Source organism: Bubalus bubalis, chromosome 12 (assembly GCF_019923935.1).
Source record: "Bubalus bubalis isolate 160015118507 breed Murrah chromosome 12, NDDB_SH_1, whole genome shotgun sequence".
Lineage (NCBI taxonomy): Eukaryota > Metazoa > Chordata > Mammalia > Artiodactyla > Bovidae > Bubalus > Bubalus bubalis.
This window is the reverse complement of record NC_059168.1, coordinates 9744084-9807583: the sequence shown is the minus strand read 5'-3', so window position 1 is coordinate 9807583 and position 63500 is coordinate 9744084. Positions and strand designations below refer to the sequence as shown.

At 43.7% G+C, this 63500-nt stretch overlaps 1 protein-coding gene across 4 annotated transcripts; it reads left to right on the top strand.

The window, feature by feature from the left end:
- The first annotated feature begins 3110 nt into the window (after positions 1–3110).
- On the top strand, positions 3111–27830 carry SEMA4F (ssemaphorin 4F). Of its 4 annotated transcripts, none has more exons than XM_006067903.4 (14): positions 3111–3406; positions 6260–6411; positions 7033–7092; positions 7295–7393; positions 12163–12256; positions 21915–22034; positions 22129–22280; positions 22826–23004; positions 23240–23387; positions 23504–23726; positions 23866–23975; positions 24090–24250; positions 25233–25291; positions 25519–27830. In XM_006067903.4, exons 1-14 carry the CDS (start codon positions 3259–3261, stop codon positions 26127–26129), a joined length of 2316 nt encoding a protein of 771 aa, XP_006067965.4. In that variant the 5' UTR covers positions 3111–3258; the 3' UTR covers positions 26130–27830. The 4 variants fall into 4 exon arrangements, with proteins under 4 accessions (XP_006067965.4, XP_006067966.4, XP_025116566.3 ...); XM_044925731.2 differs by lacking the exon at positions 3111–3406 and adding an exon at positions 5044–5815; XM_006067904.4 differs by lacking the exon at positions 7295–7393 and having other exon boundaries at positions 3112–3406.
- The last annotated feature ends 35670 nt before the right edge of the window (positions 27831–63500 follow it).

Sequence of the window (63500 nt, the reverse complement as noted above, 5' to 3'; positions counted from 1 at the left end):
GCACCAGGGTTAACAGCCCTTCTTTGACGCTTAGGTAGAGTTTCGGATTTGTGTTGAGAATATTATGCCAAACCCGACACTTCCTCAAGCTACTCCTACCTCATGAAACTCCAGCGGTATCCCAGTCTTATTCCTGGGTTCACTCATTGACTCCGTCACTCTTTTTCTTCCAACTTTATTGAGATATGTGATGGACATCCAGTACTGTATACGTTTAAGATGTACAGCATAATGCTTTAACTTACATACATCACGAAAGGCTTACCACAATAAATTTACTGAATATCCATCATCTCACATAAATACACAATTAAAAATTAAAAAATTTTTTTTCTTGTGATGAGACCTCTTAGGATTTACGCTCTTTAACAACTTCCATATATAACATGCTGCTGCTGCTGCTGCTAAGTCGCTTCAGTCGTGTCCGACTCTGTGTGACCCCAGAGACGACAGCCCACCAGGCTCCCCCGTCCCTGGGATTCTCCAGGCAAGAACACTGGAGTGGGTTGCCATTTTCTTCTCCAGCAGTGTTATTTACATTGTACATGATATCCCTAGTACTTACTTATATTATAACTGGGATTTTGTACTTTTTGATTGCCTTCATCCACCCCAACCTGCCTCTGGCTCTGGTAACCACAAATCTGATCTCTTTACTATGAGTTTTTTTTTTCTGTGTTTTTGAAGTATAATTGACCTTTAAAATTATGTTAGTTCCTGTTAGACAACATAGTGATTTGGTATTTCTATACATTTCAAACTGAACATCACAATGCATCGTTACTTTTGTCACTGTACAAAGATATTACATATATATGTAATATCTTTGTACAGTATATACTGACTATATTTCCACACTGTACATTTTTCATACCTGTAACTAATTTATTTTGCAACTAGAAGTTTGTACCTGTTACTCTCCCTCACCTATTTCATCCCTCTCCCCCCCAACCCCCCACCCTCTGGTAACCCCCTGTTTGTTCTATCTATACTCTGTTTCGTTATGGTTGACTGCTCATTTGTTTTGTTTTTTATGTTCCACATATAAGTGAATTCATAAAATATTGTAATTGCCTAACACTTTCTGGAGAAGGCAATGGCACCCCACTCCAGTACTCTTGCCTGGAAAATCCCATGGATGGAGGCGCCTGGTAGGCTACAGTCCATGGGGTCGCAAGGAGTTGGACATGACTGAGTGAATTCCATTTCACCTTTCACTTTCATGCATTGGAGAAGGAAATGGCAACCCACCTCAGTGTTCTTGCTTGGAGAATCCCAGGGACAGGGGAGCCTGGTGGGTCGCACAGAGTTGGGCACGACTGAAGTGACTTAGCAGCAACACTTTCTAGGTGCAACCATGTTGTTGCAAGTGGCAAGATTTCATTAATTTAATGGTTGAGCAGTATTCTGTTGTATATATGTGCATGATTGTGTGTGTGTGCTAAACTGCTTCAATCGTGTCTGACTCTGTGCGACCCAATGGACTGTAGCCCCCCAGGCTTCTATGTCCATGGGATTCTCCAGGCAAGAGTGCTAGAGTGGGTGGCCATGTCCTCCTCCAGGGGGAATCTTCCTGACCCAGGGATCAAACCCAGGTCTCTTACATCAACGGCATTGGCAGGCAGGTTCTTTACCACTAGCGCCACCTGGGAAGCCCCATATATGTGCATATATATTTGTACATACATGTATATCACATCTGCTTTATCCATTCATCTATTGATGGGCTCTTGGGTTGCTTCCATATCTTGGCTATTGTAAATAATGCTGTAGTGAACATAGAGATGCGTGTATCTTTTCTAATTAGTGTTTTCTTTTTCTTCAGACAAATAGGCAGGAGTGGAATTCCTGAATCCTATGGTAGTTCTATTTATAATTTGTTGAGGAATCTCCATGGTGGTTTCCATAGTGCCTGTACCAATTTAAATTCCCACCATCAGTGTATGAGGGTTCCCTTTTCTCCACACCCTTGCCAACACGTTATTTGTTGTCCTTTTGATAATAGCCATAGTGACAGATGTGAGGTGACATCTCATTGTGATTTCAATGTGCATTTCCCTGATATTAATAATCTTGACCATCTTTTCATGTCCCTGTTGCCCATCTATATGTCTTCTGAATGAATAAAGTGGACTTATGAACATGCTCTTGGAACTGAACTTGTTCATATGTAGTGAGTGCACTTACTATAGTTCTTAGTGTATAGAAATGCAATTGATTTCTGTATATTAATTTTGTATCCTGAAACTTTACTGAAACATAAATGTGGGCTTATCATATATGGCCTTTATTATGTTGAGATTTGTTCCCTCTATATTCATTTTGATGAGTTTTTTAAAATATTTTTTAGTTTTTATTTTATTAATTTATTATTTTTGATGAGTTTTTAATCATGAATAGATGTTTACTTTCGTTAAAACTTTTTCTGCATGAGATGATCATATAATTTTTATTCTTCAATTTGTGAATTTGGTGTATCACATTGATTAAGTTGTGAGAATTGAATCCCACTTGATCATGGCATATGAGCCTTTTAATGTATTATTGAATTCATTTTCCTATTATTTTATTGAGGATTTTTGCATCTATGGTCATCAGTGATATTGGCCTATAATTTTCTCATTTTTTGGTGATATCTTTGGTTTCGGTATCAGGGTGATGCCTGCTTTGTAGAATGAGTTTGAAAGCATTTCTTCCTCTGAAATTTTTTTTGAACTAGTTTGAAAAGCATAGGTGTTAACTCTTCTCTAAATGTTTGGTAGAAGCAAGCCATTTGGTCCTAGACTTTTGTTTTGTAGGAGTTGTTTTATTACTGATTCAGTTTCATTACATAATTGATCTGTTCATGTTTTTTATTTCTTCCTGTTTACTCTTAGAAGATTGCACATTTCTAGGAATTTGTCTATTTCTTCTAGGTTGCAGAGCCTTTGCAAATCTGTCACTGGGGGACCTGGAATGACAAGTCCAGCCCAATTCGGAGGTAGACCTCCCACCTAACCTTGGGTGTAGCTCTCCGTCTGTCTGGGTTGGGTTTTTTTCCTCTTAGTCCAGCCTCTTCCACGCAACCCCTTTGAGGGAGGAGAAAATTAGCCCAATCATTGGTCTCTTCTTGAAGGGGTGGAGCCAGGTTGCTTTGTGACCGGCAGCCGCAGGCCCAACCGAACCAAGGGGAACTGAGTGGGCCCAGGCTGGTGGCTGTTCAGCTGCTGAGCGAGGCTGCGGGGCGCGCCACACCCCGGTGGCCAGGAGGTGGCAAAAATGCCGGGCTCCGTCGCGCGGCTCCTCCCGCGCTTGCGGCCCTCCCGGACCTCGCCCTTATTTCTGCTGTTGCTGCTGGCGTTGCTGAGAGGCCCGGTGTGTGGCCGCGTCCCACATTCCGTCCCCAGGACCTCGCTTCCTATCTCCGGTAAGGCGCGGGCGCCCTCGCCGTTAGCCCTTGGCTCCCGGCCCAGATCCCGCCTGCAGGTACCCAGACCCACCTTCCGGTCTCACCCGGGCAGCCGCACCCCGCGCCCCCACAGGTCTGCCCTTGGCTTCCTTCGGTGCCCGTGCCTCGCCCGAATGCAGGCGGGACCCCCACGTGGTGCCGCTCCACCCGACCGGGTGTCTGGGCTCCTACGGCACGCCCAGGCGGCTCCCGCTCTCCCTTGTTTGTGCAGCCGCCTCTCCAGTGTAGACGCAGACACCGAGGCCCAGGGAGGGGAATGGGGGTTGCCGGGGACCGTCCATTTTCAAGTTTCCTCTCCCTTATTCCCCTCTTCCCTCGCATGCACTTGTGTCCGTCATGCTAGCCTGACGACCATCCTATCAAACCCATCGATCTTTCATACTGCTCCACACACCCGTCCTTCCGATTGCCAGCTTAGCATTTACATCTGCCCGCTTCTCAAGTTCATTCCCTTATCCTCAGTTCTAACCTCCTCCGAGCCTTTTGTCCGACTCATGGCCCTAATATCCCTAACCCACTTGCAGCCCTTTCATCTCTGACACCAACTCCTAGTCTCCCATTATCTGATCCAACATAACCCTCCGAACTTTCTCAGTGCTCCTCTATCCATGCCCTACATTGAGTGCTGGGAAACGATTCGATGAGTTGATTTAAAATTCTGTTTAAATGGTTTTAAAAATCTTCAGAAGGAAAAAAAGGAGGAGGGAGATGTCCTTTCAAAAGATGTGAAAGAAGCCAAGGGATGCCATGAGGTTAAAAGTGGTCATTGGAGTGATTTAAAGACTTTAAAGGCTCTTTGCTGAGTTGGGCATGAGTGTAGCCATGAACCTTGTGTTTTTCGGAGTGGGCCCTGAGTGTTAGCACCTTGCACAGACAGAACCAGTGAAACCAAGAGTACAACCTGTTGGGAAAAACTCACAACCGGGTAATAGAGTTTTCTAAATTACTGTGTCATTTCAGACCAGTGACATATAGGGATGCTATGAATCCAGAAGACAAAGTTGTGATCAGAGCCTGGGTTTCAGTTTCTGTTGGAGCAATAGCCACAGCATGGCATTGAGGTTGCCAGGTTGGGTTCATATCCAGGAATCCAGAGAGGTCTATATGACAGGCTGAGGCAGAGTTGGGGATATGAGGGTGGTTGGGTGATATGGGGCTTATAGTAAGCATGGGATAGTAGGCAGGAAACAGCACAGATATGAGTATGGGTATGGGAGGATGGGGTGGGTGGGGCTCCAGTCAGCACATATAAGACTGCATGGCCATCCTACCAGTCTTGAAGATAGCTGAGCAGATGAAGCAGGTAGAGCAGAGCTGTATTAATTCAGGTCCCCAGCGCCAGAGATTGAGCTAAGAAGGTAAATTCATCTTATTTGTTATAATCTTTAAATAGATCAGGGTTTTAAAATTAACTATTTACTTTATTTTTTGATTGCACTGGGTCTTTGTTGCTGTGTGTGGGCTTTCGCTAGTTGCAGCGAGTAAGGGTTACCCTTTGTTGTGGTGCATGGTCTTCTCATTGTGGTGGCTTCTCTTGTTGTGGAGCACAGACTCTAGGGCCTGCGGGCTTCAGGAGTTGCGCATGGGGCTTAATTGCTCCATGGCATGTGGAATCTTCCTGGACCAGGGATCAAAGCTGGGTCCCCTGCATTGGTAGGTGGATTCTTATCCACTGGACTACCAGGGAAGTCCTAGATCAGAGTTCTGAATGCTGATATGTGTTTAGATTTGTCCCAAACAGAACACATGCTTAAGGGTGGAAGAAAGGAACAATTTGTGAAATATGTAGTATGTGTCAGATGCTTCCACATAGGTTATCTCGTTTGATTCCCAACAACACTGGATGGTGGTGTTTACAGATGAGCAAAGTGATGCTCAGAGTGGGCAGGTAACATACTCAAGATCAGACACCTGGTAAGTGAAAGAGCCACATTTACACTTGGGCTGAAACCACGGGTAGAATCTATTTCTGAAGCACATTCTCTTCTTGTCCACGATACTGTCTACTTCTTTGGGTAGAATCAGGTTGGGATCAAGGGTGGTGGGAGAGAGAGGAAATAGTCTACTAATGTGTTGGTGAAGAGTGAGACATTTCCCTTCTAAGTAAAAAGAAGTTACTGTTAAGTAACAATAGTTTGCACCTGATGCGAACAGCTGACTCATTGGAAAAGACTGATGCTGGGAAAGATTGAAGGCAAGAGAAGAAGGAGGAGGAGAGAGCGGCAGAGAATGAGATCATTGGATAGCATCACTGATTTAATGGACAGGAACTTAGGTGAACTCCGGTAGATGGTGAGGGACAGAGAGGCCTGGAGTGCTGCAGTCCATGCGGTAGCAGAGTAGACTTAGTGACTGAACAACAATTAAGTAATTATTTTTTTAAAAAAGGAGATTTAGAGAGGAAAGTACTCATATCTTCTAAGGGTATTTTCAATTATGTATCATGTTGCTATGAATAGAAATAAATATTGGGTTGGCCAAAAAGTTCATTTGGGTTTTTCATAACCAACTTATGGGAACCCAAATGAACTTTTTGGCCAGGCCAATATTAAATAGACTTAATATTTATGCTGTTTTAATAAACTGTTTTATAGAAAAAGCATACTTTATTGTGTGCCTCGTCAGTTATCTGTCCCTGGGGAAATTAGTTGGTTGGCCTGCTAAGGCTTTGTTTTTGCCCTTAAGGCTGCTAAATAAATGGTTCTTGGAAGAAAGCAAAAAATTGGCCCCTTTGGCTTTGCTCTTGTGGACCTAACTGTTACGAAATGATGGCTGATATTGCATTTCACTCTCATTCTCTGTTCCTGCTAGAGGCTGACTCCTATCTCACCCGGTTCACCATCCCTCAGACATACAATTACTCAGTTCTCCTTGTGGATCCTGCTTCTCACATGCTTTATGTCGGCGCCCGGGACACGATCTTCGCTATATCCCTGCCCTTTTCAGGGGAGAGACCTCGAAGGGTGAGAGATGAGAGTGGGGAGGACCTCCGATTCCAGAGCATGTGATTGGGTCCTTGGTTTTATGGCGTATGAGGGAGGGTATTGTGGTAGGAGGGGGAATGCTGGTTGAAAAAGAATAAGGGTAGATAATCAACTTCATTGTTTCAGCTGAGGGTAACTGGGGGGTCATGGTGACTGCAGAGGCTAGGACGGAGGTTCATGATGATGCGGAGGAGGCCACAGTGGCCAGGGTTCAGGTGGCAGTGGGCAAGGAATCATTAACATCACATTACTCTAGGGCAATAGCTTTCAGACTTTTTTGATCATCCCTTAGTAAGAAATATCTGGTACATTTTGACCCAGTGCACAAAGTATGTACTGAAAGAAAACTTTTTTGAAACAATATTTACTCTCCTACATGTGGTACATTCTGATGTATTCTATTTCATTAAAAATAATGTTGGTTGAGCTTTCACTGCTCATTAATGGGTGGAGACCTCCAGTATGAAAAGCAGTGCTCTGTGGTTGGGAGAGGGGGTTCTGTCTCCCAAGTTGATGGAGGTTGTGGAATTGTGCCACCTACCCTGACTTGGGAGGGATTTGGGTGAGAATGTGGGGGAAATGGTCACTCTTCCTTTCTAGATTGACTGGATGGTGCCTGAGGCCCACAGACAGAACTGTAGGAAGAAAGGCAAGAAGGAGGTAGGTATAAATCCAGGCCCTGTCCTGGGTGTCAGCTGAGGCCTTGGTCCAGCCCTGACTTGCTGTCAGTCCTCTATAATGCTCCCATCCCCATGGACCCAGGCAAGGACTCTAACACCATGCCCAGAGCTCCATATAACTGTCCTAACCCTGCTTTTCCTTGTACCTGCTGCTTCTGATTCTAACCATCTCTGACCCCTAGGACGAATGTCACAATTTTGTCCAGATTCTCGCCATTGCCAATGCCTCTCACCTCCTCACTTGTGGCACCTTCGCTTTTGATCCGAAGTGCGGGGTTATTGTGAGTGACAGGGGTGGGTGGATGGGAGGGGTCTTCTGTGATCAACTGTGACAGGGGTCATGCTTAAGGCAGCCCTTGTGCATGAGAAGCATTGTGGGTGAAGGATGCCCTCATAGGGTACAGCTTTTGTCCACTGAAGGAGGGTTTGAAAGGGAGGGGGAGGGAGGATGTCCGTAGAAGGTGAGGAATACGAAGTGTGAAGAGGGACGTAGTGGGATGGTGAAGGAAGTGAGGATGCTAGCTGGGCTGAGGGGAGGAACTTCAGAGGCCAGTAATTCATGGTTTCCTTGCCCTGTGCCTGGTTTGTCCAGGTAACCTGGGTCCGTTTCTCAAACAGCACTGTCTGTACCTGTGTCTTCCTCCCATGGCATGTAATTGACTTTCACCACTTTCTCCCACCTCCACTGTCAACCTCTTTCTGTGTGGGCTGTGACTCCTTGCTCTCATGGCTTCTGAGGTCACTGCCCACTAATGTAGTACGTGTTGGCCTCAGACTCTGGATCTTGCCTTCAAGGTGGGCACTCTGTCAACGATGTTTTCTTCTTAATCCTCTTCATTGCTGCTAAAGCCCTGGGCATCTCCAACCTCAAACCCAGGCAGGCTTGGGACATGGATACCCCTAATAACATGTAGATTGGCCATGGCCTCAAAAGCCCCTGGGGTTGGTGACATCTTAGGAAGGGTTTTAATGTTTTTGACCCCTCACCTTTTCCTATCAGTTACCTGGTAGTCAATTACTGTTATTCTGGCAGCACTCATTTGTTATCAGTCCCTGGAATGGGTCAAAAGCCTCGAATATCCTTCATATTACTGGACACTTTTTATCCCTTTCTGCTAGGGGTAGGAGGGAGTGCAGCAGTTCCCTTTCCTGACCAGGGTCATTAATAGTAGATCTTGACTTGATCCTTCTGCAGTCTTCAATAGTCTTTGCCACATGGGTCTACTCAGCATATACCTTGAAACCTCTTTGTTAAACATCATCCTTGTATTTTTGACTTAAGAATGTTCTAACTGTATATATTTGATGCCTTAGTCAGTCCCTCTGAGCTCTCCCTAGAGGGAGTTGGGCTTATGTTGAGTTGTTTTCATCATGCTGGTGATAGATTCCCTGTTGAGATATGGCTAGTTCCCTCATCCTGGAAAGGTTTCTCAGTTCAGAATGGTGTTGACAGTCTCTGTATCCCTTCGGGTAACATTGAGAGTCTAGTTTCCCTGCGGTTCTCATGAAGTTCACAAAAGTAGCAGTGGAACTGCCATTGCCATATTTGTCCTTTCCTGGTATATATAGAATCAAGGAGCCCATGGATGTGAATACCAGAGCCATGGTTTACAGATGGTGCAGTCACTCCAAGCTGGTTCCACAGGGCCTTCTGTTCTTCTTCGGCTTTAATGGTTGTTACATAAGTATCTAGACAGCAAATGTTCTGGACACACCTCTCAGGATTGGTGTGACTTGGACCCCTATCCACTTTTTTTTTTTTTTTTTTTGAGGAATATCAGCAACCAAGAGTGAAGCTAGGGGCCTGTGGTCTGCACTCCTATGACTTTCAGCTCTTTTTCTGAACCCTCCTATCCAGCAAGCTCATGAAATGAAGGTCCATCCTTTAATCAAGAGTTGTTTATAGGGAAATATAAGTCACAACTAGCAGCTGTGCTAACTCTTCAAGCATCCTGAGACTGCTCTCTAGACTCTTTGAGTGCTCTCTTCTGCCTTTACCTGTCTTATCCTGCTACCTGGCAATCCCCATCTGCCTGAGCAATTTCTTGCCTTATTCTTAGTGCTGAACTTCTCATGTCCCATATGGATGACTTTGGGACTGTGTATAACTATTATCTGAGAGCTTTGACTAGCTGATCCAGCCATAACAACTTGCTCAGAGTTGATTGCTCAGACGAATGAAGGTTATTACAAAAGGAAGCATAGGACTGCCAGCTCTAAAAATGTGGAGTGCTGCTCTTCAGTGACAGCTCGTTAGACATGGAGGAAAATATTTTAATTTGTTTTGTTGAGAGAGCTCCAGCGATTAACAAAGATAAATGTTAGACTTAAAAGAGCAGCACCAACAACAGTGAGAGGAATTGCAATTTAACTGAGTGTCTACTCTGTTCAGGCTTGGTGCTAGATACTTACATTCACAGATGAGATTAATTCTTATCACCATATCATGATATTTATTTATTATGATGGTGATAGCACATCATGATAGTATTTATTTCCAGTTTACATGAGTGAAACAGAAGTTCCCAAGAGTTAGGTAAAAGTCCGAGATAATGCTGGCCAAGGCAGAGTCAAAAAATTCAAACCCAGGGTTTGTCTGGCTCAACTCCACTACCCTGTCCTTCTAATCCAGCCTGCACCCTAAGAGGAGACCTTAGGTGGCTTCAGTCTTTTGTGACATTTGATTTGTTTCATATAACAGGGACCACCTCCCCTCTAGCCCTCACCCCTAATCTTTTAGGAAAGGTCCTTTATATGCCTTGTATTCTTGTTGGCCTAAGTCAAAGGATGGGTTCCAACCCTGCAGCTTAATGAAAGCCTGGCTATGTAGCTCCGGCTTTCAACTTGAGGGACTTGCCTTCATTGAAACTGATGTTGATAAGACTGTGCCGGCTGACACATGATGATATAATGAAGAATCTCAACATTCAGATAATGTAGTAGCGTGATCTTATCCTTTCAGACCCTAATTAAATGTCGCTTTGAACATACAGTAATCATAACCTATGTAGTTAATAGGCTCACTGACTCAAAGGCTGTAAACCTAGATACTATAATGATGCCATTTGGGAAACCTGGAAGAAGATGAGTTTTTGACACATTGAGTTTTAATAGGTCCTCTTTGTAAGTCCAGCAGTCAAGTGCAAATATGGACTAGAGTTTGGAAGACATCAAGTTTTAGAGAGTTAGGGGAATGATTTGCATAGAAAGTCTGGGCAGAAATGTAAAAAATTAATGAGATCTTGAAGGAAATATGTGAAAATGACTAAGGATACTTGATTAGAGGCTTAGAAAGAAGAGAACCAATCAAAGGAGACAGACAACCGATAGGAGGAGGGGCTCCAGGAGGTAGAATTTCAAGGGAGTCAAGAGGTAGAATATTTCAAGGAAGGGAGTGAATCAGAAGTATTCAATAGTGCAAAAAGATCACAGAGAATGAGAACTGAGAAAGGGCTCATCCTTTTTAAATCCTTGGTGAAATGCAAGGGTGTAGTTTCAGGAATTGTTTTCTAGGAATAACAGGTGATCCGGGTTTGATTAGAAGTAGTAGTTTGGGATAAAGAGGTGATGGTGAGCCATTTTTTTTGTCTGTTTCTGACTCAAGCATTTATCAAGTCAGTGACTAATAGTCTTGGAATATTAATCTGGGGTGCATATGGAGAGTAAATTAGGGGCAAGGCTAGGCAGTATGGAGAAAAGGAGGCTATAAGACAGGCCAAAGCAGCAGGTAATAACCCCATGTTCAGAGAGCCTAAACATCTTGGTAATCTCTCATTGAACTGTCATCTTTCTCCAGCTGCGATGTGCCCAGTGCCACACAGCATAGGTGATTGTGCTTCTGTGGGGTCCTCTAGTCCAGAAAATTCTCGACCCAGTATTCCCATGGACAGAAGAGTCTGGCAGATTACAGTTCGTAGAGTTGCAAAAGAGTCAGACGTGACCTAGTGACTAAACAAAAACAGCAGCAGTCCCCTTTGAGGGAACATCAGATAACACCTGATTTTAACGGGCCTTCTTCAAGCCTCTCTCAATATAATAAAGCCCTGTTTACCAGCTGCAGCAAATACATGAGTAGTCAGGTTGGGCCAGTGGTACACTTATGCTCAGAGGACATAGATCTGTGTTGCTACTCCCACTGCCGTCACAGTAATTAGGCTCCAGCAACATCATATGTCCACCCTAGTTTGTGAACGAGATATATCATGCTGGCACTTCATGTCATGACTGATTCCTAACTGGCCACATTTAACTTCCCTGCCCGTCCAGGTTGAAATCATCCCTGATTTTCATTTTTAGATGTTACCTTAAAGCCTCTCTTAGCGCTGGATGCTCTGCTAAGGTACTGTCTGACTGACTCTGTGCGACTCTTAGACCTCTTGCCCTCGCCGGAAACCCCCAACCCAGGTCAGTCTCTCTGGAATCCCTGGATGAGGAAGACACTTATTCACCAGATCTTCAGGTTCTGACCTGAGCTTCAGGTCTTCGTTGACTTTGCAGATTCCCTTCCCTCCTGTGTATCCTTGATTCTGGTTCTGTCTGTTGTTTGTTGGGTGGGATTAGGGGAAGGATGGCCCTTCTCTCTAGACCCCTGGGCTTCAGATGATCCTCTATCAACCTGTACTTTTGCTTTATCCTTCTTAAGGGCTCCCGCCTCTGGGAGGCCTGCTTTCTTCCCTGGTTCTCCTTATCCTATAGCATTCTCCAACCGGTTGTCAAGCTGGCAGTTCAGCAGCATTTCAGAGAGATCCACCTTTCAGTCTCTCATTGTCTTCTAGTGCCATCCTAGGTATTCCTTCATTAGAGCATGTGGGTGTTAGGTACTGTGGGAATTGAGGGAAGAGGAATAAACTGATGAAAAGAGGGATGGCAGAGATAGGGAATACAGGAATGGGTGGTGGAACCAGGAATAGCAGACTGGGAATACAGGGATGGTAGTGGGGGAATGAGAGATGGATGGGAATTGGGTTTTTTCTTCATCTGACCATCTTTGTGATTCTCACTATGAACTTCCCCATGACCTCTAAACCAATTGCCCCCTTCTGGTCTGTAGGATGTGTCCAGTTTCCAGCAGGTTGAAAGACTTGAGAGTGGCCGGGGGAAATGTCCTTTTGAGCCAGCTCAGCGGTCAGCAGCTGTGATGGCTGGTGAGTGGGGAGAGACCAGAACCTGTGACTTCTTGCTGTAATCGCCTCCTTCCCCACCCTGCTGTTTGAATTTCCGTGTCCTTTCTTTTCTTTCCTTGGAATGTCTATTATTCCCACATCTCTTTCTAGCTTTTCCTGTTCTTCCCAGAGTGCTTGTGTCCTCCTGCTTTTCCCCACAGACTGTCATTTCCCTTGCTTTTCTCTAGAGAATGTGTCTGCTGTTCACAGTAGACTGTGAACATTTCCTTTGTTAACCTTATTTCTTTTAGTCATTTTTTCCCTCAGTAGAAGAGGAATCTACTACAATGCATATTATAATGAGTTTGCAAAAAGTATAAAGAACATAAGAAATCTTTTAGAATAGCACAGTTCAAAAGAACTTGGTATGATGATGGAATTGTTCTGTATCTTCGCTGTCTAATATGGTAGCCACTGGCTACATGGGCTGTTGAGCCCTTGAAATGTGACTAGTGCAACTGAAGGGAAGAATATTAAATTCTATGTAATTGTAATTTAGATGTAAATAGCCATTCATACCTAGTGAGTACCATATTAACACAGTTCTAGAGTATTCTTACTCTGAAAACCACGCTAGTATTTTAGGATATTTCCTTTTAGCCTTTTTATGTCCACACACATATATACTCATGCATGTATATTTTGCTGGCCAGTGCTTTGTTGCTCAGAAGAATCCGTAATGACTATTAAACAAATTTCCTCTGTTACTTCCTTTGAACAAGTTATACGCATACAGTTGCTCAAGTGTTGAATGGTTCTATCACAGACTATACCTAAGCTTTTCTGGAGAATGACTGACTAGTTCTTTGGTACACATAGCCTGTGTATTAGGTTAGATGCTCCACATACACTCTGCAAATTCAGTGAGAACACAACCATTTTTCTCATGATAGTTTAAGACAAGCAGGTTAATAGAAATTTTATGAGTGTGTATATTATGAAATTTTAAAATGTCATGCTGCATGGACATAATTTTGAATATTGTCACGTGACTTTATAGCATAGGCATTTCTATATAATTTTAAAATTTTTTGTGAAGAAAAAAATTTTTTTTTTGAAAAATTTTAATGATATTATTTTATTCAACCTGTGAGCATATGCTGATTTAACAATTCCAAATCATTTATATGAACTTATTCTCAAATTGATTTAGTTCACTTCAAAGTTTTTACTATTGTCTATAACACTTGTCTGTAACACCAAGGGCTTCCCTAGTGGCTCAGTTGGTAAAGAATTTGCCTGCAATGCAGGAGACCTGGGTTTGATCGCTAGGTTGGGAAGATCCCCTGGCGAAGGAAGTGGCAACTTACTCCAGGATTCTTGCCTGGAAAATCCATGGATGGAGGAGCCTGGTGGGCTACAGTCCATGGGGTCACAAAGAGTTGGACACGATTGAGCAACTAAACCATCACCACGCTAACACTGTAGTGAACCTTTTTGTATATAAATTTTTATCCTCATTTTAGATCGTCTCTTTAAGACTCCTGTAAATGGATTGCTATATTAAAGGGTGCGAATATTTTACAGCTCATTATCTGTTGCTAATTGAGTTTTTAGAAAGGTATACCAATTTACACTCTAAATCAGCAGTAAATGAGTTTTTTTCTCACATAAATTTCACTGTACTGTTTTGTTTAATAATTGTTTTGTTATTAAACTTTTTTGCTGATTTGAGGCTAAAAATGGCACCTTGCTTTGATTTGTATTTCTTTGAATATTAGTGAAGTTAAACATTTTTCATGTTTTAGTACTTACTTTTATTTCTTCTTTGGTCAATCCTCTGCTCATGTTCTTGGGCCAATTTTCAGGTAAGGTATTAGTACTCCAATCTATATCTTTTCTTTTGTGATTATATATTTTAAGCTAAACCCTTCTTCAGTTAGACAGCAGGTAAAATTTTCTTCTCAAATTTTTTCCCAAACATTTTAACTCTAATCTATTTGAAATTTGTTTTTCAAATGGCATGAGAAGGGAATCAAAATTGATTTTCCCCAACTAGCTAATCAGTTGACTTTTTAGCATCATTCACCATACTGTTTTTTCTTTCTTCACTAAGGTTGCTGCAAACTTTATTATAAAATATCAGACAATTAAAATTTTTAACTATGAAAACTATTTATTCAAAATAAACAAGCACATTTGCTTGGAGTTTCTGCATTGAGATGGAAATATAACCTTTAAAACTCTGCTGGATCCCTGGCCTGATGGCTAGTGTATGGGATAGAGCAGGAAGGAGTTGTATTACTTGTTTTTTTGTTTAAATTAATTTGTATTGAAGTATAGTTGATTTACAATGTTGTGCTAGTTTCTACTGTACAGTGAAATGAATCAGCCACAGACATACATGTATCTGCTCCCTTTTGGACTCCCTTTCCCATTCAGGTCACCACAGTGCATTAAGAGAGTTCCCTCTGCTCTATAGTATGTTCTCATTAGTTATCGATTTTATACATATTGTCAATAGTACAATAGGATAATTTACATTTTAATTTAAATATTGCACAGTATTTTATGAATAGCAAAAATTGGGTGTAAGATCTAGCATTAAACTTTTTTCTTATGCATGACTTTATAAGAAAAGTCTTAAAAGCTATTTACAAATTAAATGTTTCCCTCTGAAGTTGTGTATAGGGCTATAATGTAATTTTTTCTTGGTCTGACATAATGCCAATACTTAGCTGGAGCTTTTAATGTTGATCTATTGTGCCCTACTGCCCCTCTGTTTTGAAAATATTAAATAGCAGTATAGAAGATAACGGCAACATTATTTAAGAATTAGGACCCAAATTCCCAGTTAGGAGTCATACAAATGTCTTTAAGGATAATAGAGGTATTTTGAAAGAAAAGTAAAAGCTCTTAGTAATGAAAATATTAGACTATGATGGCAGGAGTATTTCTTATTTTAAATTATAAAAATTGCAACATGCATTGTGGGAAATTGAGAAAATACAGAAATGTATAAAGAAGAAAGTAAAAAGCTGATTGTAATTAAGTCATCACCAGGGAACCACTACTATTATTTTGGAGTATCTTCTTTTATTCTGTGTGTGTACACGTATTATAAATATAATAAATTGGAATTATGTATATTTCACTTAGTATTGTATACTGAGCATTTTATCATCGTAGAATTTGTTCAATTATTCAAAATTTGATTTTTTTAGTGATTGCATACTTTTTCATCCTATGAATATAGTACAATTATTTATTTCCATATAATTATACATTCAGATTTTAAAATATTGCTTTTATAAATAATGCTGTGTAAGGAATCCTTTTATATAAATTTTTATGTAAATCATTTACATGAATATAATTAATTACATGGCTTCCCAGGTGGCTCAGTGGTAAAGAAACCAACTATTAATGCAGGAGACACGAGTTCGATCCCTGAATCAGGAAGATCTCCCGGAGAAGGAAATGGCAACCCACTCCAGTGTACTTGCCTGGGAAATCCCATGGACAGAGGAGCTTGGTCTATGGGGTCACAAAATAGTCAGACATGACTTGGCAACTAAACAATAGCAATTAATTACATTAGTCAATCCAAAACGTAGGATTGCTGGGCCAAAGGATATAAAAAATTTTTATAATACTTGATGGATTTGGCCACATTTGCTCTTCAGTTAGTCCTACCAGCAGTGATGAGAGGGTCTGTTTCATTGCACCCTGTTAGCTATAACCAAAATTACAGTTAATAAACATAAAACAGTGACTTTCTCCAGAGTCCAATTTGATGTTTTTGATTAGCATTTCTATTAGATCAAAGAGCTTTTCATGTGTTTATTGGTACTTGTATTTCCTTAGGAAAAAGTCTCAGAAATCTTATCTTCAAATTTGACATTTATCTGCACTGCAGTGAGATAAAATTTAAAAAAAAAATGATCTCAATGTCTCTATTTGCACTATTCCAATTTGGAAAAATGCAAATATTTTGACAGTAATGTTCACATTAGCCTAAGATCATCAGCAATTCCTTCTCAGTCTTCTTTGCAGTGTCTGTCTTCTGTTCATGCTTTAAATGTTGGGGTTCCCAAGATCCTCTTCTCTTATATTCTTTGTGATTGTGATCTCAGCCAGCCCTATGGATTCTGTTTCCACCAAATTCTGATGCCTCCCATATCCTATGTGGAGCTACGGACCACAGATCCAGCTACCTTCCAGACAGCTCCACTTAGATGTCCCACAGGAATCTCAGAATCAGCATGTCCCAAACCGAGCTCATGTCTTCACTCACCTCCCCCAAACCTTCTCCACCAGTGTCCCCTTCTGTGGGTACATCAGTGCCATCACCCACCAAGGTACCTAAGCTGCAAAAGGTGATTTGTCATCTTCGGCCTCCCCGTCACATCTGGTAATAAATAGGGCTCTTACGAAGAGCAGAAGGGAGCTCTTGTTTTCTCTTGGGAACCCAGCTCATGTTTTTCTTGTCTCCTTTTCGTCTCATTGCATCTTTTAATTACTGCATCAGTCAAGGAGCCCTGTATGTGTTCCAGATGTGCTGGGTGCTGCCTGCATTTTGGGGTCAAGCTTACCTCTTAAGTCCATGAGTGTGTGTACCCTGAGACTAGCATTCACACACCAAAACAAGATAGTTAGAGAAATCCTATATGGCCAGCAGAGGAAAAGGTAGGGTAAAAACTGCATCTCCAGTGATCTATAATTATGTCCTGATAATAGATTTAAAAAAAAAGTATCCAGCTAGCATAATCCTTTGATAAGGAAATAGAGAATATTAGATCAATAACAGTCTATCCTGGGCTACCCAGGTGGTGCTAGTGGTAAAGAACTCACCTGCCAATGCAGGATACGTAAGGGATGCTGGTTCAGTCCCTGGGTTGGGAAGATCCCCTGGAGGAGGGCATGGCAACCCACTCCAGTATTCTTGCCTGGAGAATCCCATGGACAGAGGAACTTGTCAGGCTACAGTCCCTAGGGTTGCACAGAGTCGGACATGGCTGAAGTCACTAAGTGCACCCGTGCGCACACACACAGACACACACAGACACACACACACACACACACACGCACACACACACACACACAAACTGTCTACCCTGCAAAGCTCTGACCATGAGAAAAAAAGAGAGAGGAAGAAGGCAGGACAGGATATGTTTAAAGCCCTCTTTCTAAAGCCAATGAGTCATAATTCTTATTATAAACCTTCTTTAAAAGTGAGCATTTTGCCATACATCCACCAGTTGACGTATGGCAAAATCAATACCATATTGTAAAGTAAAAAAAAAAGTAATAATAATAATAATAATAAAGTAAGCATTTTGATACCAGAGTTAAAAATTGAACCCCTCGAGGGTATAGTGAAATATTCACTGCCATGGCTTGTATCCTAGTCTGTCAGTGTTGAGTTATTAACATATCTGGGAGGCTTATGTTCACAGACTTTACCTCTGAGCAAGTAGAGATCTATTTCTGCACATAATTGTCACCTTTCTTTGGCTGTGATTCTTCATCTTTGCGGCTTTCAATCTTTTTTTCCTCATATTTCCAAAATGACAGTATCTTAATTTGGGGGGAGGTTTATAAAAATAAAAGATGCTAACTACAAAAAACATTCAGTGAATACAAAACAATAGAGAGGAGAAAATAAAAATTATTTGTTATTTCATTAGTCAGAAACAAGCATCAATAACATTGTACAGTTGTAACTCCTTCAATTTTTCCTGCAACTAAAGACTGAAGTGACTTAGCAGCATATATAATTTTTTTTTAAATAGGGTTGAATTACACCTGGTGTTTTTCACAAGTAAAACAAGTAACTACCTTTCACAAGTAACTACCTTGTTCACTGAATTCAGCACTTTGGGCATCACTCTCTGTGACATATCATCTTTTGTAAATATAGTAGATATATATTTTCATGTGTACTAGCTTGATCTAGTCAGTAATAATTTCCCAAACAATTTCTCATACAGAGATATTTTATTGTATGAACAGTACAATAGAATATTTGAAATGGACTGTTCCGGGAAATTCAGGGCATGTGATACTGTGTACTCCTGTGGACTCCTGCCCCTGTGACTTCGGTGCCTGCTCTTCCTTTTCCTCTTCGTGTGTGTGACGTTTGTGTTGTAAACCCCTCGGTATTCTTAGGACACCTGAAGCCCTGCTGCGCCCTCCCAAAGTGCCTGATCCCTCCTGCGGTCCCTCTGTGGCTCTCTGCCCTTCCACCCCAAGTGAATGTGCTCTTCAGCAGTTCTAGGCTCCAGAGTTGCTGGCTGCCCCACCGATCCCTTAGAAAGTCTTAGGACTTTACCTCTGTCCACCCCTGGCTCCTTGCATGGCTGTCTGTGGTCCTTTACTGTTTCCAGAATATTTTCGACTGTTCTCCCTCAAACACATCAAGTTATGCTTCCAAAATATTTATAGCTATCTCTTTCACCACATCTCTCCTATTTTCAGGGTATCCATGACACAGCTTCTGTCAGAATTTTGGTTTTAAAGTGTTTCGTATATAATGCTTTTAGAAAAATTTTCGTTCCAATTCTGGCTTCTGTATCAACTTCTCCGCCACCCCCCGGAACTACTGAAGATTTTTTTATTTGCTGCTCCTTAGCTGCCAGAACCTATACCCCAAATCTTATTTTCTCCCTCCTGAAACACTCTGGAACGAAATGGGATGCCATTTTATAGTTGTGGCCTCCTGCCTTATGGCAATAAAGCAAGCATACAGTCCTCCAAGGTTCGCAAGCTGCCACACCTGACATATGGTGAGTGCCAGCTGTGCGCCAGGCCCCACCTGGGTTTCTCTGTTTATCTCATTTAACCTTTAGCGCTGCTCTGAGTAGGACTTCCCTGGTGGCTCAGATGGTAAAGAATCAGCCCGCAGTGCAGGAGACCTGGGTTCTAACCCTGGGTCAGGAAGATCCCTTGGAGAAGGGAATGGCAACCTACTCCAGTATTCTTGCCTGGAGAATTCCACAGACAAAGGAGCCTGGTGGGCTACAGTCCATGGGATCGCAAAGAACTGGACATGACTGAGTGACTAACACTTTATTTTTACTTTATGTTACTGCTCTGAGTGGAAGGCGGTATTATCCATATTCTACATTTGAGGAACTTGAGGCTTAGGAAGGGTAATTTGCCTAAGATCACACTACTAATAAGTATTCAGAGTTCAAACCCAACCCTTCCTGACTCTAAAATGCTTGGATTCCTTTCACAAGCTTGAGTGATAGGGTAGTCTCCCCTCCCACCTCCTGGCCCCCCCACCTTTTTATTTTTTTTTTTTTTTGCCCTGCATCAGGTGTTTTTAAGTTTAGCGGTATCATTTCAGTGCCTGAGACGTGTAGCTTCACAGGAGCATCTGTGAGCCCGGGATGCAGTGCTCCCCTCAAGGTGGCCCTGCCCTCTGCTGCCTCCCTCAGCATGCAGGACCCTGTGGCTCTTGCTGGGGTTCCTGTACACCAGCCTCCAGCACTCCAGCCTTGCTTGCTTCTCTAGCCTCCTTGACATGATCTTCTCAACTGCTCTCAAGTGGCAGTGCCCCAGGGTTTCCTTCTCCCTTTTCCTCTGGCTTTTAGGTTCACATAGCAACCTAAACATGACTCCCAGGTTGCCTGGCTCTGACCCTGTTGTCCACACCCTTCTGTTCAATCGCCTTCCAGTGGCTCCATCCACATGTCCCGAAGGCATTTCAACCTTTGCGCATCCAAAACCTGAAATCGCCTCCTCTGAGGCCACCTCCTTTATGAGCCTTCCGTCATACCTTTACTTGGTTCATAATATCACCAACTCCTATTGTCCATCTTATAGGTGGAAACCTTAGAGACATTGTCTCACTACATTCTTTCACATCTCATACTCGATTTTCAAATTTTGTTAATAGGCTGTACCTCAGAAATATCTCCCAAATCCAACCTCTTTCTTTCCTCTGCTGCGCCTTAGTCCTCCTTTATTCTTGCCAGGACTGTATGAAGGTCCTTTTTAAAAATGAATGAATTAATTAATGGCTGCTCTGGGTTTTCCTTGCTGTGCGTAGACATGAGTTGTGGTGACTTGAGTGGCAGCAAGTGGCGGTATGAGGACTCTTTCCGGACCAGGGATAGCACTTGCGTCCCCTGCACTGGCAGGCAGATTCTTAAGCACTGGACCACCAGGGAAGTCCTCAGTTAAGTTTTATTGGAGTGTAGTTGCTTTACAATTTTGAATTAGTTTCTGCTGTGAGAAGGCCCTTTTAATTAGCATTGTCATCCTAAAAAACAAAACTAATTATGTCACTCCTCCTCAAGAAAATCTCTGCGGTTTTGCCTTCACCTTTAGGATAAAGTCCACATTTTCCTGGTGATACAGAGAAGATTCATCACAACTGAGTGCCTATCACTGCACCTCTAGCGATCTCTGCTTACTTGCCCTGTGCTCCCACTGGGAGTGCCCCACATCCCCAAACATGGCTCTCCCCTTCCCCACTTGCCTGTCTTCTCCCTGAAGTCCTTCTGCCTGGCAAATTGCTCATTCTTCAGAGCCAGCTCAGACATGACCTCTGAGATGCTGTTGTCCTAGTTAGAGGTGGCTGGGTCCTCCTCTGTGCTCCCCCACACATCTAGGAGTCCACACCTCCTGGTATCTGGTTACATTTGTCTTCTACACTCAACTGGGAATTCTTGGGGGAGCAGTGATGTTCTTAGCACCCGGCTCAGTGCCTCTCATATAGTAGGTGGTGAAGGAATGCTTCTCTGTTCTCTGCAGAGTCCCTGTAATACTCAAAACTCCAGTAGGGGGTTTGTGACCTTCTTTCATCCCCTAAGTTGTTTTCTCCAGTATTGGCCGAGCCTTTGGCGGTGTTGATCAGAGTGGCTATAGTTCTTATAGTCAGCCCACAGAGCTGCACCTTCCGTTTCTTCCCAGAATGCGTGTGATATCTCACTTCTCCAATCCCCACCATCGCTAGAGCACCTCTTCTATGCCACTGAACCAGGAGGAAGGATCTGATTCCTCGTTGCTTCCTATGGCTGGCTGTGAAACATCCAGAAACCCCTTGGGTTGGTGTTTTTCAAAGTGAGGTCTTGAGTCGCCCACACCATAGTAACTCGGCTTGTTTGAAATGTAGTTCTTGGGCCAACCCCCGACTCTACTGAGTGAGAATTGTGGGCCCCAGGTTTAGGAATCTGCATTTTGATCAGTTCCCTAAATGATGCTAGTATACTCTAAAGTGGTGATTTGTTCCAGGGCAGCGTACGCCACTAATGCCCAGAAAGATCACTAGTTCCTTTAGACATTCACCATAGTGGGAGAGCTCAGCAAGATGGGAACGTGCTGCAGAGCACACCTCTTCCTGGAAAGTTATCATGTAATTAGCATATTGTAAAACAGAAAAGTCATTAAAAATGACAACAACAAGAAACAGACCAACAAAAAAATCTTAATTTCCACAGGGATAGCTTTTATTCTTCTTTCTTATACATGAACATTCTAGCATTTTCACCTTAACCCTGGTTCCTGTTACTGCCCTGGAACACTTTAAGTGAGTTAATGCCTCCTGTGCTTAGCAGTGCCTGGCACATGGGTGCTCAGCCCTTGAGGGTTCTTGCCCCTGCTTTTACTCCCTCCTCTGCCCTTGTGACCCTTTCTGCAGGCTCCCTCAGTGAGTCTGACAGCCCATCTTCTCGCTGTCACCCTGCAGGGGGCGCCCTCTACGCTGCCACTGTGAAGAACTACCTGGGGACCGAGCCGATCATCTCTCGGGCTGTAGGTCGCGCTGAGGATTGGATTCGGACAGAGACCTTGCCATCCTGGCTTAACGGTGGGCAGAGGGGGGCTGCTCCGGGGACACAGTCGGGGGAGGCTGGGCGGCCCCAGACTATGTCTGTGGGATCTGAAGCCGCTGGTCTCTCCAGCCCCAGCCTTTGTTGCAGCCATGGCCTTGAGCCCAGCCGAGTGGGGGGATGAAGATGGAGACGATGAGATCTACTTCTTCTTTACGGAGATTGCTCGAGCGTTTGATTCATACGAACGCATTAAAGTCCCGAGGGTGGCTCGTGTGTGTGCGGTGAGACCCTGATCCCAGCTGTCTGCCTTGTTTTCTGCTCCGCTTGTCCTCCTGTCTTTTCCTCTGGTCTCTGTCTTTGTGTCTCTCTTCCATCTCCTTTTCTGCTGGACCTTAACTACTTTTCTGGTAGCTTGAGGAATGTGGGAGAAAGGGCTCTGGCCTCTTTTACCCCATTATTACCCCGTGTGACACCGCAGTGTAGAGGTTAAAGGCAGGAACTGTTGACAGACCTGGGTTCCAGTCCTTGCTACACTGCATACTGCCTGTGTGACTCTGGGCAGGAATAGGTACTGTTCTGAGGACTAAATGAAGCAACTTATGTAAAGCACGTAGTGCAGTACTTTACACTTGCACAATAAACGTGGTCACGCTCATTATTGTGACCCTGCCCGCCCCGTATCGCATTGTCCTCCTCAGTTACTCTGTCTCTGTCCTTGCATTTCTATGCATCTTGACTGTGTCTGGGGGGAGTGTGTATTGGTCTCCACGGTCCTTCCCTAACGTTGGTCTTCTATAGAGAACTTCCTACGTGCTTGTCATCCCAGGGCGATCTTGGGGGCCGGAAGACCCTCCAGCAGAGATGGACGACCTTTCTAAAGGCTGACCTGCTGTGTCCAGGGCCTGAGCACGGCCGGGCCTCGAGTGTCCTGCAGGACGTGGCCATTCTTCGACCTGAGGGTGGAGCAGGGACCCCTGTCTTTTACGGCATCTTTTCCTCCCAGTGGTGAGGGGCTCCTGATATGGAGAGTTACAGGGTGGAAGATACCTGGGATTGGTTCAGTGTCAGTGTGGTCTCCTCCAGAGTGGGGTGGATTCTCCCTGGAACCCTGCTCCCTCTGCCCTGGGGCAGGCTGCACAGCTCCCTGTGTGTTTCTCATGGGTCATCTCATTTGGCAGGGGCTGAGTTGCCTCCCCCCAGTTCCCACCAAATATCTGGCTCCCATCTGTGACTCTTCCAGGGAAGGGGCTGCCATCTCTGCTGTCTGTTCCTTCCGACCCCAAGATATTCGGACTGTGCTGAACGGTCCCTTCAGAGAGCTGAAACATGACTGCAACAGGGGACTGCCTGTCATGGACAATGACGTACCCCAGCCCAGGCCTGGAGAGGTGAGGGGGCTGGGGCAGTGAAGAACTGAGTTGCCCCACGAGGACAAGAGTCCAGCTAAGCATCACAGACACTTCCTGGCCCTGCGAAGCTTTGTCACACATTCTGTTTCCTCTAGTGCATCACCAACAACATGAAGCTCCAGCAGTTTGGCTCATCACTCTTCCTGCCTGACCGTGTGCTCACCTTCATCCGGGACCACCCGCTCATGGACAGGCCAGTGTTTCCAGCTGATGGCCGCCCCCTCCTGGTCACGACCGATACAGCCTATCTCAGAGTTGTGGCCCACAGGGTGCCCAGCCTCTCAGGGAAAGAGTATGATGTGCTCTATCTGGGGACAGGTATGTTTAATAGCCAAGCAAGTTGCCCATCCAGTGCACACAGGCTGTGGCCACAGAGAGGGTCCCCTGCATACAGGTAATCAGGGTCCCGGGCACAGGTAGTTATGTTATGATGTTTCGCTCCTTGCCTGCTTCCTAGAGGACGGACACCTCCACCGAGCAGTGCAGATTGGAGACCAGCTCAGTGTCCTTGAGGATCTGGCTTTATTCCCAGAGCCTCAGCCAGTTGAGAATATGAAGTTATACCAAGTGAGTTGTAGATTTTGGCAAGTCTGGTGGGAAGATGTCTGAATCCAGAGACAGTTGGTGACCCTGAGGTCTGGGAGAGCTAGCACGTTCCTTTTGCTCATTCCCTTTCTGTAGAACTGGCTCCTGGTTGGCTCCCGTACTGAGGTGACACAAGTGAATACAGCCAACTGTGGCCGTCTGCAGAGCTGCTCAGAGTGCATTTTGGCCCGAGACCCTGCCTGTGCCTGGAGCGATCCGCTAGCTGCGTGTGTGGCCCACCTGGGAGAGCGTGGAGGGTGAGTGTGGCTACACTGTTGCATTGCCTGGGGCCCCAGCTCCTGCCCAGCCATCCGTCTGAGTCTGTTTCTCATGGGTTGATGTTGCCCTGCGTGTGTGTGTGTGTGGTTTGTGTGCTCGTATCACTTGTGTGTCCATCCGTCAGCCCATACTAACTCATCCGCCTGTCCTCATCCCTGCTGGACCTGCCCTGCCTGTGGTTGACTTGCGTGTTGCCATTGGCTTCTCAGTTTTCACTCTACAAGTGCTCTCAGAAGTGGTTTCACTCCCTCTTTCCTTCCTTGAAAAACGTTATCTTGTTGCCTTCTATGATTCTGCATTCTCCTGGTTTTCCTTCCTACCTCTCTCACCTATCTAGATGTCTCTCTTATTGGTTCTTTTTCCAGCTAGTTTCTGAATGCTAATACTCCCCTGGGTTTAATCCTTCTCTTTACACTTTTATGCACTTGCAAGGTGATTTCATCCTCAAGCATTGGTGACAACCACAGATATGCCTTTAGCTGAGCTATTTTATGAAATAGACAGTCATCTCACTGATCCTAACAGGATTTTGATTAACTGTGATAGGAAAGAAGCTTTTCTCTTAACAGAAAAATCTTTGACCAGAGATTTCCAGAGAAATCTTGGGGTTGTGGACAACCAGCTGTACTTCTTGGAAGCTCCTGTGTTTCTTTTGTTTGTACCCCAACCAAATGTCTTTCTGACAGACCTAGTGCAGATTTAATTCTCTGTCGACTACTAGAAATATTTGTAGAATTTGTAGAATCCTACAAATAGAAATATTTGTAGAATTTGTAGAAAATGTCATGCATCTAAAAGGTATTGGGGAAAAGTTTAGGGATGAAGAGAATGTTGACTGATAATTCTAGAAGTGATTTATGAGATGACGGGAGGTCCAATTGGCAAGTGAACGTTCAGTGGTACCGAGGAGGGTAGAGGGGATGTTGACACTGGATTTATCAAGTATTTTCTTCTTTATAGGCTGGTTCAAGACATAGAGTCAGCGGATGTCTCTTCTTTGTGTCCTGAAGAGCCTGGAGGTCTGTATGGTTTAGGGAAATATGGGTGGAGTGGCTGGAAGGGCCTAGAAAGTAGTCCTTTTTGGACCTACTTTAAAACTTGTCTCCTGGAAGATATGGCAGCCTTACTGTCTTTGGGAATCCCCTTTTTGGCTTTGTCCCCCATGGCCCCTTCTCATATCACCCCACATTTCTGTCACCCCAAACCTATAGCATCACCATCGTCTGTGCCTCTGCTTTCTCTCCAGAACACCCGGTGGTGTTTGAAGTTCCTGTGGCTGCAGCTGCACATGTGGTCTTGCCGTGTTCCCCGAGCTCAGCCTGGGCATCCTGCGTGTGGCGCCAGCCCAGCGGAGTGACTGCACTCACCCGCCAGCAGGAGGGGCTAGAAGTGGTGATATCCCCAGAGGCCATGGGTGCTTATGCCTGTGAGTGTCAGGAGGGTGGGGCAGCCCGCGTGGTGGCTGCTTACAGCTTGGTGTGGGGCACCCCGCGGGGCCCCTTGAGCCAGGCTCACACAATAGGGGCTGGACTAGCAGGCTTCTTCCTGGGAGTTCTTGCAGCATCCCTGACTCTCCTCCTGATTGGTCGGCATCAGCAGCGACAGCGACAAAGGGAACTTCTGGCTAGAGACAAGGTGGGCTTGGACCTGGGGGTCCCACCGTCTGGTACCACAAGCTACAGCCAGGATCCTCCCTCTCCCTCTCCTGAAGATGAGCGGCTGCCCCTGGCCCTGGCCAAGAGGGGCAGTGGCTTTGGTGGCTTCCCTCCACCCTTTCTACTTGATCCTTGCCCAAGCCCAGCCCACATTCGGCTAACTGGGGCTCCTCTAGCCACCTGTGATGAGACGTCCATCTAGGGCCGGGCAAATAAGCACCAGTGCATGAGTGACCCCTGGATGGAATGACCACTGGGATGCTGGGGGGTCAGTGGGCCTGGAATGTCACCGTGGCCTCTGAGTTTTCTTTGTCCTTTGAATGGTCACTTCAACTTCCCTGTCTGCTCTCTCTGGGCCTGGACGGGTTCAGGGCCAGGACTTGCCAGATTCCCCTGAGAGATCAGAACTGCTGTCACAGTGAATCGGGACTTTTCCTGCACTTGCCTGCTCAACCCTTGTGACCCCTTCAGCCCACTCTCTTGGGCTTGTTAATTTGGCGCTTTGGCCCAGGACATCGCTGTGACTTTGCTTTCGGGTTGGGCCCTGGCCAGAAGGAGGAACTGTGGAAGTGTTTGGGGGCTCATGTGCCCTGACTCCTTGTGCTGATTCTTGAAATGTATGTGATTCTCTGTGGGGAATGCATGCTCCCCAAACTGCAACACGCAATCTCTGTCCTGAGATCTACCCCATCCCAGTTTTCCTTCTTCCATGAAAGAGCATGTGTAAATACACGGGTGTTCATAGATTACCTGGCCACACGTGCATGGATGACTGGCCCGATGCTCAGGTGTATTCATGGGATGTTGAGAGGGTCAGGTTGGAGTAGGGCAATGCCTACAGGGCTTTAGACCCTGTAGCCAGTGAGGGAATGGTTCTCCTTTCTGAAAGGAGGAAACCACTGCCCTGTCTCCATCACCTCTCACAGCCCTTCTGTTGAGTAGACAAAAACCCCGGAAGTGATCTTCTGGGTGGAATAGTACATATGACCCTATCATTTTCTTTGTTTTTGCCTCCTGGCTGCCACCACTGCCATGCACAGCTACTCTTTCTCTGGTTAGAACCCTCTCCTTGACTTCTGTTAAAACTTCACAACATTCTAAATATCAGGGGATAGCAAAACGGGAACAGCCATGGTAAATACAAGCTGCACAAAGATAGGTTGGTTTCGGTGACTTTACTCATGACATCCTTGCTGTAAAGCAGGATTTCACCTGAGATTCACGGCCTCCCTAAAACCATATGCAAGATGCTGTCTGTACACGTGTGTCTATATTTTTCTCGGGGGTGGGGGGTTATGACTCTCATCAGATTCTCAAGCCTTAACAAAAGTAAAGGACCACTACCTGAAAGTCAACACATGTTGGCCAAGCTGACGTAGTGCCAAGCAGGGGCAGCTCTTCCTGCCCTGCCACACTTGCCCTGTGGCTAGCCTCTGGACTGGCAGCTGCTGGACACCTTCTTGTTGCTCCATTCCTTGGAAGGTGGGCCCTGTGCCTACTTGAAGACACGTCAACTCTCACCAAGTGTAAAGACCTCCTCTTGCTTCACAACTCCCAGGAGCTCTAGGCTTCTCCTGCTCAGTTCCAGTCTTGGCCTGTGAATGTGCCTCATTCATCCCTGGTGAGGGACCCCCCTGAACTCTCATAAATGGTCCAGCCTTTCCCAGTTGAGGTTTTCAGCTCTATTTTCCTTGACAGCAGCCCGTGAACTACTCAAGAGTCCCCTTGGGTTGTGATTATCGGTGGCTTTGCTGTAAGTAAGTGTGTGATCTTCAGCAAGTAATCTAACCTTGGAACAATGGCTTACTCATCTGTAAAGTGGGGATAATAATACCTACCTCAGGGTTGCTGCAAGGATTAAATGAGAGAATGTGTAAACAATAAAGCACTATGTATACCAGTAGTGGTTGTTTTTGTAAAAATTGGCTTATTATGCCATAATCACACAGTTGAACCATCGGATAACCATGACACATGCAATCACTTTAAGCCTCATTTGGTTGGAGAAGAGTCATTGCCACGCACAAACATCCTGTCCTGGGTCATCTCTGGTCAGATCTTAGCTGCCAGTGTCTAGGTTTTGGGAGCAGGGCCTGTGATTTTTATACTCTTCAGATGCATCTGACCTTGGTGACCTTATTAATCTTTGTGGGAATGGAGGAGGGCTCTGTATTTGGTTTGTCCTCACTCACTGTACTCTCTTGAGGTTATGGGTTAGTTTTATTTTGAGGAAGGAAGGGAATGGGAGATTTCAGAGGGACCTGGAGTCTCTGGGAAAGGGGGAGAACAGTTCCACAAGGAGGGAAGGCCAGATCACAGTGGATGTGGGGCATTTGGTCCTTGGATAGTGGCTCTGGTTGGAGGAAAATGAGAAGTGAAATGTAGGAAAACTGAGGAAAGTTGGAAATAGGCAGGAATGGAGGGGAGCCACGTCTTCGGCTGTGGAAGGTTCAAGCCCCAAGAGTGAGTGAGAGGATAGAAATGTGAAACCTGTTCCCAAAGAAATAATGTGAATAACTGTTGCGTTATCTGCAGACTGTGGGGTTGTGGGGTTGGAAAGAATCCAGTAATAAGGGAGGTGAAGAAGTGTGCAGGGTTCCTGCGGGTAGAGCTGTGAGGATTCTGGCTACCAGAGACCTGACTGGCTTTTGCACATAAAAGCAGCCAGGGAGAGGGCTGGGGATGGGGTTTGTATTTGTGTTTACCTCCAGACTGTAAAGGTCACCCACTTTCTGGCCCTCACTCTTAAATCCCCCTCTGTTTTTGGTCCACACATTGTGACTCTTAGCTTGTCAACCCTAACCAGTGGTCTGCTACTATCCGCGTGACCTTACTGAAAGTAGAGCCAGAAAGACATGCTCACCATTGACTGTCATGAGCCAAGTGAATTCCAGAATGTTGGCCCTAACCCAACAGGAGGCAGACTCACATCTTTTCCTGGGAGTCTCCTGACTCCCTACCTTTCCCCAGTAGCCCCACAAGTGATGGGAGGAGAGGGTTCCTTTATGTATCTGCTGGACCTTGTCCCTCCTGGCTACTGCGCCCCTGTCAGAGGGGGCAGTCATGGCTACAACATGGCTCCAATCTCAAGGGTGTGCGGATTGGACTGGCCTTTTTTGTTTTTAGTAGAGTCAGGGTTGGAATTTTTAAAGATCAGTTTTCACCACATGGAGGAAAAACTAGCAATAAAAGCAGTAAGAATTGTTTATGCAGCTTAAAATTCTCGCTAGTAGAGTCCTGGCACAGACCTCTCTGTGATATGGCAATTTGTGTGGCCGGTAGACAGAAGATGTGGTCCCAGGTGAGGTGAAGTCCAACTGGATTGATGTAAAGCACCAGGTTTGGGTTAGAGTATAGAGGGGCAAGCAACAGAGAGAATGACCTGGCTCCCTGTGGATGTTAGGTGGAGTCGGGGTATTTGGAAGAGCCCAGATGAGGGGTCAATTTCAGAAAACTGCTTCTGGGTCCTGTGGAGAAATAAATGCAAGCCAGGAACTGTCTTCCTCTCTTCTTTCTTGGGTTCCCAGCCCATGAGATTGGGTTTTCCCTAGACACACTGAGCCTAGGATTTAGGGCTACCAGTGAATCCAGAGCTTCCCACTGGTGTGTGTGGTGCCCTTCTCATGGACTTCAAGGCGTGGCAACGCTGAACCACAGGCTGAAGGCTTTTATCACTTGCAGCTGGAGCCATGGTCGAGGCAGGAGGAGTCAGCAACTGACGCTGGATCCAAAGACCAATATCTCAACTTCAGTTTCAAGCAAGTCCTTTGGGTTGAGGAGGCTGGGAATACAGTCTACTTGGGGCTGAGGTTCACTCCAGGGACTCGCTGAAGTTTACGTGTTGGGGCTGATCAGACCTCTCTAATCAGAAGCTGAGGAAGAGAACTCCTAGGGCAAGCTCGGGCTTCAGGCCTTTGCCAGCAAGCCCCATACCTGTCAGGAAAGGTTCTAATCAGCCTCAGATGGGTCCTCTGGAATTCTCCCCTGCCCAAGAGGGCAAAGCCCAAGAGGGCAAAGACTTGGCACATGCTTCAATACTCTCCTTTCGAGATACATTTAATTGTGTGTGGGAGGTAAGCTATTCCTTTCCTAGAAGAAGTGAGGAGGCAGAAGAGAGGTGAAGATGGAGTTGGCTGCTTTTTCCTTTCAGTGATGTAGAACTGTGTCCCGTTTCCATGCAGCTTCTCCAGGAGTGACTCCCGCTCTGGTGCGATAGAAGTTATGGATGCTGGAGACAGTCATGGCCTTGAGGATTATGGGCAGGTGTCCGCATGCTTTGGTGTGGAAGGATGGAACTGCCTATCTTTTGTGTGAGGTTGGATGATGAGAATATCAGCAGCAATCATGGAACCAGAGACTCTTCTTTCCTTTGGTGGGAGCCACAGAAGTACCCTGAATTCATGTTCAGTTCTAGGGAGAAGGATCGGAGAAGGCAATGGCACCCTATTCCAGTACTCTTGCCTGGAAAATCCCATGGATGGAGGAGCCTGGTAGGCTGCAGTCCATGGGGTTGCTAAGAGTCAGACACGACTGAGCAACTTCACTTTCACTTTTCACTTTCATGCATTGGTACCGGGGTCCAGCCCTGGCTAATCCAGGGAATTCAAAGGGGAGATGGCTTCGGTGAATTGGATACGATAGCTTTAATTAAATATTAATCAAAGATATAAAGAATAATAGAATGAGGATAGCTCAGCAGGAAAATTCAGTGGAGAAAAGAGGCTGAGTAGCTTAGTTTATGCGGAAAGCCAATAAAACTTAAAGCCAAGAAGTTTGCACCACTTACGTAGGCCACAGGTGTCCTTCCATTCTCCCGTGGGAGAGGAGACACTGAGGCCTCCCCGGTTGGATCTTAGAAGCCCAGGCAAAATTAGTAAGCTTGGTGGGCCTCCGTGCTCCAGATGGAAACTCAGCCAGAGGTTGAGAGAAAGAATGACATGGGGAGACCAAGCTTCGGTGAGCAAGGCCCGTAGCTTTATTTTCAACAGGGGCTTTTATACCCTAAGTTGCACATAGAGGATAATAAGGGGTGTGAAATCATGCAAAGTCAGCAGTCTTTGATCCTTATTGAAACCAGGGTTTCTTTTCTGCAAACTTATCGTATACAAATGGTTTAGGTGATTTACATCATCTTCTGGCCAGAAGGCCTATTAACATTTTATGACTCTGACAAAGGTTTGTCAACCATAAGACTTATTTTCTCTAAGAGTAATTATTTCAAAGTTTGGCGCCATCCTCTGAAGGTGTTAGATAAAGTTGCATTCCTATAGGGCAGAGGTGCAGTGGGTTTACAACAAAGGAAAGAATTTATTACCTTAAGGGTCTAAAGTTGCTAACACCAAGGCCACTACTTATTTTTTCTACATACCAAGTATATTAATTAATACACATTCAAGGATACAAAACAGGGGATGTGGAAACTTGGCAGTAAGCATTGGCTCATCAATGAAATCTTCTACTAGTTTTATTCTGACAGCTTCTAACTCTCCGAGAGGCTCTAAGCTATTTGAATATCTTAAGCTTCCCGTGCCTCTCACGGTTGGGAGACTGTAAACAATCATATGCATAGCTGTAGGAGTCCGGGTAAACTTGTCAGGCAAGTTAGAGAGCCATCTGAGGGGTTTGGATTTAAACACTCCTATTATGCCCAGGAACTTTATTAACTGGAGCTGTAAGTTAACTCCTTTTCAGAGACAGCGAGATGGTGGTGGGGGCTGTCCCAGTAAAGTCAGAGGTGAGAGCATAAGGTAGTATGTAGTACTAGTAAAGTAGGCAGTAGAGTAGGCAGTAAAGTAGGCAGACTCTGGTTTTGGGGGTGGATACTCGAGAATATCCAGGGGGACTCCTGAGGCTCGATCCCGCCTTTGCGGATGCCAAGCCTCCTTCCTCATGACCTTTGCCACGGGTGGAGTTCCTCACGCTGGCTCCCAGCACATTGGAGAAGGAAATGGCAACCCACTCCAGTATTCTTGCCTGGAGAATCCCAGGGACGGGGGAGCCTGGTGGGCTGCTGTCTCTGGGGTCGCACAGAGTTGGACACGACTGAAGCGACTTAGCAGCAGCAGCAGCAGCAGTATCAGGGAGAAGGATAACCATCTGCAAATGGCTGAGATAGAATATTTTCCCCACGAAGTGACTGGGAGTTCAGAACCAGGTTAATTAGACTTATAGAGATAATAGTTTTTGTACCTATGAGTTTGTGGAGAAAAATCCACACACCTAATAACTAACACCAGCGTGTCTGAAACTATCTGAGAATAGAATGCCTGCATTATGAACTGACCTATAGATGGAGAGGGCAGAACTGACTGTAGACAGAGTAGAACTGAAAGACTGCTAGCTGTCTGAAATGAATAAGAAGGGGCTTCTTCCAACCCTTTGCAGGAGTCAGTCCTTCTAGTGTAGCTCATCTGCATACCTTTCCACCAAATTAATATTTTTTTTAATCAGACTCAAAACTGATCACCTCTCAGATTTACTGGATTTTGGCAATTTGTCTGTGGTTTCATCATAATACTATAGCTCATTGCGTCATGATCACTTTGTAATTCCCAGGTAAACCTTCTTAGAAGGGAACTTGAATCTGTTCCTAGTTGACAAATTAAGTTGTCGTATGCTACCACTGCAAAGTTTTATGACAAAGCTGTCCTTAGGAGCTTTATTAGATACGTTCTTATTCTTTTGGGTATTTATTGCTGTACTACTCAGGACAGGCTTTGCTATGATGTAATAATATGCAACCCCATATTCTTAGTGGTTTGAAACAACATGTTTCTTACACGACTTAGAAAGGAAGGAAGTTCTGATATATGCTACAACATGGGTGGACCTTGAGGACATTATGATAAGTGAAAAAAACCAATCACAAAAATGCTATATGATTTCACTTATATGAGGTACTTAGAGTAATCAGATTCATAGAGACAGCAAGTAGAATGGTGGTGTCCACAATGAAGGAAACAATAAGCAAGGTGAAAAGACAGCCCTCAGAATTAGAGAAAATAATAGCAAATGACAAAACTGACAAAGAATTACTCTCCAAAATATACAAGCAGCTCATGCAGCTCAATACCAGAAAAGTAAAAAACTCAATCAAACAGTGGATAAAAGACCTAAACAGATATTTCTCCAATGAAGACATCCAGATGGCTAATAAACACATGAAAGATGCTCAACATCACTCATTATTAGAGAAATGCAAATCAAAACCACAATGAGGCATCATCTCACATGGTCAGAATGGCTGCCATCAAAAAGTCTACAAATAATAAATGCTGGAGAGGGTATGGAAAAAGGGAACCCTCTTACACCATTGGTAGAGTGTAAATTGGTACAGCCACTATGGAGAACGGTGTGAAGATTCCTTAAAGTCCTGGGGATAGGATTGCCATACAACCCAGCAATTCCACTGCTGGGCATATACCCTGAGGAAACCAGAACTAAAGAGACACGTGTACCCCAATGTTCATTGCAGCACTGTTTACAATAGCTAGGACATGGAAGCAACCTAGATGTCCATTGGCAGATGAATGGATAATGAAGTTATGTATACAATGGAATATTACTCAGCTATAAAAGAAACATGTTTGAGTCAGTTCTAATTAGGTGGTTGAATCTAGAGCCTATATACAGAGTGAAGTGAGTCAGAAAGAGAAAGACAAATACTGTATATTAATGCATATATATGGAATTTAGAAAGATGATGTTGATGATCCTATATGCAGAGCAGCAGAATAGACACAGACATAAAGAAGACATAAAGACATAAAGTAGCTGCTGCTGCTGCTAAGTCGCTTCAGTCATGTCCGACTCTGTGTGACTCCATAGACGGCAGCCCATCAGGCTCCCCCATCCCTGGGATTCTCCAGGCAAGAACACTGGAGTGGGTTGCCATTTCCTCCTCCAATGCATAAAAGTGAAAAGTGAAAGTGAAGTTGCTCAGTCGTGTCTGACTCTTAGCGACCCCACGGACTCCAGCCCACCAGGCTCCTCCATCCATGGGATTTTCCAGGCAAGAGTGCTGGAGTGGGGTGCCATTGCCTTCTCCGATATAAAGTAGACACAGTCATAAAAAGCAGAGAGGTTACTTTGCTGACAAAGATCCAGCTAGTCAAAGCTATGGTTTTTCCAGTAGTCATGGATGGATGTGAGAGTTGGACTATAAAGAAAGCTGAGTGCCAAAGAATTGACAATTTTAAACTGTGGTGTTGGGAAAGACTCTTGAGAGTCTCTCGAACTGCAAGGAGATCAAACCAGTCAATCCAAAAAGAAATCAATCCTGAGTATTCATTGGAAAGACTGATGCTGAAGCTGAAGCTCCAATACTTTGGCCATCTGCTGCGAAGAGTCGATTCATTAGAAAAGACTGTGATGCTGGGAAAGATTGAAGGCAGAAGGAGAAGGGGACGACAGAGGATGAGATGGTTGGATGGCATCACTGACTCAACAGACATGAGTTTGAGCAAGCTCCGGGAGATGGTGAAGGACAGAGAAGTCTGCAGGAAGTGCTGTAGTCCATGGGGTCGCAAAGAGTCGGACACAACTGAGTGACTGAACAATAACAACAGAGAATTATGTTGCTTCTGGCAACACCCAGCCTAGAGCAAAGCCCTGCGTCCTTAAACCCTCCTGCAAGCCACCAACACACGTGTAAGTCCCTCCTCACAGCCTGTTACTGAAACAACCATAGTTGCCCATGCTGTGCATTCTCTCTCGCTGTAGAGTGATAAACCCAGCTACCACTGTGTTCCTGGTAATCTCTGGCTGGAGGTCAAGGACAAACAGTCCAGTCTATTATTGTTTGTGATAGATATATACTGCCATTGGTACAGAAATATGTGGAATAATACATACCAAGTTGTTGGTAATGATGAGAGATTTTATAAAACCTGGTGAGGGATTTTACTTTACTTTTTTTTTTTTTTTTTGAGTGGAGAGGGGAAGAAAAGAGAAGAAAGGAAAGAAGAAAGAGAAGAATGAGGAGAGAATGATGGTGGTACCGGCAGTGGCTGTAATTGAAGTATTAAGTGTTGATGATGTTATTGGACTATATTTTCTTTTTAAAATTTTCTACAATTAATATACATTACATTCAAATTAAAAATAATAGAAGTTACTTTTAAATGGAAGAAAATTGTGATTTTTTTCCGAGGAAAATACTCTGTGGCCACTTAAAATTGTTTAAATAATTAAAAATTGAATAATAGCTAATTAATTTGCAATGTTGTATTAGTTTTAAGTGTACAAAAAAGTGATTCAATTATACATATACATGTATGTATATATATTTGAAATTATTTTCCATTATAGTTTATTACAAGATATAGAATATGGTTTCCTGTGCTATACAGTAAATCCTTGTTATTTATCTATTTTATATATAGCAATGTGTATAGGTTAATTCCAAATTCCTAATCTACCACTCCCTACCCACTATTCCCTTTGGTAACAAAAATTTGTTTTCTATGTCTGTGAGTCTATTTCTGTTTTGCAAATAAGTTTATTTATATAATTTTTTTTAGTTTCCACATATAAGTGATATCATATGATATGTCTTTATCCGTATGACTTACTTCACTTAAAACAGTAATTTCTAGGTCCATCCATGTTGCTGTAAATGGCATTATTTTGTTCTTTTTTATGGCTGAATAGTATTATAAATGCCACATCTTCTTTATCCATTCATATATCTATGGACACTTGGGTTACTTCCATGTCTTGGTTATTATAAATAGTGCTGCTATGAAAAAACTAATTTTTGCAATGGTATTTTGTGCCTGACTAAAATTAGGTGTCGTGTTGGAGAAGACTCTTGAGAGTCCCTTGGACTGCAAGGAGATCCAACCAGTCCATTCTGAAGGAGATCAGCCCTGGGATTTCTTTGGAAGGAATAATGCTAAAGCTGAAACTCCAGTACTTTGGCCACCTCATGCGAAGAGTTGACTCATTGGAAAAGACTCTGATGCTGGGAGGGATTGGGGGCAGGAGGAGAAGGGGACGACAGAAGATGAGATGGCTGGATGGCATCACTGACTCGATGGACGTGAGTCTGAGTGAACTCTTGCAGTTGGTGATGGACAGGGAGGCCTGGGATGCTGCGATTCATGGGGTTGCAAGGAGTCGGACACGACTGAGCGACTGAATTGAACTGAAAATTAGGTTTGAAGGCTTTCCGTATTCCAAGTCAGTTGCAGTACCAGACAAGGTACAGTAGGTGTCGCTATTTCCCAGAGAGCTGCATATTGTTAATGAACTCCTCTTTGAGCAGTGCTCATTGTAAACCAATTATCTAAATTATTGTAAAGCCAGATATATCTAATCTCTAACTCTGAGTACTATGTACTTGTAATTTTCCTTCCTCTCCTCATTTTATTCCATGACTCAGTCTCGGTAAGAGAAATTACCGTAGTAAAACATACTCTTTATTCCTTTTCACATATACATCCTATCTTTACAGGAATCGTTTGAAGTATTGCAGGCAGGTAGTATATACTCCAGGGTACAGATGAGGAAACTGAAGTTAACCAGAGAACTTAAGTCATTAACAGTTCATTGGTTCAGGTTTCTTTCCCCTTCATTGGCTAGTTCTAGAAACTTGCACATGTATAGCAAAACAGCACTATCTGTGCTTTAAATATATCAGTATATAGAAGTATCAGTAGTAAAAGTACATTCAAATCAGTTTCCAAGAACTGCCATCCAGATGATGAGAACTGACCCATGTTGCCTGTGCTGTGTGGTTGTACAAAAGCTCCTGATGAATGTACTGCAAAGCGGAGCCCTGAAATTTGGGCAAGTAGGCAGCCTTCAGAAGTCTGCGAGTTCTTTGTAAGCACCTGGTGGGCTGCCGTCTACGGGGTCGCACAGAGCTGGACACTACTGAAGTGACTTAGCAGCAGCAGCAGCAGCAGGCATCCCTGGGGAGCATGCTGAATGTAACTCATGTTTGTGTGTGACTAAGAGTTATACTGTAAACATCCATTATTGTGCTTTGTGGTAATGTCAGATACATAAGAGTTTTTGCTTTTTCCTTCTGAGGGTCTACGTTTTCCCAAACCTTACACGCAATTCTTCTTGGGTTATCACTTCCTGATGCCTGCCTTGTAGTTGCTATTTTCTCCTTTTCTAGTTTGCTTTACCTCAAATGTTATGGAATTATAAATCAAATACCTAGGCTGGGTAGAAATGACTATGAAGTTAGCAAATTCAAAGCGAATCTATTTGAAGGCATTTGAATTTGTATGTTACTTACTGGGTCAAACTGATAGGGAGTTGGTTCTGGAGAGATGCAGGTTGACTATGCCAATTAAAAAAAAAATCCCAGTAATCAACAGCAGTCTTGATTTCAGTCTACTGAGTCACCCTGAAACTTGGTCTTTCACTTCAATGCTGTAGCAATTTGAAGGGTGTGCTCCAGGCTGGGATGAGGATATCTAGCCTTATAGAGCAGGCCTGACAACCTCTGATGGCCTAGTGGGTTCTGGACCAGGAGTAAAGCTGGTGGAGTGTGGGGTGAGTAACAGGTAGAGGAGGCTTAGGGGAGGGGCTGCTAGATTATGACTCAGGTTGAAACAGGGAGTTGACAAATGATCCAGTCCTCTTCCTAGCAAGCATTGAGACCTACTAGGGGCCTTCTTACAACCTCCAGGGTGCAGAATGGAGGGCTGGATGAACCACATATGCCAGACAATGTCTATGTATGATGAGGTGGGCAGTGGCAGATGCAGAGTTCAGACACAAAATTGTGGCCACTAGGAATGAGGTAGCAGGATGGATCCAACCAACTCTCTGAGGTACAGGGCTGGGGCACGGGACACTTAAGGTCTCCAAGAAACCTGGGATGAGGTTACTGGAGCTGGCATGCTCTGCCTGTGCCCTCCAATCCAGAAGTGGGGCGAAGAAGCCAGGTATATGAGACTGCCAGAATGGTTTCCAAATCCATCTACCGATGAGGCAAAGACTTCTCCTGGATGACTGCAAGGAAGAGCCCTCCCAACTTTGGGCAAGGTGGGCAGCCTTAGAGGGTTGGAAATTCTTTGCAAATAGATTAGATGGGGCAGGACTATGGGCAGGTGCTGACACCATGAGCCATAGCTGCTTGGGGAATCAGGCCCAGGGCTAGGTCTTTCTGGAACCCATGGATTTGGGGCTCTCCAGGGGGAAGGGACCAGGCAGAACAGACCAATCTGGTGAGTAAGGAAGTGGCCTTAGGTCACAAACACTAATCACTTTAGGAGGAAAACAGCTCATCCTTTGAAATGAATTTTGCATGCATGCCCAACGTGCATGTGTTTGTGGGTAAATGAGATTCATTGTTTTTTTCCCCATTATACAAATATGCTTATTACAGTATAAAGCATTCAGAAAATACAGAAAAGTATAGAAAATAAGTATCACCTGGAATCCCACTGTATCTTGCCAGAAATATTATCTCTAAATATATTTTGGTGAATTTCCTTTCAGTCTTCTCTCTGTCTCTCTCTCTCTCTCTCTATATATATATATATATATAGAGAGAGAGAATTTATATATGTAAAGAGAGAATATATATACATATGGGCTTCCCTTGTGACTCAGCTAGTAAAGAATCCTCCTGCAATGTGGGAGACCTGGGTTTGATCCCTGGATTGGGAAGATCCCCTGGAGAAGGGAAGGGCTACCTACTCCAGTATTCTGGCCTGGAGAATTCCATGGACTGTATAGTCCATGGGGTCGCAAAGAGTCAGACACGACTGAGCAACTTTCACTTCAATACGTATATATATTCAATGTAAGTATATAAACATAGATTTAATTAAACATACGATAATGCTCTTTGTATCTTGTTTCTTCCACTTGATAATATATCTTGGACACTTTTCCACAATAACATATGTAGTTCTACACCATTATTTTAATAGCTGCATAAGATTCTTTTGCTTGATATTTCTTTTTTTAATGATCCCTCTATTGATTAACATCATATCTTCCTAGAATAATGATAAATTTATTTATTATATCAGCACATTGACTACAACTTCCAAAACAAGCCCAGATACAGCTCATTCTTGACTTGAATCTAATTTTAATAGCAGTGCCTTTAAGAATTCACCATTTTTTTTCATGTTTTCTGTTGGTTTCTAATACATTTATGGTATTAAGGGAGTCTCCTATATCTCAAACACTAACAGGGTTGTATATTTTTCTTTTAGGAGAATCAGGATGAATGTTGTATAGGGTCAAATACCTTTCCATCATCCATTAACATGGTACAGATTTTCCCCTTTAGCCTGCTAATGTCCTGGTGCTGAGAATACCTTGGTTTCTTGGAATGAATCCTGTCTTCATGATTTTGCAGCCTGGGAAGGGGAAGTTGCTGCTCTTGAAAGTCTTATGAAAAAGGCCACATGTTTCAAGCCGTGTGCAAATCCCACTCTTTTCATGGACTGCTACGTGTGTGTTAGAATGAATTGGGAAGCATTCAGCCTTTTAATGATAGATAATTAGACGGGTAAAATCTGACTCAGATAAGCAGAGTTTAGATAACTTGGCAACAATCTATTCCTGGGTTTGATAAAACAGCCCCAGCAAAGACAGTTGGGGCTGGAATTCTCCCAAGTACTCGTGGGGAGGGGAGGATGGGGAGTGGTTGTTGGATACCTGTCACAGTTCTTTCTTGACACTCAAGCTTTCCCATAGCTGTGCACATCCTGGGCTTCCCAGGTGGCACTAGTGGTAAAGAACCCACCTGCCAATGCAGGAGGTGTAAGAGATGCGGTTTCGATCCCTGGGTCAGGAAGATCCCCTGGAGGAGCGCATGGCAACCCATTCCAGTATTCTTGCCTGGAGAATCCCATGGTCAGAGGAGTTTGGCGGACTACAGTCTGTAGGGTCACAAGAGTCAGACGACTGAAGCCACTTAGCAAGGATGCAGGTCAAGGTGGAGACCTGCATCCAAGGAAGATAGTAGTCATCATCACACACTGAGCACCTTCCCAGAGCTAGGCACAGTGCTGGGTGCTCTGAGTGTATTATTTCTTCAAGCACACCAGGAGCTCTTCTGTGTCTTTTTTACAGATGAGGAAACCAGTTTAGTTTGCTCAAGGCTCCCAGGTGGGAAGTGGTAGAGGCAGGATTTGAAGCCAAGTGTGTTTGTTCCTCTGTTAACCTTGCCCATGCCCACGCCCAGCATTGCAGGCATCCCATCCTGCTGGGAAAGACTGACAGGTGGGGATATGTTTAATTAAAAACAGTACCTTTCAGCTTCTGGATTATTCTTTCAAATAACAGCTCTGTGCTACTAGCTCTATTTTTATGTTGAATCGGGTCAAATTAACAAATGTTTTTGGGCTGTTTACCATGTGGACGGCGTAAGGCTAGTTGCTGTAGGAAATGTTGAAGTGTAAATCAAGACTCATATCCGGACAAATTGAAATCCAGTCTTGCAAAGCAATGTGTAAGTTGACTGCTTAACCTTAAAAATAGCTACTCCACCAGATAATATATACTAAACTGACTTTCCAGGGGTGGGACTGTGTATATTAGAAAACATATACAATCAGACAGATCTGCTCCTTTCTGAGGCCCTCATACCACACACCAATGTAAACTCCTAGTCTATAAGCTTATTAAAAAATTTAATTCAAGTCATGGAAAAACTAGCAAAGATTAAAGCATTCATTTTTATTGTGGAGGAATAGCCTTATTAGAATTGATGCTACAGAAAAATAAAGTAGTAACGATAGATAACAATGGAGAATTTGAAAAAGTGTTTAAATAAGAATACACTAAATTATATGTCATATACACATTACTATATATGAAATAGATAATTAATAAGGACCTACCATGTAGCACAGGGGACTCTTCTCCATTCTCTGTAACGGCCTATATGAGAAGGAATCTAAAAAATGGGTGGCGAGTTTCCTGGTTAAGTGGTTAAGAATCCACTTGCAGTTCGGGGGCCATGGGTTCGATCTCTGGTGCAGGAAGCTCTCACAGGCTCTCACATGCGGCAACTAAGCCTGTGAGCCACAGCTACTGAAGCCCGGGTGCCCTAGAGCCTGTGCTCGTCAACAAGAGAAGCCGGAGCACTGCAATGAAGAGCAGCCCCTGTTTGCCACAACCAGAGAAAGCCTGTGCACAGCAATGAAGACCCAAGAACTAGAGAAAGTCTGCACAGCAGTGAAGACGCAGTACAGTCAAAAACAAATTAAAAAAATAAAACAGAGTAGATACATGTATATGTATAACTGATTCACTTTGCTATACAGCAGAAACTAGCATTGTAAATCAGCTTTACTCCAATACATTTTTAAAAACAAGATTATATGAGTCAATATGATAAATTATACACAAATTTATAAAGGACATTCAAAGTTTTACAATGAGCAAGCATTACTTTTAAAATAAAAACTGGCTTCAGTAACTTAAACTCAGGTTAAAAAAGCTTATTAAATACATAAGAAAGCAATAGCTCACCTTCAAATACTGGCAACAAATGTAAACAGATAATTTGCCTTATGATATTAGTAAACTCTATGGCTGGAGCTAGGATAAAGTCAAGAAAGGAAAAAAAGTAAGAAAACAGTGAAAATGTTGAACATGTTCATATCCTTTAACTTAGTTTCCTCTTTCCGAGAATTTATTATAAGGAAAATGTTCTGTGGATGGGGAATCTAAATGTGCGAGGTGCTTCACCATAACACAGAAGTGGTTAACCAAACCATAGCAGATCTATGCAATGGGATATTATTTAGTCATTAAAATAATCATTGTGAAGACTCTGAGGCCACAGACCAATAAAGTAACGATAAATGAAAACAGCAGAAATTTACCTACACAATTATTCCACTTCTGGGAGAGTAAGTTGTTATGATTAAGGCTTAGAAGTAAATATGGAAAAATCAGTAGAGTCGTACTTGGATAAAGATAATCAGGATTTTTTAATTTAAAAATTTAGTTTCTGCTCAAGAATGATTTTTTTAAACTTTTTATTTTGTATAGGAATATAGCCAACTCACAATATTGTGATAGTTTCAGGTGGACAGCAAAGGGACTCAGCCATACGTGTACATGTATCCATTCTCCCCCAAACTTCCCTCCCATCCAGACTGCCACATAACATCGAGCAGTATTCCCTGTGTTATATAGTAAGACCTTGTTGGTTATCCATTTTAAATATAGCAGAGTGTATATGGTCAAAAATTATTTTTAAAGAAAAAAAAAGAGAACTGTGGTGTTGGGTTCTTTGGGCATCTCAGTGGGTTATTTGTCTATACCAGCATTAGACAGTCGGCTAGATGGGACAGTGGAGCTGCCGCCTCTGTAGTGGGCGCAGACACCACCCAGAGCTGGTGCCTTCCATTCAGATCGTCACTCCTTTGTCAGCCTGTAGCCTAGGCCCTCTTCCTGACTCTCATGCAGGGCATCTCCCTAGCACAGTCCTCTGCTCTGCCCGCAGCTCCAAAAGCTTCCAGATACATTGCACGCCCTTGTTCAGCTCTTGCTCCCTCATTCCCATAACCCTTAAGAGAAGTAATTCCAAATGAATGAACAGAACAGAACTGGACTTTGTTATGTAGAGGGTAAACATGATGCTATATTAAATTTTTATGATTCATCTTTTACATGACCAAACTGCTTCCTAGAAAGGGCTTCCCTGGTGGTTCAGACAGTTAAGAATCCACCTGCGATGAAGGAGACCTGGGTTCTATCCCTGGGTTGGGAGGAGCCCCTGGAGAAGGGAATGGCTACTCAGATATTCTTGCCTGGAGAATCCCATGGACAGAGGAGTCTGGCAGGCTATAGTCCACGGTGTTGTAAAGAGCTGGACACAACCGAGCGACTAACACACACAGAAGGATTAATCCAGGTTAAAGTGAAAATTTAAAAGCCTCTGAATAAAGCTTGAGAGAGGAGCATAGCGGCACGGACAACCGACACATTAATGCAAGAGTGAGGAATATGACTTGTTAGATCTGGAATTCTCTGGAAAATGGTGCTAAACACACTCAGGTATCTTGAAATTGTCTGAAGAAGCAAAAGGGCACAGAAGGTAGCAATCATAAAAACAAGGCATGATCCAGGAAAGGATTTTATTTATAGACATGTGAGGCTGGGAGGACAGACAGCAGACAAGGCCAGCCCTGCTTGTCTTTCAGCTGAGGAAATTCAGGGCGGCCCAAGGTCCAGCCAGCATCGAATCTGATCTTCTGTTGCTCAGTCCAGTACTCTTTGTCCTTCTGGAATGCATTCTAGAGGGGATTCTTCTGGTCCTGTATTCATTTCTATTTTGAAAAGTTAAAATATTTACATGATTTAGAAACAAAAACATTATCAAAAGATGTACATTGAAAAGACTCCCTTCTACCACTTTTATTAATTTCTTATACATCCTTCTAGTGTCTCTTTGTGGAAATACAAGCAAATCTAAAAATATTAAGATTCTTATTTCTTACTCTTTCTAACACAATGTATCAAGGAGATCTTTGCATATCAATGCATATAAAGCTTCCTTGTTTAAGACATTTCACTGTAAGAATGTATGATAGTGTATTTAACTAGTTCCTTTTTATGGACCCTTGGGTTATTTCCAATCTTTTGCTTTTGCAACCTGTGCTGCCATAAATATCCCTGTACACGTGTCATCTTGTAGGAATGTAGGTGTATCTGTAGAATAAATTCCCAGAACTGGATTTATGAGGTCAAAGGATAACTGCAAGTATAGTTCTGATAAATTGTCAGACTGCCTTCCATAGGAATTGTACCTGTTTTGCATTCCATTTATCAGAGTAAAAACATGCTTTCCTCCCCCACAGAGTTGATCTTTGCTAGTGATCTGTCTTCCCAAGTTATATTCTGCTTGAACTAATATGGGATTTTATTTCATCTTTTGAGTAAATACCATTGATATCATCCTGAGGCATGTTGGATAACGTGGGGAACCAGCTTAGACTTAAAAACTTGGCACAGCTAATACATAATACATAGTTCCACAAGCGTCAGTGTTTCTTGCTCCAAATTAGCTCTTTCCTGCACTTCTCTTTGAGAGGCCCTTGCTTGGAATAACCTTGGATATTGGGTAATCAGGTAGGCAATTCTAATTTTATTCTCAAAGTGATCTCGTGAGATGTGAGGAGTAATTATAATTTCCACTTGACAGATGAAGAAACCGAAGTACAAAAGAGTGAGACAGCACTCTCTGATTGACTGCTCCTCTTCTGCAGTAGGGGGCTCAGATGTAAGATTGGGGGCTTCAGTTTGAGATGGGGGCATTTTGAGCTGGGGCTGCCTCCTGCTGAGGAGATTCAGGTCATGCAGAGGGAGCAGAGAGTAACACTGAAGGATGGCTCTAGGCTCCAGGCTTAAAAGAGTAGAAAGAAAGACTCTTTAATTCAAGTGCTATATGGCAACCTGGTTTGCTTGCATCCTTAATGTTTCTACAAACCAGGGACTGGGCCTTCTGCACCTTCATACCTGGTACTTCTAGGATTTGCAGGGCTCAGGACATGAGTACAAAAAGAAGATGCCAGCCTCCAGCTGTTCCTTTGCAATCCTAGCCATGGCCCCATCCCTGTTTCTCAAGGAGCCCCGTGCACTGGCCTCAGCCACCTCCTCAGGCCTAGAATTTCACACATGGCAGTAAGATCCACCATACAGACCCAAGGAAAAGGCCTGTCCAGACCCTGGAAGCAGGCTTAGGGCTGTGTGGATATGGAATCCCAACATCTCAGGTACTTGGAAGATGGCCTAGAGGGAAGTTAAGACTTCAGGTGAGCACACCCCTTTGGGCCCATAGGCTTCTTGCCAGAGCAGGACCCTCTAAAACATAGGGCTTATGGGTAGTACTATGGGAAAGAGTTCAATCAAATTATCAATCTGCAGGCATCAGTGAGAGATAGAAAATTCAGGTATGAACAAGCCAGATGGGAGTCAGTGAAATATATTCATAGTAAAAAGGGTTTGAAGAGGTAGAAGGGAGGCAGAGGTCGGAGAAGCTCAGGAAGCAGGAAAACACAAGCGCAACACGTGTTCTGGAATGGGATGGGCAGGGAGGGAGCTGTCTTTGAGCTGGAGTATCTTGTCACATGAAGGTACATGGCACTGACTGTAGGTGGGAACCAGTCTTTTTCAGACCGTAATTCCAGTTGTCTGTCCTCTACTCAGAAGGCAGAGGTTTTTGTAGATTCAGGGGCAAAAGTACTTTCCAGCCTGGTTGCCAAGCCACTGTGTTCTGCCCAGATTTAGAGGCTTTTGCTTCAAGCAATACATGGTTGGGTTTGTTGAAGCACAACTTTAACTCAAGGATCCCTTTGCAACATCAGTTCAGTTCAGTTGCTCAGTCCTGGCCGACTCTTTGCGACCCCATGAACCGCAGCATGCCAGGCCTCCCTTTCCATCACCAACTCCCGGAGTCCTCTGCAATATGGGTAATGCAAAAACTATGTCAGCTGAGTGGCTCCATAAAAACATAACTAAGCACAAAACACCTCCAAAAGAATCATGCCATGGTGAGTTTTCTTTGACTATCAGTCCTTCCCTCCTTGAGAGTTTATCCAAATTATTTTGTCCTTTCAGTTATCCTAAAATGTTCCTACTAGTATTTCCATTTCGGGTGATTCCAGCCTGCAAGTCAATGCCTAACTGGCACCAGTGCCAATATTATCAAGTTTTTACTGCATTTGCTCAAGTCTTCATAAGCTCAGTTTCACTTTCTCAGAAAGTTATTGACTCCTGGAGTTAGAAGGAATTTAAATCTTGGTGCTTAAATGCTCTCAGTAACCAAGGTCTCATCATCTTGTATGGTAGTGAAGTCCACATTTGAGTCACTGACTTCCAAAGGGTCTTTGTTAGGTTTGGCTGAAATCTAAATTCTCCAATTTCCCAATCACTAGTTTGAATCTGACCCCTTGGGGTCTATACAGAAAATCTTCAGTTCCTTTACCAGTTGACCACCATGCCCCAGTTTATCATTGTAATCTATCTGAATCACCTCTGTGGATTAGACACCTTTAGTATCTTCAACTATTTCCATATGATACAGTTTTAGGGACTACTCCCTAAATCCACATGCTAGATTTGCAATGTTTCAGAGGTTCCCCAAGTGAAGATGTTGTGGAGGCTGTTGGATGGGTAATCTGATATTCAGGAGAAAGAACTAAGCTAATGGATATAGATTTGAGAATCATTAGCTTGTGTAGGGGGTGATTGAAACTTTGAGCACAGATTAGGTCACCCCGGGGGGGTGCTGTGAGGTAAGGAGAGAATGGATTGTTCAAGGTTGGGTGGAGAAGGAGGGAAGAACGCACAAAGAACATGGAGAAGGAGTGGTTGGAGAGGCAGGAGAATGACCAGGGAGAGTGTTAGAAACCCAGGGAGGAGAAAATTTAAAGTAGGGTAGCAGTGATGCCTAATGTAGCAGAGGCCCAGTCTTTTGGTAGTTGAGGGAGATGTCCATTTCTTAGAAGTGAGAGCTAGAAAACAGAGAATTGAGAATGGGAGGCAAGGAAGTAGAGTCAAGTGAGTGGGGATGAATTTTTGAGATGCTAGGCTGGGAGGGAAAGTTGAGCCCTAAGGAAGGGGAAGCCTAGGGAGATCTATATATCTTTAGAGTGGGAGAGACCTGAGCTTGTTTCAGTTCTATGGGAAAGGGCTGAGACAGAGGGAGGGATGGAAGAGAAGTGGTGGGTGGGGAGATAGAAGATGGTTGATGGAACAATGGTCCTGAGGAAGACTGTGGGGGATAATGAAGGACATGAGGAGGGATTCTTTATGGATTGGAATGGGCACCTCATTCACAAAGATGGAAAAAAGACAATGTGGGTGGGTTTCAAAGCAGATGAATCGAAATGTTGGGGAAGAAAGTTAAGGACAAGATATCCAGTTTCTTCTTGACATAGAAGGTATCATCATGTACTGATGATCAAGGGATACAATGGTAGAGTAGCGGTCTGGGAATAGTTACCAGGGTGAGGAATATATTGCCCTGCTCCTAACAAAATGATGTGTCTCCTGCCTGGCCCTGGGTAGCACTGCAGCTCCTGCTGTGCTTCCACCCCACCCGCAAGATTGGATAACTGTGGATCCCACCATCGGCTTGAATGGGATCCCAGTTTATTACCATCAGCCTCGAAGACAAATATCTGATTAAATCCTTGCTTCTCTTGGATGAGAAAGAACCTGGGGGGTCAGGGACTCTTCCAAGTGCTCTAAGAATATGAAATAACTTACTCCTCAAGCAGCACTCTGAAGCAGGCACTATTGTTATCTCCACAAGGAAACTGAGGCACAGAGAGAGTAAGTAACGTGCTTAATGTCATTCAGCTGGGAAGTGGATGAGCAGTGTTAGGATAAGAATATCAGGTAGCTGGTTCCAGAGTCTAAGCTCTTAAGTTCCTTTAATGAGAGAGAATGAAGATAACTTACAGAGCAAAGGAGAGAAGGAATCTAAAGAGATAAGGGTCCAAATGGTTTTGAGCTCCTGGTTATAGTCCTTGAGGTCCAGGCTTTTCTGGGTCTTATTTTCTTGAGCCTTAATTCTTCAGCCATGCTTCTGATACTGTGAGATACCCCGTGTCATAATAAAAGGTGAAACTGGAGAGATTCAGCTGGAGGGCCTGAGTTGTTCTTGGGAAGCTAAGGTTTCACTAGCCTGGATATCCGGGAGTCTTTGATGAGGAGGATGTGGCATGGCCACAGGGGATTGTGTAGGATTTCTGCTGCCTTGCTTGCAGGAAGAGATGAGGCTGCGTGGGTTACTGAGCCAGACGGGGCGTGGGAGTGCCAGTTGCCTTAGTTTTCTCTGTCCTCGACTCGTCTTCCCTGGTGCCCTATGCTTCATCCCTTTGAGACCCTCACAGATTCACCCACAGTTTGTCTGAGTTGGGACACTCTGGGTATCAGATCCTCCCGGGGTTTACGTCCCTCCCCTTTCCAGCCTGGGACCAACTGGCAATTGTTTCAGCTATATTCTCATCAACAACCCACCACTTTCTTTCCCTGTGTACCTGTCAGGCCGTTTCCCAATTCAGAAGCACCCTACTATTCATTTTCTCTGCTGGGGTTTAGCTAGAGAGAATTCACAACCAGGCTGACTCTTCAGACAACAAACGGTTGTCTTACAAATAGCTGAGAAAAGATGAGAAGTGAAAGGCAAAGGAGAAAAGGAAAGATATACCCATCTGAATGCAGAGTTCCAGAGGATAGCAAGGAGAGATATGAAAGCCTTCTTAAGTGAACAATGCAAAGAAATAGAGGGAATCAATAGACTGGGAAAGACTAGAGATCTCTTCAAGAAAATTAGAGATACCAAGGGAACATTTCATACAAAGATGGGCTCAATAAAGGACAGAAACAGTTTGGACCTAACAGAAGCAGAAGATATTAAGAGGTGGCAACATACACAGAAGAACTGCACAAAAAAGGTCTTAATGACCCAGGTAAACATGATGGTGTGATCACTCACCTAGAGCCAGACATCCTGGAGTGTGAAGTCAAGTGGGCCTTAGGAAGCATCACTATGAACAAAGTTAGTGGAGGTGATGGAATTCCAGCTGAGCTATTTCAAATCCTAAAAGATAATGCTGTGAAAGTGCTGCACTCAATATGTCAGCAAATTTGGAAAACTCAGCAGTGGCCACAGGACTGGAAAAGATCAGTTTCATTCCAATCCCAAAGAAGGGCAATGCAAAGAATGTTGAAACTACTGCACAATTGCACTCATCTCACACACTAGTGATGTAATCCTTAAAATGCTTCAAGTTAGACTTCAACAATACATGAATGGAGAACTTCCAGATATACAAGCTAGATTTATAGAAAAGGCAGAGGAACCAGAGATCAAATTGCCAACATCTGTTGGATCATACATTACTATATGTAAAGCAGATGGCCAGTGCAAGTTTGATGTGTGAAGCAGGGCACCCAAAGTTGGTGCTCTGGGACAACCCAGAGGGATAAGGTGTGGAAGGAGATGGGAGGGGAGTTCAAGATGGGAGGGGACACATGTGTACCTGTGGCCAATTCATGTTGATGGATGGCAAAAACTGTCACAATACTGTAATATCCTCCAATTAAAATAAATTAACTAAAAAAATAAAAATATTGACAGGGGACCAAAAAAAAAAAAAAAAAAAAGAGAGAGAGAGAGAAAACAAGGAAATTCCAGAAAGACATCTACTTCTGCTTCACTGACTGCACCACAACCTTTGAGTGTGTGGATCACAACAAACTGTGGAAAATTCTTCAAGAGATGGGAGTACCAGACCACCTCACCTGTCTCCTGAGAAACCTGTATGCAGGTCAAGAAGCAACAGTTAGAGCTGGACATTGAACAACGGACTGGTTCCAAATTGGGAAAGGAGTACAACAAGGCTGCATATTGTTACCTTGCTTATTTAACTTACATGCAGAGTACATCATGAGAAATGCTGGGCTGGATGAAGCACAAGCTGGAATCAAGACTGTTGGGAGAAATATCAATAACCTCAGATATGCAGATGACCCCACCCTTATGGTAGAAAGTGAAGAGGCACTAAAGAGCCTCTTGATGAAAGTGAAAGAGAAGAGTGAAAAAGCTGGCTTAAAACTCAACATTCAGAAAACTAAGATCATGGCATCTGGTTCTATTACTTCATGACAAATAGATGGGGAAACAATGGAAACAGTGAGAGACTTTATTTTCTTGGGCTCCAGAATCACTGCAGATGGTGACTGCAGCCATGAAATTAAAAGATGCTTGCTCCTTGGAAGAAAAGCTATGACCAACCTAAAAGCAGAGACATTAGCTTGCCAACAAAAGTTCGTCTAGCTAAAGCTATGGTTTTTCCAGTCATGTATGGATGTGAGAATTGGACGATAAAGCAAGCTGAATGCTGAAGAATGATGCTTTTGAACTGTGGTGTTGGAGAAGACTCTTGAGAGTTCCTTGAACTGCAAGAAGATCAAACCAGTCAATCCTAAAGGAAATCAGTCCTGAATATTCATTGGAAGGACTGATGCTGAAGTTGAAGTTCCAATACTTTGGCCACCTGATGGGAAGAACTGACTTACTGGAAAAGACCGTGATGCTGGGAAAGATTGAAGGCAGAAGGAGAAGGGGATGACAGAGGATGAGATGGTTGGATGGCATCACCAACTCGATGGACATGAGTTTGAGTAAGCTCCGGGAGTTGGCAATGGACAGGGAAGCCTGGAGTGCTGCAGCCCATGGGGTCACAAAGAGTCAGACACAACTGAACAACTGAACTGATCTGAACTTTTAGATCCCTTCATGATATGGCCTCTGGGGGGTCTTGACCTCGTTCTCATCTGTAGCACATTCCCTCCTCTCCTGCTTCCTGACTGTTCTTTCTGAACACTTTCCTCAGGAAACCCTTCCCTCTCTCCTTGCTGCAGGAATCCTCTTCCCTTGAGGGTGAAGTCTCCCTTAGCAGGTTTTCTTGGTCCTGCAGTGAGCCTTTCTCAGAGTGTTTTCCATGGACCTCCTGAATTGGAAGAATTCTCTGTTGACTCTGAGAGTTCTTGCCCCATATCAGACCTGGGGGAGGGACCCTGGAATCTGCTTTTCAACAAGGTCTCCTCTTGTCCCTCCACATCTGGGAGCTGGGAAACTCTTTTTTCTATTGCATCTGAAGTTCCTCAGAACTTTAACCTCTCAGAATCCTCATCTTCTTTCCCTCCTTTGTTGTACTTGCTTTTCCTCAAGTCCTGTAGAGGTGTTCAGTTTTCCATTGACTTCCACTATGGATGTTCAGTATGTGATAGTTGGTTTTTATAGTCTGCCACAGATATGGCAGACTAGAACCAGATATGACAGGAAAATGAGCTTGGAATTCTAAACAACCTTTGAAAAATTAACAAAAAAAAATCTTGAGACCAGAAGCCATGAATCGTCTGGGGCTACTTGTGCAGTTATTGTTGAAATTACTGGAGCTGTGGATTATTTGGAAATAAAATCCCATAAACAAATTGGCTGTGCCATCAGTCATAAAAAGATCTGGCTCTGGGAGATCCTGATGGGCAGGAACAAACAGGGACATGGGAAGAGAATGGGGAGGCTCAGAACTGTATGAATTGAGTAGAAATGTTTGGCGAGCTGCAAGGAGCAGCTGCTCCCTGTGAGCTGGGCCCTAGGGACTTGTGGAAGGAAAGACAAGTTCTGGGTGGGCTGATGTCATCGAAACCACTCTCTGGAGACACAGGTGCTGTTCATTGGGAAGGCGAGTAGCCCTCTGTCACATGAAGGGCTTTGCTGATCTCTGACACTGGATATTCCCCCCAGCCCTGCTGCCAGGAACTAGGGGAGAGAGTGCTTTGGGCATGAGTCAGGGCCAGGAATGCCAGGCACAATCAGGGAAGGAGCCAAAGAAGATGACTCTGGTATAAACCCTGGCCACTTGAGGTGGAAAATAAATCAAAGAGAAGGAGTGGAGACGGTTGTGGTAGGGAGTGTGCACTCACTCCCCCAATCTGTTGCTCCACACGAGTCAGCTTCCCTGTGCAAGCCTGGCAGCAGATGCCCTGCTCCTTCTTGGGGGGCAGGCCAGGCAGAGGGTAGAGCCTCTTCTCTTACTGTTAGGCAGACCTGGGTTCAAGTTCCTTTTCTGCTACTTTACTTACTAGTTGTGTGATGCTGGCAAGCCCAAGTTCTTCTCAGACTGCTTCTTTATCAGTAAAATGAGGATAACTAAAGTACTTGTATGCAGGGTTGCTGCAGAACGTGGATGGAGCTTACACATGTAACATGCTTAGTTTAGTGCCTGCTCATGGTTGACATTTGATAATTGTTCGGTTATTATTACTTTACTAACCAGGAAAGAAAGATCTTCAATGAAGTATTTGACCCCCAATTATTAAATCTATCCTTAATCTCTTTCCCTATAGACTGGGATGGACCTGCTATTGAGAGTTAAAGAAATTTCATCTTGTTTCCTGACTCCTGTCAGTGCAAAGGGTTTCTTCTCTGCATTTCTTTTTTACAGCAAGAAAATTGAACCAACATGGTCAGTCTTGAGTTTCACAGAGCTCTCAGTCTGCAGGGAAGAAAGAAGAAGAAAGAAGCAATTTCAGCTCTGTAGGGGAGCATTTCAAAAAGGGAGTGTGAGGGGATTGGGCTCAATTGTTAATAATACACGTATTTCTCTCAATTTCCTTAAAATCTGGAGGTCTGGTTTTAGGAAGTTACTAAAACTTGAAAAACTGCAGGCACTGCATAGATATTTGACGAACAGTTATAACATAATATATGTACTCATCACATTTAGAAGAATTATAAAGGCAAGAGTGATACAGTAAGTAGAGCCCTGGTCTTGGGGAGAGAAGAGCTGGGTGTGCATTCTGGCCTACTTGCCGTATGACACAGGATATGTCACTAAACCACTCTGAGTCTCAGTTTATTCATCTATAAAATGGGGATGAGGACATCTACCACCCAAGGCAATGGAAAGAATACATACAATTGTACTGAAGACGACTGTAAAATGACGAACAAATGGGAAATTGTTAATCTGGGAATTTAAAAACCAGAACCTTCCAAGCAACAAAATGCTGAATATAGCAAAATCTAGTTCAGACTGACATTTGAGTTTTTACTGTGTAAGAGCCATAGTAGACCTATTTAATTTAATTCTCATAAATAACTTGTGAGATAATGCTGTTATCATATCTATTTTACAGATGATAAACCCAAGGCACAGAGAAGTGAGGTAACTCATCCCATATCCCCCAAACTAGCAAGTGTCAAAGCCTGAACACACACTTGGGTGATTTGAGCTTAGAGCACATCCTCTTTTTTAGTAGACTCACTGCATGCACTCATGTGCATGATCTCATCTAAAATGCACAACAATTCTATGAGGACTGTATTATCACTTCCATTTAGTAGACAAGGAAAGTAAGGCATAGAGAGAATAAGTGACTTTGTCAAGGCCAGAAAGTTTAAAAGTTTGAGTCAGGATTTAAACCAGGCAGCTTGACCTCAGGGTCTATACTCTTAGTCAGTTCAGTCAGTTCAGTCGCTCAGTCGTGTCTGACTCTCTGCGACCCCATGAATCGCAGCACGCCAGGCCTCCCTGTCCATCACCAACTCTCGGAGTTCACTCAAACTCACGTCCATCGAGTCGGTGATACCATCCAGCCATCTCATCCTCTGTCGTCCCCTTCTCCTCCTGCCCCCAATCCCTCCCAGCATCAGAGTCTTTTCCAATGAGTCAACTTGTCGCATGAGGTGACCAAAGTACTGGAGTTTCAGCTTTAGCATCATTCCTTCCAAAGAACACCCAGGGCTGATCTCCTTGCAGTCCAAGGGACTCTCAAGAGTCTTCTCCAATACCACCACTCTAATAGAATGGTTCTAAAATTATTTTTAAAATAATCTTTCACTTTCAAAATCATACTATCAGGGTGCCTGAAGAAAGAGTCAGTATGGCCCAAGAATACAGGGCAATGAGATAACCCACTGGGCTGTGAAGTACCTAGATGATGACCACTGGTATGCCACAGGGGGCATCCTGGGCAATTTAGGCAGGGCAGAGCCAACAGTGATGGAAATCACAGTGACATCATGGTGGTGGCATTTGTAACACACCAGCTCTGACCTATGTGGATCCATTACGTGCTTTGGTGGTGAACATCTGTTTTATTGCACTAAACTGCACTTGTGCAAATATCAATCCCCTTGGAAAAAGTAACCAAAGAGAAACTTCCAGAGGGCCCGTGGAGCCTAGACCAAGTCTTCTGTCAACTGTTGTACTCTTTGGAAATAATACTTTTAAACGTCAGTAGCTCCAGTAATCTGGAATATACTCTATCCTGTCTTGAAATCCTCCTTCCAGTCACTGGCCGCCCCAGGGCAGACGGTTGGTCGCTCGAGTTTTTTCACCAGCAGGTGGCAGCACGAGCGCCGGTCTTGGCCTGGGCAGGACGCTCCGGGCTGCGGAGTTCATGACACAGAAAACTGGAAGATGAGAAAGGAGTTAGATACAGAAATAAGACCCATGAATTCTGACTTCGGAAAAAACATGTCATTCATTTAAACCCCTCCCGTCTGGCTGAGCTTGAAACTCCCGGTGAGCAGGCCTAGTGGGCCCAGGAGTCGTGCAGGGCGGGGCGGGCCCAGGGGAGGGCAGGCGCAGCAGCATCCTCTGCCCGGCCCACAAGGAAGCCTTTGCGAAAGTCGCGGTGGGTAAGAGAACCGAATAATATCCTGCGTGGATATCAGTCTCTCCGCGGCCAAACTGCAGCGCCAAGGCCGGCCGTTCCCATTTCGTAAGACCGGGCAGAAATGCATCCTCTGCTACCCGGACCAGGGCGGGCCAGCCGCCCTCTCACGTGTTCCCCCCCAGGGTTCAGGCTGCCGCTCGGCGCGTCTGAGGGCTGGGCGCCGGCGGGCTCGGCCGCCAGGCCTCCCCACTTACTGCAGGCGCCCGCAGAGCGGAGGAAGCGCCCCGGGCGCAGTCGTCTCGGGACAGGAGGCTTTTCCCTTTACCAAGTTCTTTCCCCCTTTTCGCAGTTATTTTGTTCCCAATTTTCCTGTCAGGGACTCATCCTCAGTCTCTATGTCCTCTTTCCTCCTCTCAAATGAATGCTAATCACATCCAAACCAAAGGATTGGAGACTAAATGTGGCCCTCCTCAGGAAGGAAAGAACTGGATACAACTGCATGGTGTATAATGGTGTTGCTTCAGGCTTGTGGACAGGCTTTTGGGGGAGATCTTTTAGGGCAATAGTTTTCTTTATAGGATTCCTCACCTTGCATGTCCTAACTCACAACTGGCTCAAGCCTTTGAATGTGTGAGTGAAAGTCTCTCAGTCATGTCTGACTCTTTGCAGCCCCATGGACTATACAGTTCATGGAATTCTCCAGGCCAGAATCCTGGAGTGGCTAGCCTTTCCCTTCTCCAGGGCATCTTCCCAACGCAGGGATCAAACCCAGGTCTCCTGCAATGCAGGAGGATTCTTTACCAGCTGAACTCTCAGGGAAGCCCACCTTTACTTAGGACCATATGTATGTGATGTAGAGGGAAGTCTGACTTCCCTGCAAACCTTCTTCTCTTGGATGAAGCATGGGTGACTTTAGAGTCTCAAAATAAAAAAGGCAAAAAACTCAAAAACTTCTTCAATCAAAATTGACTCCTCAGAAACTGGAGCTACTTTTATTCTGCTACAGGCTTGGGAAATGCCCATTACTCACATGGACTTCTGACAGGTAAATGCTAATCCCTGATGTCTATAGTTATGATAATTACTGTATGTGAACCCTGTAGTTGGTATCCATTGTCACCTACTGATACTCCATAGCAAAGAATCCTTAACTTAGTAGGTATCATATTCCAATTAGCTTATCTTCCTCCCCAGTAAAGCAGGTATAATAATAATTCTGTTGTAAAATTACTCCTCCCTCTTCTTTCTCTATCTAAATTCATCGGCCTTCCAGTGAGCTCAACCTTCTAGTGAAGATTTCTGTCTTTGTCTCTCCCCTCCCCACTTTCTGACTCCTTCAAAGACTCCTCTCTAGCTTGACCACCCAGGAAACTGTCTGGATTATATGTTGTGAAATTTGATTACAGTTGATTAAACACATTGCTAAATATTGCCTTGACTTGTTCTCAGTTTTATTTCTGAAAGCATAATCTTCTGAACTAGGCTGTAAGTTTTGATAGGGCAAGAACCATATTCATTAATCCTAGACTTAATAAGAGGTATTAATAAGATTAATAGGATGCTTAATAAATATTTGATTAATAAACAGGTATCAGGATGCAACTTTATTGTTGAGAAACAGGAAATATCATCCACTTAAACTTTTGATTAAAGTTTCCTAAGTTTCAGCTCTGTGACAGACCTTGAGCTGGGCTGTGTAGAGGTTATTAAATATAAGGAGGACATGCAGTGTCTTAATTTGTAGGAAGATAAAGCATTCACATAGCTTACCAGAAGGCGGTGTAAATGCCTTAGAAGTATTGTAAGCAAAGCTGAGAGGGGTGAGGATAAAGCTCTTAAAGCTTGTGGTTGAGGAAAAGCTCAGAGAAAGAGCATCTGAGCAGGGTCTTGAATAGGATTTCAGAAGGTGAAGATGGTGGGTAAAAACTGCAGGCAGGGGAACAGTATGAGCAAAAGTAGGGGGATGAAAAATAAACCTCAAAACTTGTATGGGGAGACCAGGAGATTCAATTTGATTGCAGTGATGTCATAATAGTAACACTGTCTGATGTTTGCTATGCCTGATTTTATGTTTTGTGTACTGTATCTCATCCTAGCCTCCCAATAACACATGAGGTAAGTGCTGCAAATACTCCTATTTTATGGATGGTGAAGCAGAGGCTTAAGATAATTTACCCAAGGCCAAAGCACTAGGTTGGGTTCTGACTCTGGAGCTATACTATTCCCCCTCCAAGGTGTGTGTGGGAGGAAGTGAAAAATAAGATTGGGGATGTTATTTGGCATGTCATATTAAATTGGGCCTTAAACATCAAAACTCAGTTTGGTAAGTACTGTGGAGCTGCTGGAGATTATTGAACAGGTAAGCCACGCAATGAAAGCCAAACTTTAGGAAGGTTAATATGGTGATTGGATGTAACATAGATTGGAGAGAACAGAAATAGAAGATAAAAGATCAAGTAGGTGGTGAATGCAAGTGGGAGATGAAAATTCAAAGTCTGAGTGGAGCAGTGAGAATGAGCCATAAGAAACTGTTGTGGGAAATATCTCAGAAATAGATTTCTGCAGGGCTTGTCACTCAGTGAAGTGGAGGGTAAAGGAAAGAGTGGACGGTGACTCTGAGACATCAAGCTGAACCCTTAGGAAGTGGCAGCAACGTGGGCAGGCACGAGGAGGCAAGCAGGGCTGGTTGAAGATGGCTCCCTGAGGTTGGTCAGTGGAGTTGGTGATTCTATAGTGCACTATATTTTGGTGGCCATGCACAATAGACAGGGGAGATGCAGGTCTGGAACACTGGAAAGACGTTAGGGCTGAGGGTGGAGGGCCAGGGAAAGAGGCTTTTGGAGAAAACAACCCTGATGACCCCTTGATGTCAGCCTTCTAGCCTCCAGAATTGTGAAAGACATTTCTGTTGTTGATGCCTCCTAGTCTGCGGTATTCTGTTATGGCAGTCCTAGAAAACTGCTAACAGTGATAAAGAGCAGATGTCTTTCAAAGCCAATCTCTAGCCAACAGCTAGGATAAAGCCTCTCTCCCTGACTTGAAGTAGGGCTTCAGTGAGAAGGGAGACCAAGGGGATTTTACAAGAGCAAATGGAGGAAATTTTCAAGGCAGAAGGATGATCAGTAGTGTCATGTACTGTGGAAAGTCAAAGAGAAAGAGGACTGAAGGCTTTGGCAACTAAGGGATCATGGGATCTAACAAAAGAATGGGATAAATACAAATGGTGGAGTATTCTGTGGACATGAAAAACTCCAGGTTTTCTAAGAATACTCAAGGATTTGGGAAAGTGCTTATAATATAATATTAAGCAATAAATACATAGATAAAATAAGATTGAGAGAGAGGACACAAACTATATATAACATCCTAATCTTATTTAGTCTTCACTCCTTTTTTACATGAACAAAATACTAACATATATTGGAGTGCTTTCTGGTATTTTCTGCCAGACTTTTCTGCTCTTGTTGTGCTAAGCAGGGTTATATGTAGCGGTGAGAATTGGAAGGAGTTCAGAAGACTAGACTGAAAAGGGCTTGGAGCTACTTGCATGAAGGATCAGGGAAGATCAGGAAGAGGGCAGGAAGAGGCAAGAGGGAAAGGGTGGTGAAAAAGGCAGATGAGTCCAGGTAGGCCAGAGAGTTTGAGAGGGAATCAGAGAAGAGAGACATGGCCTGAGTTAGTGGGACTTGGAGGAGACACAAAAGTCTTCAGACTTTTGCGCTGATATTTCAAGGTCTCAAACAATGTAATTCCTTGTGTACTTTTTTGAATAACTGAAGCAAAAGTTGAAATTAATTTTTAATGAATTTTGAATGTTGTATAGATAAATCTTTTTTTAAAAAGCATTTAATGATGGAAAACTTCCAAGTATTCACAAAAGTTGAGAAAATACTTTAATGAACCTGATTCACTCAGCTTCAACAATTATTAGTACATGGCCAATCTGTTTCATATATACCTGCACATGCTCCTCCCACTTCATTACTTTGAAGCAGTCATATCATCTATAAATATTTCAACAGGTATCTCTAAAATAAATGTCCTTTAAACATAAACATTATCATACTTAGAAACCATTAATAATGCCTTAGATTACCAAATATTCAGCATTCACAATTTGTCAATTGTCTTATAATAATTTTTTTTTAGTTTATTTAAATTGGGATCCATAGTTTACACACTGCAGTTGGTTACTTTAGCTCATAAATCTTTTTAAAGCTACCTCTTCTGTTGTTCCTTGAATTTCTTTTCTGAAGAAATCCACAGTATGGATTTTGCTGATGATATTTCCATGGTGCAAGGTCTGGGAGAGAAGCAACAGGAAGTCGATTTCAGGTGGAGAGCTGTGAAAGCAGGGAGGGCCCAGATGTGGTTGGGAAGTGGAATGTTTAGCAGGTCCTGTGGAATGGTTGTGATACTTTCTCTAGCAAAACTTGGCAGCTCTGAAGAGAGCAGATGTCCAGTGGCCTGCAGTGAGGGTTGGCGTTGAGAACACTGGCAGGTAAAAGGGCCAAGGGGGCCAACGATGTTAGCAATGGCAGCACTGATTGGCTGGACGCCAAGATCTCTCTGTAGACTTGCCTGTCCCTGGTCATCATGCCATTGACCTTGATATATAGAGTTCTTGGAAATTCTTTGTCTAGCCAAGGGGGATAGCTATTTCAGCAAAGGCCAAGTTATAAAATTACAGAGCCAGGGTTTACCTTTTTTTGTAGGTTGTTCCACCTTTGCAGCTCTGATTCTTTCTGAATGAGCCACCAGTGAGATGTTAATGGCTCCACAGAGATGAGTTTCCTTTCTCCTCTGTGGTTTACCCACTATCTGAGATTCTTGGCACTGATTACTTTCTCAGGTGGGGAGAATGGGCATTTCTGCCTAGCAATTTCCAATCACTAGAGTTGGTTTTTTGACTTTTCAGGTGGGTTCTGGCAACAATTGATCAGTGACCCAGAAAAGCCACCCCCACTCACTCTTCAGGTAGAAGATGATCTTGTACATGGAACCACTGCTTCTAGTCCTCTCTGCATGTGGCTTTGGGGAATCATTGCTCATGAAAAAGTGAAGAAGAAGTACCTTGAATTCAGGAATATGTTTCCAAAAAGATGGTGTATTTTACTTTGCTAGTACTGCCATAACCAAGTAAAACAAACTGGGTGGCTTAAACAGAAATTCACTGTCTCATAGTTCTGGAAGCAAAAGACCAAGATCGTGGTGTTGGCAGGATTGGTTCCTTACAAGGGCTGAAGGAAGAATGTGTTCTAGGCCTCTCTCCTTGGTCTGTAATTAGCCATCTTTTCCCTGTTTCTCTTCACACCATCTTCCCTCTATGTGTGTCTGTGCCAGTGACCAAATTTCCCCTTTTTATAAGAACACATCATGTTAGATTAGGCCCCACCCTAATAATACCATCCTGACTTAACTAATTACATCTGCAATGACCCTAATTCCAAACGAGGTCACATTCTGAGGTACCAGGGGTTAGGACACCAACATGTGAATTGGGGTGGGGGTTGGACAAAGTTTATCATAACAGATGAATTGGTACACTCCCTTTTTTCTCTCTCCCTACCCACCTCCCTTCTGTAGGCCCTCGTGACCCTCTGCTGGGGGAATTGAAATTGTTTCCAATGATTGGTTGTCTCCTGTTCCTCAACTCCAGTCTACATTGCATGTGGTTCATCAAATTCATCTTTTCTAGAACCCCCAATCATGATTCTTGATTACAAATCATCCATGGCCCATTGCCTGAAGAAGTGGTTCCAAACTTTCTGGTTTGGCAGAGTCAAGTGGCAAGTTTATAGAAATACAGGTTCTTGGGCTCGACTCTCTAACATTTTGATTTATAAGGTCTAGGCTGTATATTGTCACCCTGCTTATTTAACTTATATGCAGAGTACATCATGAGAAACACTGGGCTGGAGGAAGCACAAGCTGGAATCAAGATTGCTGGGAGAATTATCAATGACCTCAGGTATGCAGATGACACCACCCTTATGGCAGAAAGTGAAGAGGAACTAAAGAGCCTCTTGATGAAAGTGAAAGAGGAGAGTAAAACAGTTTGCTTAAAGCTCAACATTCAGAAAATTAAGATCATGGCATCCAGTCCCATCACTTCATGGCAAATAGATGGGGAGACAGTGGCTGACTTTATTTTTCTGGGCTCCAAAATCACTGCAGATGGAGATTGCAGCATGAAATTAAAAGATGCTTACTCCTTTGAAGGAAAGTTATGGCTAACCTAGACAGCATATTACAAAGCAGAGACATTACTTTGTTAACAAAGGTCCGTCTAGTCAAGGCTATGGTTTTTCCAGTGGTCATGTATGGATGTGAGAGTTGGATTATAAAGAAAGCTGAGCGTCGAAGAATGATGCTTTTGAACTGTGGTGTTGGAGAAGACTCTAGAGTCCCTTGGACTGCAAGGAGATCCAACCAGTCCATCCCAAAGGAGATCAGTCCTGGGTGTTCATTGGAAGGACTGATGTTGAAGCTGAAACTCCAATACTTTGGCCACCTGATGTGAAGAGCTAACTCATTTGAAAAGACCCTGATGCTGGGAAAGATTGAAGGCAGGAGGAGAAGGGGACAACAGAGGATGAGATGGTTGGATGGCATCACTGACTCAATGGACATGGGTTTGGGTAGACTCCAGCAGTTGGTGATGGACAGGGAGGCCTGGCGTGCTGTGATTCATGGGGTCACAAAGAGTCAGACACGACTGAGTGACTGAACTGAGCATTTTTTTCAAAGATCTCCAGATAATTTTAATCATCAGAACAACTGATTTAGAGAAGAGAATCAAATTCATCACAATCTGATGAAAATTTACTCTCCAACTTCACAGTCCTCTAGAATCCTCTATTTCAGATCAGATCAGATCAGTCGCTCAGTCGTGTCCAACTCTTTGCGACCCCCATGAATCGCAGCACGCCAGGCCTCCCTGTCCATCACCAACTCCCTGAGTTCACTCAGACTCACGTCCATCCAGTCAGTGATGCCATCCAGCCATCTCATCCTCTGTCGTCCCCTTCTCCTCCTGCCCCCAATCCCTCCCAGCATCAGAGTCTTTTCCAATGAGTCAACTCTTTGCATGAAGTGGCCAAAGTACTGGAGTTTCAGCTTTAGCATCATTCCTTCCAAAGACATCCCAGGGCTGATCCCCTTTAGAATGGACTCGTTGGATCTCCTTGCAGTCCAAGGGACTCTCAAGAGTCTTCTCTAACACCACAGTTCAAAAGCATCAATTCTTCGGTGCTCAGCCTTCTTCACAGTCCAACTCTCACATCCATACACGACCACAGGAAAAACCATAGCCTTGACTAGAGGAACCTTTGTTTACCAGGCTCTAAAGTTGCTGACAATTCTGCCCCAATATATCTTCATGTTGGACGACCTGAGAAGGTTCTCTATCCTGACCTACTTCTCCAACTGTCTCTAGTCCTTCTCAAGTCCCATCTTTTCTTTAACATCTTCCTACAACTCTGTCTTACTGTTACCACCCCTTTCTTGACCTCCTATATATTCTTATCTGTGCTACTTGCTAGGCAAGAGAGCTCTACCTTGTGAAGGTTCATAGGCTAGGGCTGAGAAGGCCAGGGCTGAGAAGACCTTAGAGAATACATGGTCTCAAAGGTCCTCAGAGTTCAGAGGAAAAAATGGAGGCCTCAACATGATATGCTCAGGGACACACAGTAGTATAAAACAAGAAATGGTTCAGGGTATGACTTCAAACAAAATGACTGAATAAAATCCTTAGGCTTCATATCCTTTTCCCTACTACACACAACCAAGCATTTATTGACTGACAAGGAAATGAGGCAAATATATTTTCTGCAGAGACTGTGGCAAAGAAGCTCTGGAGTTGAGAACTCAGGTGCAACAGAGGGCAGAGCAGAGTGCAATACTGAGAAGAGTGCCATTAAGTGAGAATCCATATACTTAGCAGGCTCTCCAATCATCAGAAATACCTAAAATAAAAAATGAAATTATTTCTATCTGGAGAAACTGACCAGTCCAAAAATAAATACTGACAGAATGGATTTATTAAAAAAAAATTGGCTAGTTTTCAACATGCTCCATCCATACACACTGATCAGCTTTTTGGTTTCTTATTTTCACATGTGAGTAAATAAATAGTCATGATCATCAGAGACACAACTAACCAACCAACCAAAGCTTTTCTGGAGAGGAGTACAAGAAGGAAAAATAGGTTACATATAAAGGACTGGGAGGTGGAATGGCATAGGACATTTCAACTGCAACTTGGAAAATAGAAGATAATGGAGCATTACCTTCATTATTCTGGGGAAAATAGTTTTCAAGTTAAATTTTCTTACCCAGACAAACTATCTATCAAGACCGAGACTAGGCCAATTCAGACAAACACTTATCTCCCATGCCATGCTTTCTCAGGAAGATACTGCAAGATATGAGTCTCAAAAAACAATTAAACCAAGAAGAAGAAGCCTAGAATTTAAAATATAGAGGATTTAACATAAGTGAGAAGACATTCAGGATGATAGAAAAGGAAAGTTCCAGCACAACAACCAAGCAACAGGCCTCAAGAAGAAACAGCCAACCTGGAGCAGGCTATAGGGCTCTGGGAGGAAAGAAATTTAAAGTACTAATGGATCATCTGATACATTTGATTTTGTGGACTCTTGTATTAAAAGCCTCTCTCTCTCTCTCTCTCTCTCTCTTTCTCTCTCTCTCTCTCACACACACACACACAGGCTCTTATGGAATATGGGAAGACTTAACTATAGAAATAAAGAAACTAAATAGATGAAAATATAAAGTAGGAGGACAAGAAGGATGTGGTCAAGAAAAGAACTGTGCTCATAGACTCTTGATGTGTTTGTTTTGAGAAGAGTTTTTTATAGTTCTATGGAAGAATTTTGGGGATAAAATTGAGAACACAGATAAAACAATTATTAAATTCAAGAAAAAGAGAAAGTTGTATAAGAAAGGAAATGTTATCATGCACAGAACATGACTCAGCTGTAAACAACAGTACATACTAACCATAACATAATTGATAAACATTGATTTAACCAAAAATAGAAATGTATGCTATATTGTAATCATTAGGGCAAGATAAGTGTGTGTGTGTGTGTATACATGCCAGTTATTACATGATTGTGTCTTAGCTTTGAACCCACCCTTCTGCATTTTGCTCTGTAATGCTGGGACTAGAACCCTGCACACCACAATTTTCCCTTGCCAGCTGGCTCCCTGTTAGTCTCTGTCAACATGGGAACAAGAAGAATATTGCAGAACTGGAGGAGAAACAAGTTTATATCTCCCTACTTGCTTCCTTTTCTTTCAATACTCATTTATTCATTCAATTATTGAACGAAGATTTGAGTGACTTCTGCAGGCCAAGCACTGTTCTAGGTGTTTAAAATTCATCATTGATAATATTTCTGCCTCC

What these genes read in the sequence shown, in the direction of transcription:
- SEMA4F (XM_006067903.4), top strand. Translation starts at nt 3,259, where the DNA reads ATGCCGGGCTCCGTCGCGCGGCTCCTCCCGCGCTTGCGGCCCTCCCGG. An exon ending in ATCCGAAGTGCGGGGTTATT is followed by an intron (nt 7,394 to 12,162) that starts GTGAGTGACAGG and finishes TCTGGTCTGTAG; the next exon opens with GATGTGTCCAGTTTCCAGCA. An exon ending in GTGTCCTGAAGAGCCTGGAG is followed by an intron (nt 25,292 to 25,518) that starts GTCTGTATGGTT and finishes CTTTCTCTCCAG; the next exon opens with AACACCCGGTGGTGTTTGAA.